The sequence below is a fragment of the Benincasa hispida genome, chromosome 1 (genome assembly GCF_009727055.1).
Source record: "Benincasa hispida cultivar B227 chromosome 1, ASM972705v1, whole genome shotgun sequence".
Classification (NCBI taxonomy): domain Eukaryota; kingdom Viridiplantae; phylum Streptophyta; class Magnoliopsida; order Cucurbitales; family Cucurbitaceae; genus Benincasa; species Benincasa hispida.
The window spans coordinates 13029563-13101651 of NC_052349.1; the positions used below are offsets into that span (position 1 = coordinate 13029563).

At 33.5% G+C, this 72089-nt stretch overlaps 3 protein-coding genes and 2 long non-coding RNA genes across 12 annotated transcripts; 1 reads left to right on the plus strand and 4 right to left on the minus strand.

The window, feature by feature from the left end:
• The first annotated feature begins 9768 nt into the window (after positions 1–9768).
• On the plus strand, positions 9769–15593 carry LOC120075562 (protein NPGR2-like). 7 transcript variants are annotated; one of them, XM_039029099.1, is made up of 7 exons: positions 9769–10134; positions 10484–10775; positions 11248–11522; positions 12000–12252; positions 12358–13568; positions 14402–14555; positions 14961–15593. In XM_039029099.1, exons 3-7 carry the CDS (start codon positions 11271–11273, stop codon positions 15278–15280), a joined length of 2190 nt encoding a protein of 729 aa, XP_038885027.1. In that variant the 5' UTR covers positions 9769–10134; positions 10484–10775; positions 11248–11270; the 3' UTR covers positions 15281–15593. The 7 variants fall into 7 exon arrangements, with proteins under 7 accessions (XP_038885027.1, XP_038885007.1, XP_038884996.1 ...); XM_039029079.1 differs by having other exon boundaries at positions 10484–10712; XM_039029068.1 differs by lacking the exons at positions 9769–10134; positions 10484–10775 and adding an exon at positions 10782–11145.
• Positions 15594–16379: 786 nt separating this feature from the next.
• LOC120075586 (50S ribosomal protein L28, chloroplastic) lies at positions 16380–17562 on the minus strand. Of its 2 annotated transcripts, XM_039029132.1 has the most exons (3): positions 17273–17562; positions 16791–17027; positions 16380–16585 (listed from the first exon to the last, which is right to left on the minus strand). In XM_039029132.1, the coding sequence occupies exons 1-2, from the start codon at positions 17484–17486 to the stop codon at positions 16795–16797; spliced, it is 447 nt and encodes a 148-aa protein (XP_038885060.1). In that variant the 5' UTR covers positions 17487–17562; the 3' UTR covers positions 16380–16585; positions 16791–16794. The 2 variants fall into 2 exon arrangements, with proteins under 2 accessions (XP_038885060.1, XP_038885053.1); XM_039029125.1 differs by lacking the exon at positions 16380–16585 and having other exon boundaries at positions 16602–17027.
• A 1473-nt stretch (positions 17563–19035) lies between these two features.
• LOC120084678 (multiple organellar RNA editing factor 2, chloroplastic-like) lies at positions 19036–22406 on the minus strand. Its single transcript, XM_039040490.1, has 4 exons — positions 21918–22406; positions 21730–21827; positions 21475–21540; positions 19036–19609 (listed from the first exon to the last, which is right to left on the minus strand). The coding sequence occupies exons 1-4, from the start codon at positions 22346–22348 to the stop codon at positions 19467–19469; spliced, it is 738 nt and encodes a 245-aa protein (XP_038896418.1). The 5' UTR covers positions 22349–22406; the 3' UTR covers positions 19036–19466.
• A 2194-nt stretch (positions 22407–24600) lies between these two features.
• Positions 24601–26334, minus strand: LOC120067903. The gene is made up of 4 exons (XR_005479045.1): positions 25965–26334; positions 25599–25865; positions 25452–25515; positions 24601–24728 (listed from the first exon to the last, which is right to left on the minus strand). It is a non-coding gene; the product is annotated as an uncharacterized LOC120067903 (long non-coding RNA).
• A 288-nt stretch (positions 26335–26622) lies between these two features.
• LOC120093032 lies at positions 26623–28030 on the minus strand. The gene is made up of 3 exons (XR_005486253.1): positions 27613–28030; positions 27426–27518; positions 26623–27341 (listed from the first exon to the last, which is right to left on the minus strand). It is a non-coding gene; the product is annotated as an uncharacterized LOC120093032 (long non-coding RNA).
• Positions 28031–72089: the final 44059 nt, after the last annotated feature.

The following is a 72089-nucleotide window of genomic DNA, read 5'->3' on the forward strand; positions in this document are numbered from 1 at the left end:
AATTAGTCACCCTTGATTGGATCAAGAAATCGTTAACTAACTTAACAATTTCTTGTAACCCTTCATTTTAGACCGTAGAGTTCCGCCCTAGTGAGCCAACTGAAGGGAAAAAAACCGATTGAAGCAAAAACTGTTCTTGAGTTCGCCCTGATATTGACCTAATATACAGATCATCCGAAGGGGGACGCTCCCAAGGCGCCTCAAGGTCATGCAAGAAAGGTCTCATGATGCAAATCAATGAAGGAGACCATAGGACATGTTGACACATATCTCTCCCTCACTTACTATAAATACTCTTTCCATTCACCTTGATATTGACCCATGCAAACATCATTTGAAGGGGACGCTTCTAGAGTGCCTCAAGGCCAACATGAGTCTCACGATGTGAATATCAAAGGAGAACGTGTGGAAAAAAATGACGTATCATATACATCCATTTCCTCCCACTAAGTATTTTAAAAGCTAGTGTTTCTTACTTTGGTAAATTCGACTAATTAATTTAACTAAGTGATTGTTAACATTGCCCAAAGTAAATATAACATTGGATAGTTTAACAATAATGATTCTTGTTTATTAAATACTTTAATAAACTTTAATCATTCATTGCATGCTTATAATATAATTATCTAATTCACCTTCCAAGTTGGTTCTCAGGTAGAGGTGTTCCATTTCCATCAACTTAAAAACCTCGATCTTAGACAGAACTTTCCTTAGACAAAGGTCCCTTATAGATAATTATATCATAAATTTAATCTTTGTATCCATTTTAATCCTATTAAACAGAATTAAAAGATTAAACCTATTTTTAATCATATTAGAAATATTGTGAACATATGTCTAAAGGTGAAATTAATTTTAAACCATTTTAAAAATAATTTAACCTATATTTGCATGCAACTCGTTATTATAAATTTTAATTCTAATTTCATTTTAACTTATAACTATTATAAGGTTAAATGAAATAATTAAAACCTATTTCCTTGCATTTAATAACATACTTTTAAAAAAATATAACAATTATATTTTACTAAAGTGATATCATGCCTCATGCATTCCACTTTCATTACTATATACATAACATTTATATAATAAAGTAATGAAAAAAAACATCCATTCATACATCTAAACAATATATTATAATAATTATGATATAAATTATGTGTGGACATGTTATTAATACATGTTATCGTATCATATAATTATTATATAATTGATGCATGGATATGTTTTTCATTAATAATATAATACTTATATGAGCATGCTAAATTTTCATACAACTATATAATATAACGTTTATATTAAATATGATGCATGAATAATGTTTATCCTAAGGTGAGATTTTAAATAAAACTATATGACATAAATAATTTAATCATACATCAAATATAAAAATTAAACTAAAACGACAAATTCGACCAAATTTTGGCACCCTTAGAAATTAATTAAATCGATATAACTAATTTATATTAATCTAATTAATAAAATACTAAAAATACAATAGAAAACTGCAAAAAAAAAAAAAAAAAAAAAAAAAAAAGGTACTGGCTCGAACCCATGACCTTACGGACGGAAGCCACGCGCGTCATCAGCCTCGAAGCGTTGTGGCGTTGTACCATAGTATTGTGGTGCTACAGAAATTCTTCCCATCCGCCTCGCGTCGGAGTGTCGCGATGCTAGGTTACAGCGTCGCGGGGTTAATGCACAGACAACAACAGATCAGTTCGAATTCGCATCGAATTTCTTCTATTCTTCATCTCAATGAATAGCAACACTTACCATAGACATGACCCAGATTTACAAACTCGATAGCAGTAATAAATTTGCCCAAAAACAACGGGTATCTACGAATCTTTAAACAAATCAAAGAAATTAAATCCTAAGGTGCCAAGACCCAAAACCGCCCGATTGAAAACCTCATTCTAGAAAATAAATAGAGACATTCAACCCATTCATACATTTACAATGCAAAACGAAAATTCCACCTTTACTCTGAATTTCGAATCAAATTGATAAACAAAATTGTAGGACCTAGCTCTGATACAAATTGAAGGGATTGAATCCTAGGCAGAAGCGTGTGAACCCCTACATTTTAATTTTCAATTGATTAAAATAGAAAACTCAGAGAAACATAAACAAAAAATCATAGGATAAATATAAAAACCAAAAAGCACAGCATGCTTTGAGAGGGAAGAACTCCTTACCTTTGAAGAATACCCAATATTCACGAACCCTCTCCCAATCCACAAGATCACAAACTGACACCTTTTCCCGATCTCATCAAGAAAACACAATAATAGTTTTTGGGCATCACCACGAGGCTTCCCTGTTATTCTCAAGGATGAGAATCAATGTGAAGATGTGGGCTCACAACGATTAATTTAGGAGAAGAAAAGGGAAGTTTTTTGTGACAGAGTTCCAGAAGAATTTCACACAAAGAGACTTTCTCTTCTGCAACGCAATCTAGGAGGAAGATCAAATTTTCTCTCACTCTGTCAAAACGTGAAAACCCCAGTTCACCTACCATGGGAAAAGTTGAGAGATTAGTGGGGAGAGAATTATAAAAATAACTTCCTCCCTTTTATTTAAAAATAAATAAATAAAATATTTTGAATTTTAAATAAATAAATAAAATATATAATAACTAACTTTATTATATATATTAAAACTATATGTTATATCATATATAATATAACCTATAGTTTATATTATATCACATGTAATATAACCTATAGTTTATAAATCTCTCACATAGCCTATAGAATTAGTATGAATCAAATTCACATTAATTTTAACCTATAGTTTTTATATGAATCATATTTATATAATTAATATTTGAATCATATTCAAATATTTATTTCTCCCATAAAATTTTATATTATGATGTATCATATACATTATATTAATTATATCTCTTATAGTTAATTACAATTAATTATATCTCATATATTTAATTCCCTTTAAATTAATTTGAACAATTCAAATTAATCCAAAATTAATTCAATTCTCATTTACCTAATTAAGCTGACGAGGGGACCTTATGAACTTTTATATTGAAGCTCTAATGGCACTTTATTAATTAATTAAACTCTTTAATTAAATTAATCAACCTCCATTAATTGTCAGTCATTTTATTAAAGACCGACAGTTGCACTCTTCGCACTATAAATATATTTCTATGTCCACTGGATATAATCAATCAACGGCTTCACAAATTGCTCGTAAGTACAGCTAGGCCAATATTACCATTTTGCTCCTGTAGTTACATCTAACTCCTCAAATACCACTGATTCCTCTAATAAACAATAAGTTATAGTCCAACTATAATTGAATCCCTTTTTGATCAAAAGAGAGTAATGCGCCTCTTTGTTCAGGCCTCGGAATCAACCCTTAAAGGAATAATTTCTCTACTTACTCTAACAATAGGGAAGGAGTGAATTTCTTCTTATGTAGCTATGTTCCCAACTCCTCATCAAACGAATCCCCAAAATAATAGGCATATTGAGTCAGTGAAATTGGTCACTCTCACCCATGCAAATCAAACGACCGTCTTCATATATAAGAGTTCAATTCACTCAAGATTCAAGTTAAGTCACCTATGATCATCCTGGTGAAATATAGGTCTCTTATAGCAACAGTGTTATAAAGAGATACTATTCATTTCATGGTTCGGTTTTACACAATCGATTTGTATAGGATACCCCCGCTCACATGTTTCCACATGAATGATCAGGATCAAATCATTTGTAGCATTTTACGATACTTACAACAACTACAAAGCAAGTTATATATGTAATGTCACCATGATAAGGTGTCCGACCTTATCCATCTACTACAAACTCTTTAGGTTATAATCTAAACACGGTCAACTTGTATGTCTCTACACATATGTTTAAATTACATAAAATAACATAGGATCTTAGTTTATTAGATTGAGTGTATGCTCATAAAATAATCATTATTTTATTGATAATAATTTGTTTACAAAGTTTACAAATTACGAGAATACAAAAAAAATTATGACACCAATCCCAATAAAGGAGTGGTTGTTGGTAGTAGAAGAAGAAAAATGGAGAATGAGAGAAAAGATGGGGAAGGTGTCTTAGATGGTGGGCAAGTAAGGGAATAAAAGGGGTGAAAGAGAGTGGGATAAATAAACATTTTTAGGAAAAAGCCAATTTAGTGCAAATGATTTCCATTTATTTATTTATTTTTCATATTTGTGCCTTTTCAAACTTTCCCCTTTTTTTTCAATGGCCAGAAATTCATAAAATTAATTAGGCTATTACTGTAGAAAGCCCCAATCAAAAACTACAAATTTATTAATTTATTTTAAAGGAATATTGTAAAAATATAAATAGATTGTGGAAGCTCGTACGATTATCCTAACAAAGAAAATTTCGAGATCTGATCTTATATTATATTCTTATACTTTCAATTTTATATTTAATAATTTTTAAAAATTTAGAAATATTTAGCAAACTAAACCCTTAAATTTTCAACTTCGTCTCTAATAAATTTCTATTTTACTTGAAATTCCAAAAATTGATGAGCCTATTTGACACAAATTCAAACTCGAGTTGTTATTAAAACGATCAATTTTATGTCTCATACATTTTAAAAATAATAAGTAGAAGGGACATTTAAATTTATGAAATATATTACTAAATTATGCTCGATTCAATAAATCAGGTAAATTGTTAAAGTAAATATATTATTAAATTATGCTCGATTCAGTAAATCAGGTAAATTGTTAAAGTCTCGTTAGATAACTATTTTTGTTAAAGTTTCGTTAGATAACTATTTGATTTTTTATTTTTCGTTTTTGAAAATTAAACTTATAGATACTATTTTTACCTCCAAATTTCTTTCTTTGGGATCTACTTCTTGCGTATGATTTAAAAACCAAGCCAAATTTTAAAAACTAAAAAAAAAAAAAAAAAATAGCTTTTAAAAATGGAATTTAGCTAAGAATTCAACCATTGTACTTAAGAACGATGTCAATTATTATAAGAAACGAGGAGAAAATATGTTTAATATTTTTAAAAAAAAAAAAAAGAACAAAATGGATACCAAACGATACCTAAATTTCTAAGTAATTAGGCTAAATGGAAGTTTTTTAAGGTTTATAAACTTGTCTTGATTATATGATTTGTATAACTCCACACATTAATGTATAATTTCACCTCAAAATTGAATTTATGTAAGTTTTGTTTATTACTATCCAAAGCTTTCGCTTCCAATAAACCAAAATTGAAAAAATAATAACATTTATTTATTTTTAACTTAATTCAAATCTTTTTCCATTGAATTTTCACATCATTTCACCCCAAAATTGAATCGATGTACGTTTTGTTTTTTTACCATCCAAAGCTTTCGTTTTCAAAAAACCAAAATTGAGAAAAATAATAACATGTATTTATTTTTATCTTCATTCAAACCCTTTTCCATTGAATCGTTACATCATTTAACCTCAAAATTGGATTGATGTAAGTTTTATTTTTTTTACCATCCAAAGCTTTTATTTTTAAGAAACCAAAATTGATAAAAATAACATATAGTTATTTTAATTTTCATTCAAACATTTTTCCATTGAATTTTCATATCATTTCATCTCAAAATTGAATTGCTATGAGTTTTTGCTTCTTTTACCATCCAAAGTTTTTATTTTCAAGAAAAAGACCTAGAAAACTATGGTCATAAGCACTAGTAGTACACAACAAAACTATAGTCAAGGTAATGATTGTTACTTAGATTTTGATGGTCTTTCAAGACTTGATAATAACAATTTTCAACCTAATTTTTCATTGAATAGTTATTATCTATATGAAGGAGGAAGATCATCGATCAATGAGATGTATCTTCCAATAAAGTTTATATGTTGGCCATATGAGTCCTATCATTTTCATTTAAGTAACCATATTCAACATTTTCAATATAGAAAAACCTGGGAGCAATATAGTAGATTAGATGCTCAAGGTCATCTTTTTGGTATTAGATATGTAAGTTTTGTAATAAATAATTTTCAATTAATTTGTATGCAAACATTTGATGTCTTTTAATTTCGCAATTAATTGTCAATATTTGATATTATTTTTTCATTTCTTTTTAAAATTTCTACTCACACATTGATATTTATACATATATTTACACTATACCTCCAAATATTGTCTTACTTTATAGATATGATGATTAAAAATGGTTAAAAATAGTCTCATCAGATCACAATCAAAGTTTCATTAACTAATTATAACAATTTCCATCAATTTTCATAAAGTTTCTCAAAATTTTCATCGTAATCGATATTTCCATAAAATCGGGACCTTAATATTTCTATCAACATCGATATTTCGGACCTAGGATAAGATATCAATTACCATCATCGACATTGATGCTTTCCATTTCCCTATATGCAATTGTTTAATTTGAAAAAAAAAATGGTCAAATCACAAGTTTAGCCCCAAAACTTAAGGTTTATATCAAATACGTCTATGATCCAATAGGTTTCTCTAATTTTTTCAATTTTGTGCCTAATAGATTTTAATTTTTTCAAAAGTGTTGAATTGATAAGTATTTGAACTCTCAATTTTGTATCTAATAGGTATTATACCTATTTGATATTTTTTAAAAAAAATTAACAAACCTATTGGACACAAAATTAAAAGTTTAATATCTTTTTAGATACAAAATTTAGTTTCTAACTAATTTATTAATTTACCCGATGTTAATTATGGTAAGGATCTACTAGGCATCACCTGAGGAATTTTACTTCAAAATATATATATATATATATATTAGATATAAAATTAAAAGTTTATGAACCAATTTAACATTTTTAAAGTTAAAAGAACCTATTTAACATAACTATGAATGTTTAGAGACTTGTTAATAAAGTTGAATGACATATTACCAACAACAACCATAAAAGTTGGACATCAAATATTAATTTAACATAATAAGAAAAAAGAAATATATATATAGAGGGAGAGGGAGTACCATAGCCATTTGGTTCTTAGATTTTACAATTTTACAAATTTATTCAATGAGATTATCTATCAACTTTATTTTTAAATTTTCTCTAATACCCACTTTTATTCATCCGTGTTAATTTTATATTATTTAATGTAAAAGAATTAAATTAATTTTCCATTAAAATTAAAGAAGAAAAAATCCACTTTGTAACTATTACTCAAAATTAACATCAAGGAACCCGAAACGAAAATTAATAAATTCATAGATAAAAAATTATAAAATCTAAAAATTTATTGAACGAATGAAAACTAAATTAAAAATTTTAAACTAAACCAATTTCATGGTTGGATCCTATTTAGCAATCATTATGTTTTTAGTTTTCTATTTTTTTAGTAATATGTTTGTTTTCTCTACACTTTCTTTGAAGAAACATATATTTTTAGCCAAAACCTAAAAATAAAAATTACTTTTTCTTTGATTTTTAAAAACGACCTTAGTTTTTTAAAATATTGGTAGAAAATACTCAACGTGATATAGTAATATATAATGGGGTGTTTGTGGGTTGGGTTGGATTGGTTTGAAGGACTTTTTAAACCTAATCTAATTGTTTGGGTTGTTAATTTCTTCGACCCAAATAACACTTATTATAGAATAAACCCAACTCAACCATGAAATATTTGGTGGGTTGGTTCGGGCTAATCGGATTATTTATTTAAATTTTTGTTCCAAAAAGTAGTAGAATGTTAATACGTAAAAAATTTGATTTAATTATTTTTATATATCGAATTAAGATTAACAACTAATGTATATAATGATTTTTTTCTTTCCCAAGTGCTAAAAAATTATTTTTAAATATATGTATATATAATTGTATCATAAGTTTTAAAAAAATACATTTTAAAGTTAACAATAAGTTCAAGTTGATTTGAGTTATTTTAGATAAACCTATGAACCAACCCAATCCACAAAATTTTCATGTAATTTCTTATAAAAGGCATAAAGAATAGACACATGTTATGTTAATGTCATGAACATTTCATTATATATATATATATATATATATATAAACTATTAGCCTCNCTATTAGCCTCCCTATTTTCACTAATATTAGTAGGTATTTACAATTTAGCCCTTACCTACATTATATATATATATTTATTTATTTATTTCTCTCTCCTTCATGCATACTCTCTCTGCCATGCATATATTCTGTCATAATATCTTCTCCCTCCCTCTCTTTTCTTATTCCAGCGGTGTGAGTTGCAGGCAATAGACGACGGACATGGGGAGAAAGAATCTTCGGCACAGGCATGAGCAATTTTGGCGTGGGCTCGAGCAGAGGATAGTGTGGTTACAGACAGATGGCGTGAGACAATGTGGTGCGAGGCGAAGTTTCCAACACCGAGTGCCAGCAAATTCGATGAGGACTTGTGTATATCCAGTCGACGGCGACGCAAGCTCGAGCAAATAGACGATGTGAGATGATGTGGCGAAGCTTCTGAAGATCCGCACACGGACTCGGGTAGATCCAGTCGATGGAGCTAGGCAAGAAGATCCAGCCAATGGTGGGGGTTTAATCTAAACGATGAGGATATATATACTGTGATATATATAATCGTTTATTTTACATAAACGATGATGATTTTTGTATTTAGAATTCTTGTTTTGTGATATATACACTTATATATATGTTCCATGTTGAACATCAAGTTCATCTGTGATTTTTACTATGATAGATTTTTTTTGCTGATTTTTGACTACTTTGAATTTATGATATATAATATATACATGCTTGTGTATATGTTCTCTAAGGTATATTTAAAAATAACCATGAATACAAGTAGATATGAAATATATTTACCAATATATTTCATATATATTTTTAGAATGTTTCCAAATAAACAACGAAATATATTACATGTACACGTAAACAAACAATGAAATATTTCATATAATAACAAAAATCAACAAAAAAAAATGAAATGGAAAATAAAATCATATTAAATGTCATTCTCTCCAAATGAAAATGTAAAACAACATATCAAATGTATTTTATCTCTACAATCAAAAAAGGAAAAAAATCATAATAAATACATTTTTTCTCTTCATAATAAATGCATTATAGGACGATTTATGTCAAATATTGAATTTATATACTGTGGTATATTTCATATATTGGTTAGAATATTTTCAAATACCAAACAAAATGTTCTGAGGTATATTTTAAATAATCATGAATCCACAAAAAAAGCGTGAAATGAAAAAAATAGAAAAAAAATCATTAAATGTATTTTCTCTCCCAATTAAATTAAATAAAGGAAAAAATCTAAACAAATGCATTTTCTCTCTCCATTTGAAAATATATAAAAAAAAATCATATTAAAATTTTCTTTCTCCATAATAAATGCAATTTCTCTCTCTATCATTAAGAAAATTTTGAAAATAGGGAAATGTATATAAAAATCGGGAATAAAAATAATAAAAAAAGTAAATTTATCCAAAAATAATATTAAAAGTTTTTCTTGAAAAAATTTAAATTTAAAAACATTTTTTAAATATAGGGCCTAAAGATAGTTTTTTATATAAAAAAACTAATTTTCATTTATTTGAATCAATCTGAATTGATAACCCAAATCAAATCATATAGATTAGGTTGGATTGATCGGTTTGGTTAGATGACATCCCAAACATGTAGCCTAAACATTTTGAAACTTAACTCTCCATAAAAGTTATTTTTGAGAAAAAGAAAGTCTATGCTTTTTGGAAATAGCTTTGAATTGGGGGTAGGGCAGGGCAGGGGTTGGGTGGAGGCTCGGGATTGCCAGTGTTCCATTACGATCACCATTGAAGACAAAAGAGAAAGTTAAAGGAAAGATAAAGGATGCAGAATACGGTTGAATTTTGGCTCTACTCCGACCGATTTCACTCGTCGGAGTCCCAGTTTTGGCTGTCATTCGAAGGAACCCAACAAACAAGCATTGTGAATACCGAATTGAATCGAATTCAATTGGCATTCAATTCAATAATGACAGAGGCAGGAGTTCGGTTGTTTAAAGCGCTTTTGCATTTAGTAGCCATCTCTGTATCTGATGTCCTTACCTTTCATCCGTCTCCAGTTTCATTTAATCATTTTAATGGGAAACAGCTTGTCCTCCACTGTCGTAGGTAACTCACCAGGTTTTACTTTCAATCCCCAAAATTGCTTTCCATTTTCTCTTAATTTTTGTTTGTATTCCAATTTTTACCAATGATTTGCTCCCAATCCCAAATACCTCTTTAATTCATACTTTTCAGTAACAGTTCCTTCTGTATTCGGGCAATTGTTGACTTGTAAGGGAGGGGTTTTCAAAATGGGCCCTGCCCTGCATATTAATTTTCATTGGAAATTGCCCTTGCCCATTATTTTAATACTTATTGGCACAAATTTGTGAGATTTTGGACTGGTTAAAATATTTAGAACAAAATTATGCGTGTTCACACGTTGAAGGGAGAACTAATGAATGTGTATTGTCAGGATTCCAGGTCTGTGCTTTGACTTTGAATACAAATTTGCACTGTGCCGTAAGGAAATGAAAGATTAAAAAGTAAAAAGGAAACCCCAGAAAGAAAGTATACTCATTGGGACCTTGGATTCTTGGTTAGGAAGATAAGTTAGATGGCTTTCTTTCTTTTGAGAGAATTGGAGAATGCACGGTGGAGTTGATGTTTTGTGGGCTCGCTCGATGACTTTTCTTGGCCTAAAGGTTTTACTTTTCTTTTTGTTGATGTTTGCTCTCATCGCATTACCTCTCCTTCATGATGCTCCTGTGGGTTTCTCTTTCTTTTTTCATCTTCTTTACCTTTAGTAATCATATAATTTTCCTGCATTATGATGTCTACTTATAGTGAGTTTGATTTCATTTTGTCACTGCTTATGGTTTTCTCCATAACTTTCATCATTTCCTTGTTCTTTCCCTGTTATGGGTTTCTTTCGTGCTTAATATTTGTTATTTGACAGGTATTTAACGAGTCGTTGAAAATTATACTGGAAAATTTGATGGGTTCCAATATTCTATGCTAGTAGGAATTTTGGAAGAACTATTGAGTCGACCTTTCTCAATTCCTAAACCGTTCATTTTTCAAATTGAATCTTGTAGTACAAGGTTTTACTGATTAGGAATTGGGCATTCTATTTTTGTAATTTTCTCAAATCTCGAGCTGTGTGCCTTACAGAAACTTGTTTAAGAAGTTTTAATCTTTTGTTTATTCCCCCCACTTTTATTCCATCTGTTTTTGCAGTTCTTCAGGTGGAATGAGCCAGCATGAGAGCAAAGGCCTGGATTGACGAACAAATTTTTGGCCTCAAGAGTAAGTTCAGGAAGATGATAAATTGTATTCGTTCAGGGGATCAGTTAAGAGATGAAATGATTCATTCATCAGATTCTCTGGCAACTCGAGACTATTCAGCTAGTGGTTTTTCATCCCGAACGGGTGAGGTGGAACCAAAGGTGGATAATGGCAACATTGAAGAAGCTGAATCATCTCTTCGTGAGAGTGGCTATTTGAATTATGAGGTCTGTCTATCTTCAATTATGAAACCATTGTTTTTAAGGAAAGAGGCAAGAAACTCACTGTGTTCTTGGTATAGGATTAGCTCATTGTATTTTTTTTTTTATTATTATTATTATTTTTTTTGTTGAGGACATCGCCTGAAATGGTTACTTTCATGAGGCAGATGCGTTAATGAATTAATGTCTTCTTTATTTGGAAGATTTGTCTCTATGTATTCACGTTGTAGAAGATTGAGAAATTGACTCAACTAAAGTTGGTGTTTGTTGAAAGTCTTCAAGTTGCTTGTAGATTCAAGGTCTGTTTAGAATGACTTTCTAAGTGTATAAAAGCACTTTTGATGCAGTCATTTGACCATGTATGACCTAACGTAAGGAAAATTACTCTTTTAAAAGCACATTGTAGAGAGTGTCCAAGGATATTTGAAATGTCATATTTGCTATTAATGAAACTGAACAGCTACAGTACTTAAAATTTTCTAGGAAGCACGTGCCTTACTTGGAAGGCTGGAGTATCAAAAGGGTAACATAGAAGCTGCTCTTCATGTTTTTGAAGGAATAGATATTGCTGCTGTAATTTCCAGGATAAAAGCTTCTATTTCAACAAGATATGAACAAAATAGGCGCCAATCACAAAGTGATGTTGTGCCTACTATGTCCATGCATGCCATTAGTTTACTTCTTGAAGCTATTTTTCTGAAAGCAAAATCATTGCAGGGTTTAGGAAGGTTTGTAGGTAGTTTCTCTTTTCTCTCCCCCCCTTCTGCTTTACCATTTTCAAAGGATGCCTTTTTCTCTCCATCTGTATTCATAATCTTTCCTTTTTGTCCATGATCTGCAGAGGCGGCGAAATCATGCAAACTAATTTTAGACACTGTTGAATCGGCATTACCAGAAGGCTTACCAGAAAACTTTGCTATTGATTGTAAATTGCAAGAGACACTAACGAAGGCTGTTTACTTACTTCCAGAATTGTGGAAATCTGCTGGTTCTCCAGATGAATCTATCTTGTCATATAGGCGTGCTCTTCTCTATCAATGGAATCTGGAAACGGAAACCAGAGCAAAAATAGAAAAAGAGTTTGCAATATTCCTTCTCTATAGTGGTTGTGATGCAAGTCCTCCAACTCTTCGTTCACAGATGGAAAGCTCGTTTGTGCCAAGAAATAATATGGAAGAGGCAATTCTTCTGTTAATGGATCTGATGAGAAAATATATACTTGGATTGATTGAATGGGACCCGTCAATACTAGAGCATCTCTCATTTGCATTGTCTATTTCAGGGGAATTTGGAGCTCTAGCAAATGAGGTTGAACAATTGCCTCCTGGAATTATAGGACGAAAAGAAAAATACTGCACCCTAGCACTTTGTTACTATGGGGAAGGTAAAAGCTTAGTTGCATTGAATCTTTTGAAGAACTTCTTGAGTAACATAGAGAACGTAGACTGCTTACTGGAATTGTTGCTGGCTTCAAAGCTCTGTGGAGAAAATTTGGTTTGTCTTGATGAGGGGGTCACATACACATTGAGAGTGCTTTCAGAGCTGCATGGTAAATGCATCCAGATGACTTCTGTTGCTAATTGCTTACTTGGTGTGTTATTGTCAGCTATGTCAAAATCAGTTGCTTCGGATTCTCAGAAAACATTGAAGCAGTCTGAAGCACTTAAGGCGCTACAAACTGGTGAGCAACTGATGAGACAAAGAGATCCATTCATTGTTTATCATATTTGTCTTGAGTATGCTGAACAGAGGAAGCTGGATATTGCTTTATACTATGCAAAACAGCTAGTGAAACTCGAGGCAGGCTCTAGTCTGAAGTCTTACATACTCTTGGCTAGAATATTGTCTGCCCAAAAACGGTTTGTGGATGCGGAGACTGTTCTCAATGCTGCTCTTGAGCAGACAGGGAAGTGGGAACAGGGGAAACTCTTACGAACTAAAGCTAAACTCCAGATTGCGCAGGGCCAGTTGAAGAACGGTATAGAAACATATAGTCATCTTCTTGCTATAATTCAAGTCCAGACCAAAAGTAGTGGAAAGATGCTTCCGAAGGTAAGGGAATCCGTATTAGGAGCCTTTTCTTGTGATCTTATTATATGGGGTATTTGAATGAGAGATATTCATAATTTGATGAACCTATGTCTCAATTTGGCTAACGTCAACACGTTGACACTTGGACACTCCTATACTTGTTGGACACGAATTGAATATTTGGTAATACAATAGATATGTGTTAAATACTAATTGCACAGAGTTATATTAATCCACATTTATTAGAGATTGAACACTTGTTAAGCATACTCAATAGACACATAATAATATGGGACAAAAATAATGAATTTTGAGTGAAATACATCAAACTCATTTTTAAGCATATCAATCCAAAACCTTGTTTAAGTTTGAAATTTCATATTGTTTAAAAATGCACATTTAAATAAACATACCACATTGGACACGAATTGAACAAGTAGCACAATAGATATGTGTTAAATACTAGTTGCACAAAGTCATATTAATCCAACATTTATTAGAGATTGAACACTTGTTAAACATATTCAATAGACACACAATAATATTGGACAAAAATTATGAATTTTGAGTGAAATATATTTCAAACTCATTTTTAAGCATATCAATCTATAAACTTGTTGGGTTTAAATTTTCATATTGTTTTAAAATGCATGTTTAAATAAACACATCATTGTTATGTTTGTGTCCTAGATTTGTTAAAAATGGTAAATGGCATGCCACCGTATCTGTGTTGTATATGTGTCTCATGTTTCCATACAAAATCGGATCCATATCCTCCATACTTCATAGACTATGGCCATCAAGCTGAGTTAATATTAGTTCATTTGTTCCTTTGTTTCTTCACCTTCATGCAGGATGTGAGAAAATCTGACAGAAGTCTGGAAGTAGATACGTGGCATGACTTGGCCAATATTTACACAAGCTTGTCTCAGTGGCGGGACGCGGAGATCTGTCTGTCAAAATTGGAGGCAATCAATCCGTATTCTGCTTCCAAATGGCATTCCACAGGTAAAACATCATCCCCATTTACTGTGTGGCTCAAATACTTTTCAATTTGAGGCTTCCACACATTCTATTAATTTTTGGATCAATTGCTTGATTCAACTTCTCCATGCTGCTTAGTAAGTTGCTAAGAATTAAATTGATACATTATAGAGTTAGTTCTTCAGAAAACATTTAGTTTAGTTGTAATTCTCTTATGTGGGCATTTTTTACTTTTAGAGGCCTGTGGTTTCCTGTTGGCTTGTTGCTTTCAAGACTCTAAAAAATTATAAAGAAAAGAAAGACTCATTACTAGTAATCAACTCAGTTTTGATTCAAAATTTCCCCATCGAAGCGTGTTGATAAAGAATGTCATCAAGCTGTGATATCTATACTATTGAATAATGAATTCATAACTCGATGAACTGCTAGGTTTACTCTACGAGTCAAAGGGTCTTCCGCGAGATGCTCTGCAAGCATACAACAAAGCATTGGACATTGATCCCAGCCATGTTCCCAGCTTGATATCCACTGCCTGTCTTCTCCAACAGTTAGGCGGCAGTCAGTCATTTCCTGTAGTAAGAAGCTTGCTAACCGATGCCCTTCGACTAGATCGAGCAAATCCATCTGCGTGGTACAGTCTCGGGATGCTATATAAAGCTGACGTTGGGGCATCGGCACTGGAGGTTGCTGAATGCTTTGAAGCTGCAACTCTGCTTGAAGAGTCAGCACCAGTTGAACCTTTCAGATGATGAACACTTGCTTTCTCGACATAGAGAAGCAGTATCCTAACTCTAAGGTTTTACTCAAGATTTTCTTGCTTGCTGCATTTTATTTTTCAGGATTAGGGATGTATTAGATGATTGTCACAAAGTAGTGTGTAAATAAAAGAGCAGAAATGTGTAAACAAAGTTTTCTAGCCAACCTTTTTTTGTTTTTCTTCACTTTCTTTTATAGAGATATGAACATTAAAATTTAGTAGTTTGATCTGTAAAGCGGATTAGTGAAACATTATTCCCCAAGTTGGCCAGGTAAATAGAAGTTCAATTCAACTGTGGCACCAAATATTAGTATTTTTATATTTTTATATGATAAATATTATTTTATAGTACAGTGGAATATGAGAATTGAACCATTAGTCTCAAAAGAAGGCATGCCAATTATCGTGGAGTTACGCTCACTTGACGAAAAAAAATAATAATGATAATAAATATGGGGTATTGATCACTTATAATGTTTGTACATTTGATATTAATCTGTCTTATAATTACTTTTTCAAGTTCATTAAAAAGAAAATTATAATTAACTATGTAAATAATAAATACTGTATCAAATTGAACTCGTTAAAGTTAGACTCTCTTACTATTCTCATTGAACATTATATAACATTTCTCATTCATTCATTTTCAATATTTGAGTATGTTTGGAATGATCTTTTCCGTATTGATTATTTTTTCTTTTGCATTAATTTTTTTAAAAGCATTTAGAAAGTCATTTCAAATAAACTCTTCAGAAAAATTAATAATTAATAATGATGCTTCAAACTCTCAGCTCTTAAATTGTCAAACACATTAAGATAAAGTTTCTCTTAAGTTATAAAGATGATTCAAGAAGTTAAGAAAAATGCAACTGCACATGGGATATTGAACCTGGAGGTTATGTTAATATCACTAAGTCAAACTCACTTTGACAGGAACCAACCTTTTCGTTATTCTTAAATGGGTTAAAATACTTGGCTTCATTTACTAAAACACACTGCTGCCCCTTCTGGATTGATGCATTGTTCCCAAGGGCAAGGGGAAGATGAAGAAATCTTCTGAAATTAAATTAACTATTTGGAAGGCCAGCTCAAGTTGAAATCATAGGTTCAAATGCAGAAATCATTAAGCATGAAAAATTCAGCCACAAAATGTATTCAACTCTCTACAGCATTAAGTTCTAGGCTTTGGAGTTACCTCCAAATGATACCTAATTTGATGAAGAATTTTAGGATTTAGCATCAAATTTGTAAGACCACTCTAGCTGGACTACTAAAAAATCGAATCATTCGTGAAACCCTGAAAGGAAAAGGGATGGATTTCAGATTTCAGCTTCATTGCCAAATGGAGGAAAAACAAAGATATAAGAATATTGTGACCATTAAAAATAAATAGTTTACTAACAACAAGAATAAGCAAAAACAGCAGGATACAACATGATAGTGTAATTAAACAAATCTTCATCGAATTCTAAAAAGAGTAAAATTAAAGTGACATGAAGTACCATATCATTCCTTACGAAGATCAATCCCTGCCTTCTTAGCCACAGCATCAAGTCCATTCTTCTCAATGGTCTTCAAAGCCTTAGTTGACAAGCGTAGCTTAACAAAACGCTTCCCAGCTTCCCACCAAACCTTCTTGTATTGAAGATTTACAAACTGCAACTTCTTGGTCTTGTGGTTGGAGAAAGAAACTAAGTTCTTCTTATTTGCTTTCTTTCCAGTAAAGGGACAAACTCTACCTGAAACAACAAACAATCAGACCACCAAGATTGAGATGGTTCCCAATTCTCACAACATTCCAATTCAAATAGAAATTCTAGATAGCCCAAATTGGAACCAGAACATGGGTGATTTAGAAACCTAATTCAAATAGGAAATGCTTCAAATATACAAATCAATTAGAGCCCAAAAAGGGTTGAAGTTGAGGAATGAAAAACAAGAAAATGAATCATATTAAGCAAGAGTCGAGAAGAGGGGATATTACGAGCAACAGGTTGAAGAGCAGGTCTGAGAGGAGCAGAAATTGGTGAGGGGGAGATCAGCGAGTGGTTGGAGGAGATTTTGATGCCGGCTAATTGAGAAGTGAGAAACCCTAGCTCGGAATTGGGTTTAGTTGTGAATTGAAGTTTGGTTGAGGAAGCTGCCATTACACCGGAAGAAGTGGCCGGCGTGAAGCCTAAGACCACGAAAGCAGCCATTGTTTCTGATCGTTATCTTTGTAAGTTGGGGAAGCGTCTGGTTGAATTTCTGAAGGAGAAGGGGATAAGCTTCTTTTGTTGTTGGGTTGGATAATGCTCTCTTTGGGCTGAGGATGGAAGGTCAAGTAAAAGCCCATAAATTTCCGTTTGTTTGTGTTTGTTGGTTTGTTTTTGGGATAGTTAGGAATATACCAAATCTCGTCCAAAATATTAGCAAATGTAGTACAATGTAAAAAATATCACTGATAGAAGTCTATTAATGATAGTCTATCACTTGTAGATTTTGATATAGTTACAATTCTTTAAAAATATTGATATATAGTTTATTATTATCTCTGAAAATGTTATTTATTGCAATTTTTTTTTTTGTTGATACATATTTTTGATTTTTTTTTTCTCAATAGAAAAAGTGGAGTTACAAATATATCAATCAACCCAAAGTATTTATAGGTATAACGCAATATAAAAGAATGTACAAATATAGAAAAATTTAGATTCTCCAAGTCATTGAGTCTCGTGAAGTCTATCACTAATAAAAATCTGTCAATGATAAATTTTACGATATTTGCAATTCTCTAAAAATGTTGCTACAAACTTAATAAGTAATCCTAAAAGTGTTATCCATTTTAATTATTTTATTATTTTAGAATGTTTGGACCACCGATTTCAAGTTGATAGAATGAGCACTTATAACTCACTCAATGCATATCCAACTATTATTCTTTTCCTTGGTGTAGCTGGGCCATCCTGGACTTGAACCAGAGACCTCGCCCGTGAAGTAAATCATCGCACCTATGGTCCAATCATTGATAAAGCAATTCGGTTTGGCGAGAAAAACAATTTTCAATAACTTGTTGATCCCTATCCCCAGATTTTGATCTTAAAATAAGAAGATTGGAAATAATCCAACGGAATGCTTAAAATGGAGTTCTCTTTATGAGTTTGTCCATTCGAGCAGTCTGTCGAAAAGAGAGTAGTGGATGAACTATCCTAATCTCTATCTTGAGTACCTCCCACTTATTGATTCAATTACAAGGGGTGGTTGACTCTTGATTCAATTCAAAGATAGACAGTGAACTAAACGAATCAAAAAGCAAAGAATTTAGTTGGTGATGCTTACTTCAGAAACAAAGCCATTAGTCTCTTTGGCAAACCAGTAATAAAGACTGACGCTGGACTCGCTGCCTCGCCAATCCGCAAAACTCTTGCCAATGGGTTAAGTTTGATTGAATTAAATAGTTTTTTATTAGCGTGTGAAACTTATAATGGCTCCTTGAGGGCTTTATTTAAATCTAAGGAGCGTATCCAAGTGCAAAATAAATTAGAGATTATTCTATACACGCTACCATAAACAAGTAGCCAAAGCAAGCACAAGTTTCACACTAATTGGCACATACTCATTCCTTCAAAGTTAAAAATAATAATGATCATTATTATTAATTAACCCATTGGCAAGAGTTTAATAAATTATATAAACCAACCGTTAGAAGAAGCTTTTGCAAACTCGATTTAAATACCTCAACCACCATATAGTAAAGATAAAAGACAATTTCAACATCAAGGGGTCACTTGCAAAGCTTCCCAAGCTTGTTATTAAATTTTCACGAAGGTTATAGATTATATCAAATTTTAGAGAACTAAAAAAGTCGAAAGCCTTTGTACTAAGACTTTGAATAAGGCTATATCAAACTTTCCCTAAACGCCCACAAGTCCACTCACATAGCTCTTGCTTAGACTTCAAATGTGCACACGTTCAGAACTAAGCAAACTCAATAAACATTCACTAGGAACGCCATAAAGATATTTATCCATGTTCATCGGCAAAAGTTAACATCTACTGAACATGACTCTTCTACCAAACAAATAACTTCAGTTTAATGTTTCTAAAATTCCTCAAGTTCTCCAATTTGCCTTTCCAGATATTTCAGATTCCCTTTCCCATTAGTCATATATGCACATTTTCTCAATGTCTCAAATGCATCACCTTGCATTTTCTCGGCGTCTCACATAGCGGGTTCTGTCATTATATCTCGGTCTATCCTGAGCTCTCTGGGGCTGTGGTTCCACCCTTCTCTGTCTCTCTGGTGGCCTTTGAACAATCTCTCCATTCACGAACAACTCAGCTGCACCCAACAAAATCAGTGGGGTTAGCATTATCAGTTGACAATTATCATCTATCAAGTCCTAACATGCTTCAAGTTTATGAAATACGAGCACTCAAAACTTTGACCTTCTCAACCAAAATTATTTGGCTTCATGAGTTGAGATGGTTTCTATGAATGAAATTGCTGTATTGAGTGAAAAAGATATTCCCAACTCCAAATTTTTAGGATGCTGCTAGTAAGCACCGCAAAACATTATAAGCAAGCTGGATGTTTCTTCTCTACTGATCTGCATCTCCACAAAGTTTAAAGAGCACAGAACAGTCTAAAGAGACATTTGTTGCAAGTCCATTAGCATTCAAAACTAAACATTGTCTTCAAGACTGTTTTAGGTTTGCCAAGATAGACTATACACATTCTTTAGATAACTCATTGGAGAAGCAATCTAGTTTTCGTTCATACTATCAACCACAAGCTTCCACTACTAATGAATATGTGATGCAAGAAAGCTATTTGGCATAATATATCAGGAATCAAAACTAAACTGCGAAGATAGACTCAAATACATTTAAACAAACTTTAATGTTCCATCTCTACTGATCTGCAACTCTACAAAGTAAAAGGAGCACAGAACAGTCAAGAGAGACATTTGATGTAAGTCCATTAGCATTCAAAACTAAACATTGTCTGAAAGACTAGTTTAGGTCTGCCAAGATGGACTGTGCACAGTCAACAAGCTAACTGTTGCAAGACTAATAGCAATCGCTTTTTCTTCAAAAACTTCTCAATACTGTCACAGTAAAGTTTCACCTCCATATATAGGATCCTAGAAAGCTATTTAACAAAACATTCAAGCAGAATTTAATGTTTCATCTCTACTGATCTGCATCTCCACAAAGTATAAAAAGCACAGAACAGTCAAGAGAGACATTTATTGTAAGTCCATTAGCATTCAAAGCTAAACATTGTCCAAAGGACTAATTTAGATTTGCCAAGATGGACTGTAACCCATTCTGCAATACCCTATAGAGAAGCAAAATATTTTTCTTTCCATACTCCTCCATACAATCAAAACAAAGGGACTGAAATAGGAATGAGGTTAAAAAAAGCACTTCAAATAAATTTCAGTGAATTAGCGCAAAGTTAATTTATCATCTCTAATGATCTGAATCTCCACGATATATATAAAATCTCAGAACAGTCTAGAGTGCATTTGTTGTGAGTACATTAGTATTCAAAACTTAACATTGCCTAAGTGACTGATTTAGCTTTTCCAAGATGGACTCTATCATAACTTTTCCTGTTTGCATCCACAAGTCATGTTTCTCGCACTTTATAAGATGTCAAGATAATATTTATAAAATAATTTTAAGGACGATTAGTTAGAACGGATATCAATGCACGACAAACATACATAATGTCTCATCTCTACTGACCTGCATCTCCAGAAAGAATATAAAGTGCAGGACAGTCAAGAGTGACATTTATTCTAAGTCCATTAGCATTCAAAACTAAACATTGTCTAAGAGACTGGATTAGCTTTGCCAAGATGGACTTTAATGTCATATGTTAAATTTCTTACATATGCTCTCACCTGTTACAACAATGCTTATAAACAGATTATTATAATATAGCATGTTCAAATGGTTGTCAGTGGACTATGGGCAGGAATAGGATTATGGTTCATCTCCACAATGAGAATCAAGCACAGAATCCCAAAGAAGGATATTAATAAGTCAATCAATTAAACCCCACAACTGCCAAAAGAGACTCTGCCAAGATGGACCTTCTAGGTGTCAATCTCATTATCTCTCAAGAACTCTTTGATCGGGATTTGATGCAAGACCCAAAAAAATGAAGGAAAAAAAAAAGTTTCAGACAATTACCCCCATAGTCTTTATACTCAGGGTCAACATAAGAATCAGGAAGAACAAATAGAACTCCTGGCAAGCCTGTAGACAAAGATTCCAACAAAAATCGTCAAATACAAGCATCACGACTTCAATATAGCTAAATAACACACAGCTTCACAGTTATCAATCCCTTAAAATTGAAATGCAAGAAAGGAAATAATCATGGCCAGTACGTTATGGCACAAGAAGACGAAAACAGAAGATAATTGACATCAACACAACACATACCTTCGAGCTTGTTGGAGGTCTCTTCATCGAGCTCACACCCAAACCCAAAATACCTCTCACAAGAAACGTTATAAATCTTCTTCTTCGCTTCTTCTTCACTGGTCAAAACACAAAAACGGGGACAAAATCAGACCAACAGATAGCGCAAACAAATGAAGAAGGAGATACATCACATAATCAAAAAGTACCTGCCAACAACTTTAGCGAGGGTCTGAATATAGCAATCAATCATCTGCTGCTTAGTGGCACCCTCACCACCAGGCTTGTCCATGACAATGAGCCAGTGCTCATAGTCACAGCCAGGGAAGAGAGGTGCCATCTCAGTGGGTGGACGATCACTGAAGTTGGAATTAGAATTAAGGGGAGAGTAAGACGAGTTACCAGACCGATTGACGCGGCAACGAATCGAGGTGAACCTGGAGGCGGAAGGGATAGATCGAACAGCATGGGAAAGGGGAGGGAGAGATCGACGGCAGAGAGTGAGAGAAGGGAGTGAAGGAGGATGTGTAAGAGTAGATGAGGAGGAGAAGAGACGCCTTTGAAGAAGGGAGAGGCGAGCGGTGTAGGCGGAGGCAGAGGGGGAGGCGGAAGCCATAGCTCGAAGAAGTGATAACGCCATAGCAGGCGAGAGAGGTAGGGTTTATAGTGATGAAATGAGGATATGTGAAGAAGAAATTGATCCGACGGTTTTAATAGCAGAAGGCACCGTGTAAGATATTCCTTTTCTTTCTTCCTGGGCCTGCCCTTTCTGTCTCTTCACGGCCCATGATTAAATATCTACTTTTTTAATTTTTTAAAAAAATACTAATAAAACTTAATTGTTTGTTTTTAGTTGCTTTTAGTTATAGTCAATAACTATTTGTTAATCAAAATGTTATTAATGTGTAGTTTAAAATATTCAATTTTGAACTTAAACTATTTTCTCTTGAAAGAATAATACTCAAGTCTATTATAGGATGGTTTGTTTATTTATTTTTATTTAATTTATTCACTTCAAGAAGTTTGATATGCAATCAGGTATGTTTGAAAGTGATTTTGAAAAGACCAAAATTCCTCCAATTCATTTTTATGGCATAAAAACTATGTTTAGGATTGTAAAATCAAAGATTACATTGAATTTGAATTATTAATAAAATGTTTCATAGTAACTTTAAAACAAACAAATGTAATTTTAACAATTTTAGAATCACTCTTATATATGCTCTAAATTTAACTAACTACTTTTTAATATGAATAAGTTAGAATCTCTTGCTACGAAATTAAAAGTTCAAACTTTCACCTCTGTGAAAAAAGATAGAGAGATGAGGATCCATCTTTTTCTCAAAGAACAAATGAGTTACCAATGACCTATTACATCAAATAAAACATTGTGGTCTTATAGTATTTTTGGGCCCTTAGGGTCCTCAACTCTATAAACCTGACCCTACGTATCCATCCAAGGTTCAAATCTTGTAAAATGAAGAGTAGGATACTAGGATAACTATAAGGGACCGTTTAGTTTAAGATTTTAAGGACAATAAAAAAATAATAATAAAAAAAAATCGGGAAATAAGATTGTTGAAAATGAAGGATGATTGTGTTTATATATGAGAATGTTATCAAAATTTTATGGTAACAAATTAGCTTTGTATTTTATTCATAGAATTAATCATGAACATCTTTATAAAATTTTGATAGATTAATTGATATACAATAAATTCAAGAAGTGTCACCACGTGCCCGAGACGATGCAGAGCAGCGGTGTCCTAAAGAATAGTTAACTTTAAAATAAAATAAAAATGAGTCGCCACCAATCTTTTTTACGGTGTGATTGTACACAGAAGTAAAATGAACAATTTTTAATTAAGAAACGAAAATGGTCTGCAAAAACTAGAATTGAGTTTGAGAGTCATTTGTGTATGGGAGTTGTTAGTACCCCACAACACCCATTTAAAAAACGGTGGTCAAAATTTAAATTTTGAATGGTTTTTTCTAAGAAATTTATTTGAAAAAAAAAAAAAAGCTTTAAAACAAATGTGTTATTTTACCCCTCATTGCTCCAATTTTGAAATAATAATCCTATAAAATAAGTTGATAAATTCCATCGATTAGGCTATATTAGAATTGAGGAAAAATTCCTCACCTCAAGAATACGAAAAATTATTACAATATCTCAAAAATCGTCACAATGATAGCCTTTTAATAAATAATTTTTTTAAAAAAATATTAATTAAATTCATTTTCTCTTATGATTAGATCTCGGACTCCGAAAGATGTCTCACCTCAATAATTCTAATAAATCAGAGTCCCAAATTTTCTAGATTTCATCATAATTTTTTTTAAGGAAAACGTTTGAAATTATTAGCAAACATCGATTAGGAAATCTTTTGAAATCATAGATTAATTTTTTAATGTTTGAAAATAAAAAATAAAAAAAAGTGTAATTCTAAAGAAAATTTTTAAACGATTTAAAAAAAAAGTTTTATGAACTATTTTAAAACTTAGAGAAATTTAAATTAGAAGGATTTTAAAACTTTGAGAAATTTTAATTAGAAATCAAGTAAGACTTAACATGATTATTATACAAGTAAAACATAATTAAAGGAGCATCGTAATAAATTAAGCAAACATGAAAAAAGCATATGAGAGTTTTAATAAAAACATACTGGAAATCTATCTTGTAACGACCCGACCCCCTAGGACTCAAGCTAGGTCGTTACTAATGCATGCATGTATGTAAGTTAAAACGAAATTCTTTTTATAATGAAATACATGCTAAATAAATGAGATAACTAAAAAGATTTTCATTAAATTGAAATACTTAGAGTCAAAGGATAGGATACCCATAAATCATGAAAAGAAACAAATAAGTCTGAAAACAAAACTTCAACGGTAGTCTCGAACTTCAAAACTGAAAATGTAAAACATAATAGAAATATTAAAATATGAATGGAAGCATGTAAACTAGTCCCTGATGGCTCGATCAAAGATTCCTCTTGTCAGTCGCCAATGCATCTCACCTGAAATAACAACATGAGAAAGGATGAGTATAAAAATACTTAGTAAGTAACCCTACTACTGGGGTCAAACTAGGCATGCCTACCTCTGGTGGAACATAAATACTCCTGTAGTCCTCACGGGACTCATACACGAATAACTGATTTTGATCCTACTGTAGTTAAGTATCCCCACTACCTCTAGTAAGTCTCATAGGACCAACAACCTCTGGTGAATCTCGAAGGAAAGCACCACCTCTAGTGAATCCCGAAGGAAACACAACCTCTGGTGGATCCCGAAGGAAACCACTTCTTCTAGTGAATCCCGAAGGAAACACAACCTCTGGTGGATCCCGAAGGAAACCACCACCTCTAGTGAATTCCGAAGGAAACACAACCTCTAGTGGGCATCTAACTAATCAGTGAGGACACTATCACGATTTAAACATCACAAGTATCATATCAAGGTTCTATAACATATGCATCTCATCATCATGGTTCTATAACATATATATACATCTCATTATCCTAGATCAAATACAATTTCATGGATTGAAATATCACCTCATCCTAGCATTCAAGTATCTATATGCGCATTTAATCTTTCAGATCCTCATACGAAAACATACATCGATTATATTATACTATCAGGTTGTCATGCTATCATTCTGTCATAATCTCAATTTTTCATGCTAGCTACATCTAGTGTCTGGCCCGTGGGTAGTTTCCAGTAGTAAGATTACTTACCTCAGATCGCAAGTCCAAATATTTCTCTCTAAGCAACTACTCGATAATGAAACTCAAATTAAACCTACAACATAAACCCAACATTTAATTCACACTAAGGCTCGATTCCACCCATCAATTCATACAATTAACCCCAAAATAATTTACCTAAAGTGTAGCTTAACCAACAGTCATTTCCAAGCTTCAGCTTCAAAATCTCCACTAAATTCCACAAAGAAAAACAAGCTCTAATTCCAATGAAAAACGACCTTAAACCTTCTAAATATAATAGTCAAGTCAATACTTAATCTAATCATTAGTGGGTATCCGGAGATCAACCTAAAGAACCACAAATGTTACCAAATTTCTTGTTGAAAACGAACTCGAACTCGTTGAACAGCATGTTGCGCACTTCAGACTACTCCAATCTTGGATCTAAATGCCAAATATAATAGGTATCAACCAAAAGGAAATCCAAAATTTAATGGGCAAACAAGAACCTTCAAAACTCAACCGATATGCCAAACAACTTACCCAACAACAGAACCGACAACAAACGACGACTGCAGAGGCTGGGCAGTGCTTGGACGGATGCGGAAGAAATTAAGTATTACAAAAATCATCAAAAGAAAGAAATGAACTAGGAGAAGTGGAAGAAATTTTCCTCCGAAACTAATTGAAAATTAAGCATTACCACAATTTGAAAAGTTCTAAAGATGTCTAACTAAAACAGCCACCACGCCTATGAATCTAGAGTTATAGTTCCATGAATAATATACCAAAATCAAACAAAGAACAGAGCATTTAAGACACAAATGTAACAACCCGACCCCCTAGGACTCAAGCTAGGCCGTTATAAACACATGCATGCATGGAACTTAAAACGAAACCCTTTTATAGTGAAATAAATGCTAAATAAATAAGTAAATTCAAAAGATCTCCATTAAATTCAAATATTAAAAACAAATGATAAGGTACCCATAAATCATAAATGATAATAAATAGGTCTGAAAACAAATCTTAACAGTAAATTTCAAACATCAAAACTGAGAGTTGAAAAACATGAAAAGAAATCTAAATATCATGAGTGGAAGCATAAAACTGGTCCCCAGTGACTCGATCATGGATTTCGCTTGTTATTCGCCGACACGTCCCTACTCTTACCTGAAACATCAACATGAGAAAGAATGAGTATAAAATACTCAGTAAGTAACCTCACTACTGAAGTCAAGCTAGACATTTATGTCCTCTAGATGCCTACCTTTGGTGGAGCGTAAGCACTCTCCTAGTCCTCATGGGATACATACATGCATTAATAACTGAATTTTATCCTATTGTAGTTAAGTATACCCACTACCTCTAGTAAGACCCATAACCTCTGGTGAATCCCGAAGAAAACACCACTTCTAGGGAATCTCGAAGGAAACACAACCTCTGGTGAATCTCAAAGGAAAGCACCACCTCTAGTAAATCCCAAAGAACACACAACCTCTAGTGGGCATCTAACTAACAGGATACTATCACGATTACAGCATTACAAGTATCGTAACATGATTCCATAATATTCATATACACTTCATCATCATAGTTCTATAACATACATATACATCTCGTCATCATAGTCCCATAACATACATATACATCTCACCATCCTCATATCAAATAGAATCTCATAGAATAATATATACTCAAATCATGCTAGCATTCGAATATCTCTATGCGCACTTAGTCTTTTAAATCCTCATATTAGCAAGGCATACATAAATATCAAACTATCATCAAATCCTCAGTAAATCATAACTACATTGTCTGGCACGTGGGCAGTTCCAGTAGTAAGATTACTTATCTTAATCGAAAATCCACAGATAAAATCAGACAACCAAACGATGACAGTGACTTGAAGTAACGACCCTAGCATATGAATACAACCATTAAATTTCAGTCCAACAATAATTGTGAAATCTTAGACCCAATTCCAAAATATCTAAAACTTACCCAACGAAACTTGATCAACAACACACCTAACATTTCAATCTCCAAAATCTCCTATTAAGCAGATTCTAATTCCAACTAACGACTACTTGGGACCTTCAAAGAAAAAAAGCCAACATTCAGTTCAGTAACCGATGAGCGTCAAAATCCTTCAAGAACCTCGATCCACAAAAAATAGATCTTATCTAACTCTAAAAGTCCGACGAAAACCAATGCAGCAATGATTGACTGGCGAAAATTGGTGGGCGTGGCAGGTCGGAGAGGCAATCGACGGCGATAGCAACCTCTACGTGAACCAGACAGGTATGGAGAGCTGGCGAGGCTGGGCGGCTCACGGTGGCGCAGCTGCACACCACAAACGGCGAGGGGCGTCGCGTGGAGCAGGGCTTGGCACGGATGAAAGCTGGCTTTGAAAGGGAACGAAGGGTCTCCAGGGGCGGCGGTGACTTTCGCGGTGCGAGAGAGGCGGTCGATTGGATCCGACGGTGGGTTGCGCGGCTCGGATGACTGGGCGGAGGAGGGTGAAGGGGAGGCGGTAGCTTGCGAGTGACGAGGAGGAACACGAGAGGGGTCTCGGGAGGAAGAGAGCGTGAAGGGGGACGACAAAGAGAAAGGGAAATAAAAAGAAGAAAAAAATAAAAATAAAAGAAAAGAAAAAATAATATAAACTATTATAATAAAATATTTACTTTATTTTATTCTTTCCTATTTCATTTCATTTTATTAAATTCCTTTCCCCCAAAATCTCCAAAAGCAACCCTTTCCTTTCCAATTTGAAATCAATTCCTGACATTAATCTCAAATTTAATTATGTACCATGAAAAGTCCAATTTCTAAAATTTCTCCCCGATTAAACCATTAAATCGAAACACCTCTTACTCAGTAATTAAATTTTAGTAATCCAATTAAATTTTCAAAATTACAAAATAATCTCAAATATTACAAAATACGGAAATTACATTACGACAAAAATTCAGGAAGTTACATTCTTCCCTCATTAAAGAACTTTCATCCTCGAAAGTTTACTCCTGAAACAGCTTCGGGTACTGGGCTCTCATCTCATCATATCGCTCCCAAGTAGCCTCCTTGAGCTGGTGATTCTGCCACAGGACTTTCACAAATGCATTTTTCCTGCGATGCAAAGTCTTTACCTCTCTAGCGAGAATTTCTACGGGCATCTCCTCGTAGCTCAAGTTGTCATTCAACTGCAATGGCTCGAAGTCAACTACATGGGATGGATCTGTCACATACTTTCTCAGCATCGAAACATGGAAGACATTATGAACTGAAGAAAGTGATGGAGGCAACGCCAAACGGTAAGCTACAGGGCTAATCCGTTTTAGGACCTCGAAAGGCCCAATAAATCTTGGACTCAGTTTTCCTCTCATTTCAAACCTCAAAACACCCTTCGTAGGTGCCACTTTTAGGAATAGCTTATCACTCGTCTCAAATTCTAGGTCCTTACATCTCACATCGAGATAACTTTTTTTTCTACTCTGAGTTGTTTGCATACGAGTCTTGATCTTCTGTATTGCCTCATTCGTGGTTTGCACTAGCTCAAGTCCTAGCAACTTCCTCTCTCCTACTTCATCCCAACACACAAGAGACATGCAGCTCTTCCCATAAAGGGCCTCAAATGGTGACATTCCAATAGTAGACTAGTAGTTGTTATTGTAAGCAAATTCCATCAAATGTAGGTAGCATCCTAGCTTCCTAAAAACTATATTGCACAAGCGCGTAACAGATCTTCTAATATCTTATTCAAACGTTATGTCTGCCCATCAGTCTGTGGGTGAAATGTTGTACTGAAATCCAACTAAGTTCCCAATGCTGTCTGCAGACTCTTCCAGAAGTTGGATATGAAACGGGTGTCTCTATCTGACATAATGGACACAGGCACCCCGTACAATCTCACTATTTCTTTCATATATATATATATATATATATATATATATTTGTGCCCACTTGTTTATTGAGAAAATAGGCTTCCCTGATATGAAGTGTTCTAGCTTAATGAGTCTGTCTATTATAATCTAAATCATGGTGAAACATTTTGCTGTTCGGGGAAGCCTCACAATGAAGTCTATAGATACGTGCTCGCATTTCCATTCTGGCACACTCAATGGCTGTAACAAGCCTGTGGTCTTCTGTCTTAGGGTTAGGCACTTACTAACGAACTCAGCTATCTCTCTTTTCATGTCATTCCACCAGTAGTAACGCTTTAAGTCCTGGTACATCTTGGTTCTACCAGGATGAATTGAAAACAGGGAATTGTGAGCCTATGGCAATAGCTCATTCTTAATGCCACTATTCGCCGACACGCACAAACGTCCTTGATAGAGGCGATCACCTTTTTCTAATACAAAGAATTCCACATCCTGGCATGACTTCACCTTTTGAACTTTCTCCTCCAGATAAGGTAATACCTTTGCACATCAATAATTCTCTACCTTAGACTCGATTGCATTGACAACTCCGTGTACTGTGCCATGACTTTCCCCACTGCTACTGGAATCTCGGCCCACTCCAAATCCTTGCACAAATGAGTCTGTCTGGTAACGAGGGCTGCTGAATGGGCTACCTTTCTACTTAGAGCATCTGTCACTATGATAACGGGCAGAAATGCACATTATTACAACGCAAAATTATAAAACAATGCAGGGTTGCGATGATAAAAGTATACATTATTGCTTCTAAAAGCATTAAGTTCACAATATTGCGGTTGCATGCATCCATCGCATTAAAACAACTAACTTGTATATTTTTGTGCAGAAAATGCGTTGACACAAGGCGGAAATGCGATCCACAGAAATTAACGTCTGAGAGCATTAAAAGATTGCGTTGACGTAAGGCTATGCAATCAAAATTGCGCTCATGAATAGCTGCTTGAGAAGGTTGTTGTATAGAGCGGGCGCATCATGGTGGGCGCATCTGGGTGAAAAGCGTAATAAATCACGATGGGACAGAAAACTGACGGTGGTCGATTCCGAATTAAGTTGACAAGCCGTTAACGACCTACTATAGAAAGTACACTCAACTTTTCGGTAACAAATATTCGACACATCAGACAGAGAATTAATACCATCCCATCAGTGAATTCATAAAAGAGAATAAGTCTTTCACCCTGAAGCTCTATAAATACCGAAGGCAACCTTCAGTGAAAGAGTTAGTTCAGTTAGATAATTTCCCCTTTAGATAGAAGTAGCCCTGTTCATAGTTTTCTTTTACTTAGAAGGCGGAAGCGAGTGAAGGGAGATTATACTGAGAGATCGTTCTGCTGAACTTGGAAGAGTGTCGAAAGCGTCGAAACCAGAGAGAGGTCCGACTCTTGCGGAAGCAAGAACATCTTTTGAGCTGAATAGAGATAACAGTGTAAAACCTTGGGAAGCAAGGAATTGCTACCAGACTCTCTAACCTTACTTCCATTTTCATTTTGTACTCTGAACTTATTTATAGAAATGGAAATTTCCTCTTTATATTTGTTCACTCTTTGTACATTACGCATGAGTAGCTAAATCTGTCAAATGGGTTGAGAAACATTTAGCTAGCATAACTAAGGATCTTCATTCGATGCGATTATCTTGTATGATGTATGCGTCATTCGTCCATTAAAGATACTCGGGAAGGTAATCTAAGGATAGAATCTAGGCTTGGAAAAGTCAGGTTAGAATCTAGGCTCGGGAGAGTCAGATTAGAAATGCATAATCAAGAGATATAAGCTTAGGAATAAGCTCTGTTTTCTATTAACGCATCGCATGCATCCTAGAGATAGGTTATGATTGCATGCAGTCACCTTGTCCTTGTGTGCATCCTGCATCATCGCATAAGCAATAAGTAGAGACTTAGGAATAAGCTCTATTGACACTATCACATTCATCGCATGCATCCTAAAATTAGGAGCCATCACATTTGCATTGGAAAATGATTTGTTGTCGCATAAGTGTAGCATGATCGCAATGTTTAAACGCATTATCGGGAAACGCTAGCTAAAGACCTTCTCAACCCATTCTGCCGCACACTTGGTGTATCTATCGCATAACTACTCTTATCTCAAATCCACCCATACTTTTTATACTGTAAACAACAAACCAACCAACTCTTTGAATCATTTATTACCGCAAAGTAATCTAAAAATTATTGCCACATATTGTCTTCCTTAGTCCTTGAGTTCAACCCTGAGCTTACCAGAAAACTCAGTAGGATTTATACTTGGGTCCTGCTGAGAAAACTTGTTTGCACAACGCATTTTCCATCACTACAGTTCCTTCCATTATTTCATCGCATAAAATAGCGCATCACACTGCATTCACCTTCCCTGGGTGATACAAAATTTCGTAGTCATAATCCTTCACCAGCTCTAACCACCTTCGTTGCCTTATGTTCAACTTCTTCTGAGTAAAGAAGTACTTTAAACTCTTGTGGTCGGTGAAAATATGTATCTTCTCTCCATATAAATAATACTTTCAGATATTTAGAGTGAAAACCACTTCTGCCGATTCCAAATGTGGGTGGGATAATTCTATTCATGATTCTTCAGTTGACAAGAAGCATAAGCAACCACTCTACCTTGTTGCATCAGCATGCATCCCAATCCTTTCTTGGAAGCGTCATTGTAGATAACGAAACCACTTGATCCATCTGACATTGTAAGAACTGAAGCTGAAATCAACTTTTGCTTGAGATCTTGGAAACTCTTCTCACAAGCCTCACTCCAAATGAAAGAGGCTCCCTTCCAGGTCAACTGAGTCAAATGGGTGGCTATGCGAGAAAAATCCTTCACAAATTGCCTATAGTAGCCTACTAACCCAAGGAAACTACGCACCTCGCTGACCGTGGTTGGGTGAACTCAACTTGTAACTGCCTCAATCTTCGCAGGATCCACATAGACTTCTTCCTTCGATACCACATACCGTAGAAAGGACACATAACAAAGTGTGTTGTGTGTGTGTGTGCGTGTGTGTGTGTGTGTGTGTGTGTATTAACATTTATAAAAAAATCTGGGCAGGAGCAGGGATCGGGTTCGGGGTTGGGGATGAGGCGGGGATCCTCTCCCTGTCCCCGACCGGGGGGCGATGACCTGATTTAAATCCCTGGTTTGACCTTCGTACCCGGTCAAACTAGGGATTTCTCAATCTCGTGGAGAATGTCATCCCTAGTACCTAACCTTATCCCTATACTATAGACCATTTAGGCTGTATCTTGAACATTGTCCTTGTATGTCTTTATATACTGTTTAAGACTCATATGATAGCCTTGGATGTTAGTTTATTGGGTTTAAGGTTATAAGACAAAATAGAATACAACACATCAATAACATTTATTGAAATAACATTAATAACTCTTTATTGTAATATAGTTGACATTCAACACACGGAAGCTATTGGGATACTAAGCACTCTAACTACATCAATTTTAGTGGATTAACATGCATATTTAGTTTCTTTCAGAAAATAGGGTTAAAGTGAACAACCTTTGAAGAATTCCTTTGATATTCCAATCTGTCACAAACGTCTTCTTGAATCTCTTAAGTTGATCACCACATGAGTCTTCTATACTAATCTCATGCCTTAGATTGGATTGTGAGATCCAAATTGAGGTGAATTTGGGATGAATTTGAAAAGATTGAGAGGAAACCTTTGACAGAAACTTTTTCTGTTAAAAAACAAATTTGCATGCCTAATTTCTCTTAGATAAATCAAGTATATATATACATTGAACATGTAATATGTTTAAATGGAAGATTGACACTCAATTTTCCACTTTATAAGCGGATTAAGTGTATCAATCAGTGGAAAATCCAATTTTTTCCACCCATTTCATTTATATTATTATTAAATGAAATTTCATAAATTCATAAATAATAATAATGAAATTTTAATTTAATTTAAATTATTTATTTATAACTAAAACAATTTAATCAAATTAAATTAATTTTATATTTTGAATTCCACAAATCCAAATTTTAAATAAATAAGTTGTTAATTAATTAAATAATTAAATATCAAATATTAAATTAATAAAACACCTAATTCAAACATGAATAATTATTTATTTAATTAATATTTAAATCATATTTAAATATTTTATTCTCTCCAAAATTGTTTAATTAAACGTTAATTATATTGAATATAATAATGCAAACCCTAAACCAAATTTGAACATTTTAAATTCTCTCATCACGCTATTTTAAGGTTTAATCATTTTATGAGCTTATAGAGGGACCTAATGGATCTATAGATCATGAGCTCCAACGATTTGAGATTAATTAGCTAAACTCTTTAATTAAATTAGTCAATATTCGTTAACTACCGAGACACACCACTATACCTTAATAGTTGCACTCTCATCACTGTACATATATTTCTGTCCACTTGATTTAACCATAATCAATAAGTCGATCTCTCACAAGTTGTTTGTATTTACAGCTAGGTCAAAATTACTATTTAACCTCTGTAATACATCTTGCTTCTTAAGTCTCCACTAATCCTCTAATGAATAATTGGTTTATGGCCTACCAATAATCTGAGTCCTTCTCAGCAATAGAGAGGGCGTGGCCCCTTTGTTCAAGACCAGGACTCAGTACTTAAGGGAACAACCTATCTGCTAACCCTAAAATGGTAATGAGTGAATTCCATCTTGCAGGACTATGTCTTCAACTATCTATTCGGTCTTACCCTTAAAATGGGAGACTTATTGAGCGGTGATGTTGAGTCACTCTCACGCGTGCAAATTAAAAGATAATCCCGAATAAACAGAAGTTCATAGTTAGCTCAGGTTCAGATCGAGTTACCTTAGGTCATCAAATTGAAATAGTTAGTTTTAATAGTAAACGGTCATTATAAAGAAAAGTGACTATTTCGTGGCTCGGTATTATACAAATATCTTTTGCATAGGACATCCCCATTCACATGTCTCCACATGAATGTTCTTGGGATCACATCGTTTGTATCAATATAGAAAATGGGTCACATCCATAATGTCCCCAGGATAAGGTATCCAACCCTATCTATATACTTATAGACCTTTTTGTCTATATACTAAAACTTGATCCATGATAGCGGGTAGAAATACAAGCTATTAAAGTCTTTTATTTAGATTTATAAGGGCTAACAAGCAGAATATACGGTGATAATACTAAGAATTTATGTAAAAAGTGAGCTTGCGTCGATCAGTACTGAAAATCTTCGCTAACCCAATATTATGCGTTATTTTGCGTCAAAATGTCTATTTTCGTAACTATTATAGGAATCGATCGCATGCGTTGAATCCCAGACCATCGCAAAGTTGATCGCATGTGTTCATCGCATGGATGTTGCGGCTACAGTGTAATAACCATGATAGAAGGTTGATTGAAAGGTGGGTGGAATGCGTTGGTACTTCGGGAGAAACAAGCATGACCGCATACCTTAAGAGTATCAAAAAAAATAAAATGATGTTGACATCACCTACCGCGCCAAAAATGGCAGTGATTCCAGCGGGACCATCAATGTTGTCAGCATCTGAGCTCTATAAATAGAGCCTTAGATCCCAAATTCAAGGCATCTGAGCTTCTGCCTTAAGGCAGATCCTTGTGATCACAGATGAGAGCATGAGCAAGATTTTCTCTGAGGATTCTTCACCTTCACAGCCCATTCCAAGTGACGACCGGAGTTTCGTCGGAGATAGGGCTCGAGAGAGATTACTCCACCACCCATCCATGGCACCACTGACAGGCTTGACGAACATCTGATGGAAGCAAGAGATTGCCTACAACTAGCCTTCCATCTTTCTTCTTATCTCTGTATTGTATTACATTTTGGCTTAAGACATTAATACATTCTGTAATCAATTCATTTCTTTAGTTCCTTCAATACCATATTCTTCATCTCCTTCATCTTTGTCATCGTTTACCTTCGTCGTTTAGTGATCCAAGGCGATCACATACTCAATCGTGTAGCCTAGAGATAGAACGCATGTAGCAACTCATCGAGAGGTGTGCGTTGTGCGAGTATAGTGAGTTAATCCCCTTTGCTTGGTGTGAGGCTATAGCAATGCTTGTCTATGAGCTTATTAGCTGCAACAAACAGCCTGAGAGGGTAAATAGTGGAACACACTAAAGCAAAGTAAGCAATGTACCTAAAGATAGAAATAATCTTAGCTCAATGTAACCATGCATTATAAAGATATAAGCATGAGGTTGACCACCGAGAGGTGTGCGATGCGTTAGTGTGGAGTTGGGATTACCCTTGCGACCAAACTTAATGCTGCGGTGAATTTATCCTCTCCACAATTTTATTTCTTCATGCATAGTATTATGCATTAATAGTTGCCACATCTCTACCAATTCTCATAGTTAAACTTCCATTGCTCAATCTGTTTAGTTAGGAGTAGAAGTAGCGCATAATCCTTTAATTTCTGTCTTTTTACTTTTGTTCTTCGCCTCAGACGCATTACTTCACAAACATCATTGAGTTACAAGTCCTTGTGTTCGACCTCGGATCATCCCGAGAAACTTGCGTTCTCGTTATACTTGACGAGAAAGCAAGAAAACTTGTGGCAGGAACGTATGGTCATCGCATACATGCTTGAACGCATATTGTATATTTTCTAGTTCAACGCATGACCATCGACACATGGAAATCGATGCATATCATAAGATGCACGCATATTTATTTTTCCTCTCTCCCTTTTCCACGCTGATCCACTTTTATGTCTTTACATAAAGTTTAAGTATTCATGTTATAGTCAAAGGTTCATTAGTTTATTGGAATTATGAATCTGTAAATGCAGTTAATATATTCAATAACAACTTTATTGAAATACTCTCAATAACATCTTTATTGTAAATATAAATATGTTTAAAGTTTACAAACTCGAGTTTTAGGACGTAACCCAACATATTGATGACAGTCAATTAATTACGTTCACTATATACGAGTTTTAGGGCATAAAACCCAACTGGTAAATTTGATTTACTTGTCTTGGGGATGTGCTTAGTAGAGAATGATGATTCTGCCTGGATAATTAATTTAGGGGCTACTAATCACGTATGTTCTTCTTATCAAGGATTTAATTCTTGGAGATAGTTAGTAGCTGGAGAGATGATTCTTCGAGTTGGTACTAGTGAGGTTGTTTTAGCTATTGTCATAGACAAACTCATATGTACAAGAAAAGATTTATGTCATTAGATGACATATACGTAGTTCCTAATATCAAGAGAAACTTAATCTTTGTTTCTTGTTTGATTGAACAAAAGTATTTTCTATCCTTCTCTGAAAATAAAGTATTTATTTTTAAGAATAGAATGGAGATAGGCTTTGGTTCAATAAAAAGTAACTTGTACGTACTAAGGCCATTAGTTACAAAAGGATATCCTAAATACTGAAATGTTTAAAATGACAACCACTGCTAAAAGACCAAGAGTTTCTCCTAAATAAAATGTCTACCTTTGGCATCTAAGGTTAGATCATATTAATCTTAATCGAATCGAGAGGTTGGTGAAAAGTGGACTTCTAAATGGTTTAGAAGAAAACACTTTACCTATATGTGTGATAGGTCTTAAAAGAGCTATATTTTCTATGATAATTCCTTCGAATCTACTTTCATTTTTTGCTTAACATGTCAATTTTATAGGTAAAATAGTCACAGGAGTAATTAGTAGTCATTACAAGAAGTTTGGACTAAAAAGGATCAAGAAGAACAAAAAAATCAACAAAATTGAAGAAAGTCAAATATTTACCAAAATGCCATCAAAAGCAGCATCACGACCCTCTCAGAAGCGTTGAGCAACGTTTAAAGACAGAAAGCATCACATTGTTGCACAATAGGACAGCGTTGCAACACTCTCAAGGAGTGTCACAACGCTTCGGAGATTGACGGAAATGGTCGGGCACTCGCGCTTGCCTTGCGCAACCCAGCATCAGCCAAATGTCTCAACCCTCACCCAACGCTTCTTGTATTTTTTTACGAATTAGCGTTGCAACACATCCATAGCGTCACAGCGCTATACCTGCAAATATAAAAGGTTTTCTTTCATTTTTAGAGAGAGAGGCAGAATTTTTCTCAAAATCAATTCATCTCCTTGGTAATTCTGTTCCAATTAGGTTAGGTTTTCATTTATTTTTTTAGATTTATAAACAATTTATGAAACCTCTTCATGGATTTGTCAATGAATTTATGAAGTAATTTCTTCAATTTTATCTCTAGTTCAAGGATTTTTTGTACATTTCTTGAGTTTTCTACATTTCATTAACTAATTGCAATATGAATATATGCTTATTTGAACCAATCTAAAGTTCTAAAAGCATGTTTAGGGATCTTTATCTTTTGAGCATGTATAGCCAAGATTCTTAGTTTTGCTACAATCTTGCTTGAATATGTTGCTTGAATGTATTCATATATAAGAATGTCTAGCTAAGATCTATTAAGTGGCAATAGTTAATTTTGTATTTGATGGCTATTCCTAGAATACATTAATTGCTAGATTCAAAGATAAATTCAATTAATTGAATATGGCTATCTTGACGATTAGTTGACACAACTGAATTCTCGAACTTAATATATATGTTTTCTATTCTATATAGATGCTATTGAACCCAATAGGATTAGAAACATATAGGTTGATTAAAGTTAGGTCTACGAACTTTAATCAATGTTTAGAACGCTTTCTTGATTAGATTTTTGCTAGCTATCCACCATTGTAGAGGTTAGTGATCACGGGCAGAAATGCACGTCATCTTAGACTTTTTATTTAGAATTATGAGGGCTGTTAAGTAGAATATGCGGTGAATATGTTAGGAATTCATGAGAAAACGAGTTTGCACCTATCAGCATTAAGAATCTCGGCTAACCCACTATAATGCGTTATCATACGTTCAATTGTTTATCTTTGTAGCTAACGCAGGAAGCGGATGCATACGTGGAAGTCGGGCTATCGCAAAGACGATCGCATGCGGGGAATCTCTCCATCGTAGAGGCGAACACATACATTTGATGCATGGATGTTGCGGCCATCAACCGCATGCGTCCATCACATAGAAGTTGCAGCCATTAAACGAATGCGGTCGTCAAAGAGAAGTTGCGGCTGCCAAATGAACGCAGTCATCGCAGAGAGATTGTGGCTACATAATGATGACCATAATAGAAGGGTGACTGCAAGGTTGGTGGAATGCAACATGAACGTATACCTCGGGAGTATCAAAAGATGATGTTGACATTTCACCTCCCAAGCCGTTAGCAGCAGAGATTTAGAAAAGAACCATCGCACCGCGAGTGTCAGATTCAAAGCAGGTCCATAAATACTGTCGTCGATTAAGCTCTATAAATAGAAGCCGATGAGCAGAATTTCAAAGAATCCAAGGTTTTTCGCCTGAGGCTCCCTGCCTTAGGGCGGATCCTTGTGATCTAGACCAAAGCGTGAGTAGATAGCTTAAGAGTTCTTCATCTCCTTCATCCATTCTGAGTGATGGCCAGAGCCTTTGTCGGAGTTAGAGCTTGAGAGAGTCTGCTCCATGGCCCATCCATGGCACCACCAGCAGCCTTGACACACATCTGTTGGAAGCAAGACATTGCTTCCAGCTGGTCATTCCATTTCTCTTCTTTCCTTGTATTGTATTACATTTTGGCTTAAGAAATTAATACATTTTGTGAACAATACATTTCTATATTTTCCATCGACTCCATCTCCATCTTCATTTACTTAGCATCCTTAATTTTCATTGCATCATTGAGTTAGATTGCTAGAGTATCGCATACTTAATCATGCGGCATAGGAATATAAAGCGTGTAACAAACCACCGGGAGGTATGCGTTGCGTGAGTGTTGTGAGAAAACCTTATTTGCTTAGTGTGAAGCTGTAGCAATGCTTGTCTATAAGCGGACACAATGCTTGTTTATGAGTAGAATCAACAACAACTAACTGCTCGGGAGGGTAAGTGGTTGGTCGCATTAAGCAATGTAAGCAAGTGTTCACTAGAGATAGGAATAATCTTACGTCAGCCAGGTTTATGCGATTACCTTGTCTTATGAGCGCATTATTCATCATTTAGGCATACTTGAGAGAGTAGTCTAAAAACGAAATCTAAGTCTCGAGAGAGCGGATTGGATCGCATAAGCAAGAATAGGGAACTTAGGAATAAGCTCCATTTGCTATTACACAGTGTATGCACCCTACGAATAGGATATTGCATGCATCCAGAAATAGGATATGGTGCTATGTGGTCATCTTGTTTATATGTGGGAGAACATGAGCAGGAATAGAGACTTAGGAATAAGGCCTCTCGACACTATCGCATATACATCGCATGCGTTCTAAAATTAGGCACAAGTGTGTGTATCATGATCATATAGCTTGTGCTGACTGGGGTTGCCCTTGCGGTCAAGCTTAGTGTTGCAGTGAAGACATCCTCACATTTTCATCTATTTTTCCATGCATTTTACTACGCGTCAACCATTGGCGTGTCTCTACCTCTCAGTCATATTCCTACTACTTTGTCTGTTAGTTAGGAGTAGGAGTATTTTATAGCTTATAACCCCCATCATTCTTTAATTTATCTGCCGCAAACACATCACCACATACATTTAGCTACGAGTCCCTGATTTCAACCTCGAATCACTCGAGAAACTTGCGTTCTCGTTATACTTGGCGAGAACGCAAGAAAAATTGTGACGGGAACGCATGGTCTTCACATACATTCGTGATCGCATATTGCATAGTCCAACGCATGACCGTCGACGCATGAGAACCAACGCATAACTTAAGACATGCATCGCATAATTACGTCCACTAATTTTACGTCACCAGTTAGCTTAATCGAGTCAAGCGAGTAGTTGTGTACATAATTGGATTGCATAATAATTCATAGAAATCAATGATAAAATCGCATTGAATGTCTCACTTGAACTAGAAATGAGATTGACCAAACTTTGTTTACATTTATTCTCTTTCTTTTAATTTCATTTATGTTTCTTGTTTTACCCAAACCCCTATTTTTATCACTTTTATAGTTGAATTTAACTTAAGAAAAAATTAGAAATAAGCCTTCCCTGTGGATCGACCCCGTACTTGCCACTTATACTACTTATTAGTACAAGATGTAGGTTTAGGTGATTTATAAATATTTTTGTTTTGGTTTGGAGTTGAATTAATGACATCGATTTCAAGCACGAAGAAAATGGCGTCATTGCTGGGGAAGGCTAAGCCATTTAATCTCTTTCTTAGTTAAAATCAACTTGTAAACTTTAAAAACACCAAAAGTATTTTTCTTTTCTTGGAGTCATTTGTTTTAATATGGCAGATATGAATATCTTTTATGCACTTCTTTCGAGACAAGTGTTGATGCATAAAATTTGATCTTATATTATGTCATACAACGCATGGATGATTGGTTCTAAATAGGCATATGGATGATGATGAATGATGGATCGTACAAGCTCATGTTACCATAAACCTGACAACTTGGGATGGAAATGGAATGTGGATGCTGTGTTATGCTTATTCAGACACACTTTCTTTATGCGATACTACTTCTAGATATGCGTTATTACTGAATGTTCTTGTAGTATGCTATGCGTTGTCATAAGTTTCCTTGCGTTGGAACCAAGTATAATTCCACCACAAGTTTCTCAGTGTGATCCGAGGTCGAACACAGGGATTGTTTTAGGTTAATGTGTTACATTCGTGATATATGCGACCAGAGTTTTTTCAATTAATAAAAGATTGAGGTTTGTACATGCGATAAAGTAAAGTTGTGCAGTAAAGTAAGGATGCGAGAAAATAAAGTGCGATAAAATAAACCTAAGCTAACATGATACAAGATACATGATACATGATATCGAGATTGTGACTGACTGTGAAGATTATACAAAGAATTGTGTTATGCGGTGGCAAGGCTTTATGTACGAAGCAGAAAAAGAAAAGATAATTAGTACAAAAATCGCAAGTTCATTAATTGTGTTAAAGATACAAGTAAGGTTCTGCTTTCCTTTGGCATACACCTCTCGATGATCGACCGCGTTTCCCACATCTCTGTGGTGAAACAGGGATGAATGTAATGAATGTAAGGTTCTTCCATCTCTGGAAGTACTTCTCGCTTTAGTTAACGCATTCTTCTAACCTTCTCTCGACAGATCAGAATGGATCTTCACTTCTGCTCTCACAAGTGAAGATGTCGTCTAGCATGTTTTAGCTAAACATCTTTATTTCTTTAACACAGATTAATTAACTTGTTTAACCAAGGGATTAAGAAGACATCGTGGATAAAGCGATTTATGGAGGAACAGAAATGGATAGAAAGATGAAGATGAAAATGATCATGACATTTAATTATATAATCAAGCGTCTGATACATGATGTGAACGATAGAGATTAAGAAAATAAGATACAATTGATGAACAAGAGTTAGAAACAAATACAGAAGAGTGCCAACGTCCTTACACAGATCTGGATGGAGAATTGCTCGCTGGTGTATGAAGTGAATGGAAGGATGAACTTCCCTCTCAGGCTTGCTCAACCGATAGAAGGGATCTAGGTACAGAGCTTCACGGTGGGGATTTGGCAGAATTGTACTGAGACTCACCTATCGGCCTTGTCTCTTTAATCTTCCCGGATCTTCTTCGATCAACATTCAGATAAGCCTCTCTCTCAATATAAGTATCAAAATAGCCCCGTATCAAGTATATTTTTCAGTGAATTCTCTGAGGGTATTTATAGATGAAGGCTTTGACTCTCTGCTGTGTGGTCCCACTTTATTATTATGGAAATTCCAGAAATGGTGGAATAAATATTCCTTCTGTTATGCAATCAATCCCGTCAATAATGCACAACGGTTAATTGTACACATGTCTTAATCCTCCACAATTGCGTTGCTCATTTGCATCTTTCGATCGTGTGCTCACATGTGGTGTTGTTTTTTATTACCGCATGCGATTGAAGTTCAACTCTGGATCGACTATCGTATGTGCCACCATCGCATTGATCATTTCTTCATTATTGATTGACAGGCGCAATGTGATGGAAATGCATTGTTCAGTTTCTCCTCTTTGAGCCTTGATCGCAATCGGTGACTTAATTTCCTATAAAATAGACTTGAAATATCATTTTCTACCATCACGATGGTGTCAGTGGGTGTATTGGCGATAATTTATAATTCTTGTATTTCTTAGTCAATTTTCATACAATCGATGCATATTTTCTCTCTTTTACCCTCAATATCTAAATAAAGCAGCATAAATAACTTTTATTTCTACAAGTTATCAACAAGCAACTCAACATAAGGAAGAACGTGAGGTAAGAGAAATAAATGAACTTAAAAGTTAAGTTTTTCAACTAACCACTTTTGTTCAAGATTTGACTATTAGGCAAACATAGGTTTCATGTGGTCCTGTACGCGAACATTATCCTTCTTAGGAGATACCTAGCCAAACACCGATGTCGATACATGCCTATTCCTCCAATTCAGGTATTTCTCTAAAAGAATTAGATAAGGAGCTTTCTAACAATTCTTGTGAGATTGTGCAGGAGTCTTCTCTTAGTCAACAAGAATCCTCCAGTCTCCAACAAGATAGCTTTAGTTTTTAACTGAACTTAAAATTTAATTTAGTAATTTGAGTAACCTCTTTGCTCAGATTGCTGAATAAGTAGGGAGACTAGAAGAGTCTTGGGTCGACAATCTTCTAGTCATACTAAACCTTGCAGTGAAATTGCTTACATCGACCATAATGCCGAGCACCTGGTTCCTCAGAGTATAGGTTAAGGTAAGACTTTGGATTCTATTATGTGTGAATTTGCTAATGCTTCTTTTCAGTATGTACAGGAATCTATTGAATCTCACATAGAGACTCAACCCCCCATGCTTGTTGAAGTAAAGTTTATTCCTCAACTTGCACATCCCAGGCTTATACTGGAAAGTCGTTCAGAGCCTTCCATTGTCTATTGCATCGAGATTGACACATTTGAGGAATTCTCCCAATCGACTGACAAAGAAGATATTTATTCCCCGTCATACCAAAAACAAGTCAGTAAGGTAGAGTATGAGTCACAACATTATATCGAGGAGTCTTAGGTAATAGAGTTTAAGGTTGCCAAACCTCGTTCTTTTATTCCTTCTGGCATCTCTTATATTTGTTTACTACTATTCATGTTATCCTTATGAGTTAGATATGTTGTTGAGTCTTTCTTTGTTTCGACTCTTTTGGGTCACTTGAGTTTTTTTATTCTTTCTTTTTCTTTTTTTTTTTGCCAAAAATTAGAAAAACAAAATTCAACTTGTTTGGTTCTCATCAAAAGATGAGTACTCTTATAGCCCTTCTAGGCTATATAGATTCATCTAAGAGAGGACCAGAAAAGTATAAAAATTTCTATGTACCTTGAAAACGAAAAAGACAGGTCGCATTGAGCAATTGACGTTAAAAATTTGTCCTTCTTAGAGGTAGCCGAGTGTCAAAAATAAAAAAAAAAATTTAATTTGCCTAGTTTTAAATTTTAGGATTAATTTTTAGAATTAGTTTAATTTTAGATTTGGGTTTTAATTTTAGTTTTTAATGAAGTTAAGTTAGTCTCAATTTCAACTTCAATTTAAAAAAATAAAAATTAGGGCACAATGTCACAATATTGTGTAAGTAGCGTCGCGACCCTGTGAGACAGAATTGCGTTTTCAACACAAATTTTGCATTTCGAAGGATACCCAAAACATAATTCTTCTTCTCCAAACCATTTTCTCTCAAAGTTTCACCCACCCCTCACCGATTTTCACCTTTAAACTCAAAACCCTTGCCTTTTCTTCACTAAAAACTCCATCTTTCTTTCACCTTTCAAAGATTTCTACCTAGAAATTTTGGGTTTTTCTCTCAAAAGTGTTTTCTAGGGCTTTTTCTCCTTAAGCAAGATCTCTTCGTCAATCTAAGGTAACACACTTTGTTTTCCTTGAATTCTTTAATGATTATCTTAACTGTAATTGAGTATGCTTGATGGATGATTTTTTTGCTTAAATGAAAATTGAGTTGTGATAGATTTTGTTGAATTTTAGATAGTCTAGAAATAAAATGCTTGGGATTTTTCTGTTTTCGAGTTCCAAAATTGAGTAGTGGTGTGATTCTTTGTTGAGAGATTATTTTAGAAGAGTTTGTTTAGATTCCCTTATGTTAATCCCAAATTTTTGTGAGCTTTTCTTTAGAAAAATCTTCATGGGTCCTAAGGTGGAAAAGAGGAAGAACATTGCTAGCACTAGTGGTAGGAATTCTCCTCCACAACCCGAGATTAACAATCCTAGATTTTCTTCTGAAGGAGCTGAGAGTAGGTACCATTAGGTGGTGGCCCTTAGGAATTTAGTACCAAAAAAGGCCTTAGCTTTAGAGCCTAATTTCTATCCTCAAATCACTTCTGAAATACGGAAAACAGGATGGGAAACTTTAGCAGCCAATCCTAGTGAGGTCGTGGTTTCTATATAGTGAGGGAGTCTTACACCAACATTGACGTTGACAAAGATGTCTCATTGGTGAGAGGCGTTAGAGTCTCATTCTCTTCCTCTAGAATAAATGAAATCTTCGAATTGACTCAATTCAATGATGAGTATGGACGTTTTTTGTCTCAATCGTTAGATGAACAGGAAATCATACAGGCCCTCTGTGGGCAAGATGCTTAGTGGACATGTTCTAGTGGTGTTGTTGTTTGGTTTAGATTAACAAACATGTTTGTTATAGGACAAATTTAACATGCTTTCATTTGCTCCAGATTAATACATGTACTCAGATTAATCGACGTTACAAGAGATAGAGTTAAGCTCCTTTACTGTCTTATTCAGGGTATGTCCATATATATCGAGAGGGTTATTCATGCTTCTATTAGACAACGTGGACGTTACTCTACTACGGGTAGCCTTGGACACCCTAGTCTTATCACTTTGCTGTGTTAGAGGTCTAGAGTAGAAATACCCAGAGATGAGGAGCATATGTAACTTAAAGCTCCAATATTTAAAACGTTTTTCTCAGCCTTTCAAGGTTATGGTGTTGAGGAACACCACGAACAAGAAGAAGAAGAAGAGCTAGAAGAGGAACAAGAACACTTTAGAGAGGAACCACTTAGAGTAGAACTTCCAGACTAGCCCCAAGAGCAACTCGAGAATGGAGATACATTAGATAAGCAAGCTCTTAGAACAACTACTGAAGCCTTAAGAGTGAGCCGCGAAACTGCTCGCCATGTTAGACATATGCAGAGAACAGTCGACTTCATAGGCGAAACAAGACCACCTCTACTATGCTAGCATCGGTTTTCAATACGATACCAGAGAGAGCCTGACTCACCTTACTCAAACAGACTGCTGACGATATGTATTTTCCTGGTATCTTTCTTCATCTTTGCCCTATATTTTCATTTTCACTTTTATTTTCTTTCCTTTATTTGATTTCTAAGAATAGAATTTTTAGACTAACTTCTTTGTATATAGTTTCTTCTTTGTTTTGTTTTTCTTTTCTTTTCTTTTTGTAGGAACAACCAAAATGAAAGAAAAATAATATTTTGAAGCAGAGAAAATAATTCTATCACCACCCAGTGCATAAAAACTAGGGGAGTTTTATGTTCCCTTTATCTTTTTCAAGAATCACAATTCACTTTATTCTTATGCATCAATTGATTTAAACAATCTTTTGATTCTTATCAATGAAACTTGGATGACGCATTCTTTCAAGTAAAGTGGTAACTAGTAGAAATACAAGTTATTACAGCTCAAATAAGTAAAACAATGAGAGAATGCGATGGTAAAATAAGCAATATCATGTTCGAAAGCGCTAAACTGAAAGGAATTGTGATCGCAAGTGTTCATCGTATAAAAGCAGTTAATTTACCTATTTTGTGCAGGTAAAATGCGATGGCGCATTTGAAATTGTGATCCAAAGGCACAATGCGTCAGCGCGCTTGAAGTCATGTGATCGTGAGAAGTTTCTTAAAAAGGCGGTCGTATAAAGACCTTACACCAAGGTGACAAGGTGAAAACATAATAAATCTTGATGGGACGGAATTTAGTTGATAAGCCGTTAAAAGCCACACTGTAGCAAGTACACTCAACTTTCGGTGACCATTAAACGGCGCAACAGAATAGGAAAATTAATGTCGTCCATCACTGGAATCATTAGCAAGAAAGGCGGCTTCACCTTGAATTCTATAAATATCGAAGGACACCGGTGAAAAAGGAGTTAGTGAGAGTTAGAGAGTTAGTTAGTTAGTCTGTTCACGCACATACTCATACATATACTTATGAGGACGAGAAAGAGCAAGGAGACGAGAAAGCTGAGAGATCATTCCCGGACAGATCGAGAGACTGCTGGAAAGCAACGTAAATGAGAGAGGTCCAACACTTGCGAGAGCAAGAATACACATCTAGAAAGAGTTGGAGTGAAAAAGAGCAGTGTAAAAGGCTACGAGAAGCAAGACATTGCTTACCAGGCTTCTTATTTCTCAAATCCATTTGTTATTTTGTATTCAATACCTTATTTTACAGAAAATGGAAATCCCATTTCAATCTATGTTCAATCTCTCCATACCACGCATGAGTAGCTAAATTTCCGAATGGGTTAAGAAGTACTTAGCTAACATGACTTAAGATTTATATTTTATGCGATCATCTTGTCTTATATATGTATCACTTATCATTTGGACATACTTGAGAGAGTAGTCTAAAGAGAGAATCTAGGCTTGAGAGAGTCAGATTAGAATCTAGGTTTAAGAGAGTCGGATTAGAATCGCATAAGCAAAAAATAGAAACTTAGACATAAGTTCTCTTGCTATCCACACATTACATGCGCCCTAGAAATAGGAATGATTGTATGCGGTCACCTTGTTTAATGTATGCATTTTTCATCATCACATTGGCAAGAGAGAGGCCTAGAAATAAGTCCTATCGACTGTTTCGCATACACATGCATGTGTCCTAGAAAAAGGAATTATGGCATTCTGCATTGAGAAATGAAGTGTTGTTATTTGTGTGTAGCATGATCACATAACTTGTGCCACAACCTTAGGAAATGTTAGCTAAACCCCTTCTCAACCCTTTCATCGCATACTCATTATAACTCTACGCTTTCACCAACTTTACGTTCAACTCTGTTGCATAGGAAAAATCTCAATCAAAACACTATCCACTTCATTTTTTTTTACTACTGCCATAGAATCAGAGTGTTTATCGCATATCTACTTCGTAGTCCCTGTGTTCGACCCTGGACTTACCAGGAAATCTAAGAAGGCTTATACTCGGGCCTTGTTAGGAAAACTTGCATGATCACCACATAACACATATCACCGCAAACTCACACCATAACACATCATAATTTCACGCATCATAAAGATACAAATAAAACTTTAGACTTCTCAATTTTGAAATCATTTTTCTCAAAAGAATTTTTTTTCCTTTTAAATTTCGTAAAAAAATCTAATACTTCACCTTTTTAGATTTATTTAGAAACTTAAAACTTTTAGAAATGTCATATCTACTTAATTTTCTTTGTTACCTCAATAGGATAACCTTTGGTCTAAGAACAACCATCTTGTTTTAGAAGCAAATATAGACAAAGAGGATAAAATAGGGCATTCTAAATAAAAAAACTAGCATATATTAAAAAGAAGGTTAATTAAGCAAGCTTACAAAACAAAACAAAAATAATTTTCACTAATGTATGGTGAGTGCAAGGATAAAGGTGAAAAGAGCTACCTCCATCGTGTCTAATTAGGGCCGCGAGAAAAGGGCGATAGGTTCCCTACAGTCGGTGTGTGAAAGTTATCCCTCTAGGTAAAAGAAATGCCAATTAAAATTTGTGTGCGTGAGTTTTTCAAGGCACCCTTGTCTTAGAATTGCATCAATTTTTTGCAAGTTAGGTATATCTTAGACCGATAGTTGAGCCAGTGTAGGGTGAAGAAGAATTGAGAGTTTGATATCACCTTTCTACTAGTTTTGGCCTTTAAATAAACTACAACTTAGTAATCCTTTTTTTTAATGACTTTACGAGAAAAAGACTATTTTCTTTTCAAAAATAAGTTTCAACTCTTTGTTAGCAAAATTTTAAATTTCTAAATGCCTATTTGTATCATTACTTCCTCATTTGTTTAAAAGAGATACGAGAATCGATTTTTTGTGTAAGTCAAGTGAACATATAAACATTTTGAATAACCTCCTTGAATGAATGCACAAATGAATGTTTATATTTTGCTTGACTGCGTACATATTTCTAGTTTCAACTTGCTCAGGACGAACAAGGTTTAAGTTGGGGGTATTTTGATAGGTCTTAAAGAGCTATATTTTCTTAATAATAATAATAATAATTAAAAAAAGAAATAATATAATTACACTTAAATCATTTTCTTAATCCACTTTATACTATTTATTTTTTTCCTTTTTTAAAAGAAAATTAATTCTTGTCATTAATTTTCAAATTGAATTTCAAAATTGAATAATTTCAACACTTAAATTCTCACACTTATACTTCAAATCCAAAATTACAAAAATGCTCTCCAATAACAAAATTTACTGAAATTATATAAAAAGTGAAAATTCGGGGTGTTACAAAAGTTCTCTCAAACTAAATCAAACTCAAACCTAGAAGTGAGGTCAAAGTCTGTCTATCAGGTCCATTGTTTATCGAACCTAGTCCTAGAGTTAAGATCAATGTTTTTTCAAATTTTGGTTAAATCAAACCTAGTCTTAGAGTTAAGGTTGAAGCATGTCTATCAAGTCCAATATCTATTAAACTTGCCCTAGAGCTAAGGTCAATGTCTTCTCAAATTTTGGTTAAATCGAATCCAGTATCTGGAGTAGAGGTCAAATATTGTATCTATTAGGTTCATTATCTATCGAATTTAGCCCTAAAGCTAAGGTCGATGTCTTTTCAAAGTTTAGGTTAATCAAACTCTATCCTAGAGCTGAGGTTGAAGCCTGTATCTATCAAGTCCATTTGTTTATCGAACCTAGCCCTAAAGTTAAGGTTGATGTTTTTTCAAATTTGGTTAAATCAAACTTAGTCCTAGAGTTAAGATCGAAGCCTGTGTCTATTAGGTCCATTGTTTATCGAACCTAGCCCTAGAGCTAAGGTTGATGTCTTCTCAAATTATAGTTAAATCAAATTCGGTCCTGGAATTGAGGTCGAATATTTTATCAATCATGTCCAAAGACTTTTCTAACCCAGCCCTAGAGTTGAGGTTGTCGTCCTTCCTCAAATGATAATTTCGTTTCCTTGAAGATTAATATATATATGTATAGCTCAAATACTTCATCTTCTCCTTTGTCCACCTTTAAATATTTTCAGGATGTACAAAGGAGGTAAATTTCTTATATTGTATTTTGTTCGGCTTATTTTTTATTTTCATATATATTTTTTTTAAATTAGTCTTCCACTTTTTTTCATGATCTATTATTATTAAACTTCATAATATGAAAAGAAAAAAAAAAGATTGAATCTGATTTGAAATTAGTTTTTAATTATCAAAGATTGATTTTACCAAAGATATCATAATTTTTCTAATTCTCTCTCCCCACTCACTCATATCTCACATATTATTTCCCCTCTTCCCTATTTTTTCTCAACCTTCCCATTTTTCTTTCACTCCTATTCTCTTCACACTTTCACGTCTCCTTCACCTTCCTCCCCTCCCACGTTTTTCCATACTTTACACTCTTTTTTCACCCATAACTGTCTCTTATTTCTCTCCCACACTCACACAATAACTAACCTTTTTCCCTCTAAAATGAAGCTCTCTATGGAATATAAGGGCGGGATAACCAATATTATCAGAGAAAGGAATTAAGGCCTCTTTTTCGCTCTTTGTCTAGATAGGATCAAATATTTTTTTTTCTTATAAAGATATTGTAATTAAAATGTGGAGTGGAAGAATTGAACTTCAAGCCACGAGGTTGATAATATGAACGGTAACTCTTGTTGACATAGGATCAAATATCTTCTTCTCTATCTTTCCTCTTTAATTTTACATTATTTTGGGGAAAAGATGTGAGAAGGTCTATTTTTCCTTTTTAATTTTACATTATTTTTGGGGAAAGAGAAGGTTTTTTTTTTTTAATGGAATTTGAGAGTTTTTTTTTTTCCCTTTTTTTATGTTCTGTATTGGGAAAGGAAGATGATATCCTTTATTTAAAAAGTTTTTTTTCCTCTTTTTTCTTCAATTTTATATGAGAATGAATCTTCATAAAATGATCTTATCTATCTCCCATTTTGATTTTAAAACAAAAATCTTCTCTTATACAATTTTTGACCAAGTAAACGTTGACAAGGTGCAATTTGTTGCGTTCTACATCTCACGTTTGCATTCTGATCTTTTATTTATTTATTTTTTATCTCGTTTCGAATGAATTGATATTGGACATGAGAAATTAATTATGTATTTATGTAAAGTGAACGCATCCCTCTATATTTACCGTGCTTTGTTTATTTATTAATATTATTTGTATGAATTTTATATTATATTTGATTGGGATATCGAGTATACATGTCATAGTTATTGTGAATAAATGGTTTAATCTTTTTAATTTTGTATATATTTATATAAATCTTAAATCTACTCTAATCTCGTAATTCAATTTTTTTAAAAAAATTTAAATTAAATGATTGACTACTTTCTTTATGTTAAAATTAAAATTGAAGTTAATATTTGGGTTTAAGGTGGAGTAGTGTTTTCTTTATGGGTTTTTGCTAAAATTTCATAAATACATGAAATATCTAACCAAAATTAAAATTGAAAGCTAGTGTTGTTTTTGTGAATTATTTTAATTCATAAATACATAAAAATTCTTCAAATAGAATATTTTTAAAAAAACAATAAAATTGAGAAAACAGTGTTCCTTTATGGGTTCTATGCTTAAAATTCCATAAATACATTGAAATTCTTACTAATTTAAAATTTTATTCACAAAATTAACCATTTGAATTTCAACCATCAATAACAAATTTTTATTGAAAATGAGATTTAGTGTTCTTTTTTTGAAATTTACTAATTCCTTAAATATATGAAATTTCTCATTAAACACCAACAACGGAGATTAGAAACATCCACGTTTGATGCTACAATGTTCTTGGGTGCAAGAAATTATTTTAGAAATCCTAAATAAATTTTCAATTTACTTAATGGCTTTGATGCCACTCATAATTATTAGCTCATGTTTTATTTCTAAGATGTGAGTTAATAAACACAAATAAAAACAAAGTAAAATAACGTTTTGTGGACCTTATTTTTTTTAATTGAATAATAAAAGATAAATTTGGTAACGGTTTTTACGAGTATTTTAGGGTTCTAACACCTTCTCTACACACACAAATGACTCCCGATTTATGTAAACCAATATTTGTTTTAAAATTAGGTGACCAACCACGCCTTTAATATGGTTGGTGGTGACTCCAAAACTCCTTATGTAAAGAGATCCATGAAAAATGATGTCAGCGGCTCTATGTCGCGATCACATTGCGACAATAGCAAACCTAAATTAATTTATTAACGATTTGAGCATTTTAAAGTATCTGTTGCTCAAAACTTAGAACAATAATCCCATTGCAATTTGAATCACTCAAATCGAAATTTAAACAAAGAAGATATGGCCAACATGCTTAATAGAGAGATCTCCAATTGATGACAATGAAGGAGCGACACATGGTGAGCTTTTGATTTTTAGATTAGTTTTAAAAAGAAAATTTTAGAAATTTTTTTTTAATATTATTTTATGTTTGTGTTTAATGACTAGTTTTGGACACAAGGTAAAAAATGATTTTTTTAAAAAAATATTATTATATTGTAACATCCTGAATTTTAGGAAAATTTAAATTAATTATCTAAAATCATCTAGTTTAAATTTTCCTTTCATTTGAAAAATTGAGATTAAATTGAAATAATTGAAAAACTTTTATTGATTAATTGAATTTAATTCATTAGATATTCAAATTGATTATCTTGAAAATATTGAATTTTGTTTCCCTCTGATTTTGGATTTTTGGGTCAACTAATAAAAAAAATTAAAGAGATAATTAATTTCATGTGATTTAACTGATTTAAATATTTAGAAGGATTTAATTTGTATCAAATTGATGGATTTTATACCTTTTAATTTTGGTTTTTGAAGTCTAAATTAAGATAATTTGAAAAGTTAATCGATTTATAAATTTAATAGAATCTTTGGAGATTTTGGATATATTGTGATAAAATATTTTATTTATCTTTTCAAAATTTGAAAAAAAATAAAAGAATTGAGATTTTTTTCGAAATTAGATGAGAGTAAAAAGATGTCAAAATTTGGGGAGAAAACAATTCGATTTTTCAGTGACAGCTTCAACAAAATTGTCAATCTCTGAAGTTTGAACCGTTGGATTGTGCTCAAATTTGGTCAGTCTGTTCGAGACATATAGAATTTCATTTTGAACGGTTGCATCGTTGTTTGAATCTATGGTTCGTTTGTAATTACTGCTGAATAAAATCTGTAAAACTAGAAATTCTCCTTCTCTCTCACTCTCGCAAACCCTCCTCATGCAAGACCCTCATTACTAGTCGCAATCCTAAATAATTTATGTCGTCTGACAGAAACACCCGCTGCCTATCTATGGTAGCCACGAGCCGACGCGCCATCAGCCACCATTACCTGTTCTTTGTCGGAATCTTGAGAAAAACCTTGGGTAAGACTTATTTTCCTTATAATTTGGGAGGTGAAATTCACTCATCTAATTTTGGGTTAAATTAGTAACCTCTCTTTGGTGTGAAACTTAGATTCAAGATTTGGAAGTTTTGAGGTATTAATCATCAACCTAGAGACCATCTTTCGTTTTGCAGAAAATTGGTAAAGATCGGTAAGTTTTGGGTAAGTTGTTAGTTGGTTGTTCTTTTGGATTGAGAGTAATAGTAGAAAATTAAGTTATTGATTTTGGATCTAATTCTTGATCAGATTGGCTAATTGAATCAAGTTTTGGAATTTGTCGTGGATCAAGCCACAACTTTAGGTTGATTCAAGTGTGCTCAAGAAGTTCTAAGGAGATTTTGTTTTGCATTTTTTACCAAGTTGAGGTAAGTGATACTATTACCGGTGCCTTCGTGCCAGGCGACCTAGATTAGACCTATAAAGTTACTTGGTGAACTTTGAAGCATGATTTTGTTTGTCATTATGTTTTGCTAGTTGCATAGCAGTTACAAGTATTATGAGCATGTTAAAATTTTTAATCAGTACTGATATTATATCTGTGATGCATGAATAGACCAGTAGAGCGGTTTATTGTCTCTCTTTGACGCATGTTATTATTATGTTTGACAGGGTGACTACGGGCCACTACACATGCATGAACCGACAGATTTACGTTCATGTTATTATCATGTTTGACGGTGTGCCTACGGGCCGCTAGACATGCGTGAGCCGACAGGTTTACGTTCACGTTTCTTTTATTTTCATGTTTCATGTTTTGACGGCGAGCCTACGGGCCACTAGACATGCGTGAACCGAAGGGTTTACGTTCATGTTATTATCATGTTTCACGGTGTGCCTACGGGCCGCTAGACATGCGTGAATCGATGGGTTCACGTTCATGTTATTATCAAGTTTGACGGTGTGCCTACGGGCCGCTAGACATGCGTGGGTCAATAGGTTCACGTTCATGTTATTATCATGTTTGACGTGTGCCTACGGGCCGCTAGACATGCGTGGGTCAATAGGTTCACGTTCATGTTATTATCATGTTTGACGGTGTGCCTACGGGCCGCTAGACATGCGTTTCAAGGCAATATAGTACGTCTTTTGGTTTTCCTTTCATCATCAAAAACCGATGTAGCTTGATCCCGGTAATGGGATCACTTACTGAGTATTTTATACTCAAACTTTCTTAATTTATGTTTTTCAAGTAATGATAGGAACGGACCGGTGGGTGACGAGAGGGACCTGCGATCGTGCCATATGGGACATGTAAATCGCTTCCGCTCAGTTTACGTTTTTAAGCTATTTGAAAGTTTTGATTTGAAACTCAATGTTGGTCAAAATTTTATTGGTTTAAGTTATTTTTTTTCTTCATTATTTTAAAGGGCCCGAACAAAGGTTTTACTTCTTTGTTATTTATTTTAGAAAACTGTCTTTATTATTTTAATGAAATTTATTTTCCTCAATGGTCAAAATGTTTTGAATGTAAGTGTGTAATTATGAGTAACGACCCTTATCAGAGTACTCAAAAGGTCGGATCGTTACCGTTGATATCAGAGCCTAAGTTTTAGGTTCTGTAGACTAATTTACGATGTAAGTCTTGGTTTTGTGTCCCTTATGGCTATTCACGGATCTTTCGTCATCGCTAGGTATGTTCTTTCATTAAATGTTTTATGGAAGATGTGTTTAAAAGCCTTCATGTCTAAGCTTTATGTATTGACTGATTGTTATTGCTAGTTTAACGACCTAAAAGAAGTTAGTATGAGATGGCTATTTTGTTTTTTGTGTTATAGAAAGAAAGAAGGATCATAATAAGGTCATTTGGCGTTAGTTTAATTCATGGAAGGACTTTAGAAGTGGACATATATTTTTGTTCAGGGATATTGAAACCTGATATAACTATAAAGTGTTATGCACTTATGACATAAAAAAAAGAAATGGAAGTATTTGGTTAAGTTATAGAATAAGATAGATGAATTGGAAATTCACTAGGGAATAATATTAAGTTTTGCATTACGAGAATAAAACTAGTGGTGCTACAAGAAACTTTATCACAAGCCACACGTTCTTAGTTACGAGATTAAAGTTTCTTTATAAGATAAGAAAGAGGTGAAGAAGAGACTATAAATTCTATTAAGGATTACTAGATGTTAAAGTCAAAATGTTCCAAGAAAATTTTTGAAAGGATTAATAGGTCATGATCACTTTCATGGTATTTAAGTTGGTGGAGTGAGTAATGTATGGTATTTTGGTTCTTTGTTTAACGCACCTAAAAGAAAGAAGAATTACTAGATGGAGCATAAAGTAATAGTATGAGGAACTCTTTACAAGATCTAGGTAAGTTGAATTGGTCAAGGAATACCAAGATGGTTGAAATTATAGTTGCCTTTAGATGGGAGAAAACGAGTTATTGGATTGAAAATTCTTAAGGTGCTTGGGTTTGAACTATGTGTTTGTTGCAATGAAAAGGTTCAAGTTTAATTAACCATACCAAGAGGAAGGATAAACGTTTTGAAGTTTAAAAGCAATGTTATCTTATGGGGATACCTTACTAAAGTTCCATGTTTGGAATAGAATTTTAGATTTATAGAAAAGGTTATAAAGGGTCATATGTCTTGGTTTAGGGATTATGTTTCACTCTGGAAGTGAAAAGCTTCAAGTTGTTGGGTTAAGCAAGGATAAATATGAAGAAAAATAAAAGTATTTAAGGAAAGTTTTTTTTTTTAATTGGAAAGGTAAATGGAAATTAATGTATTCAAGACTCCCAAATAATTAAGTATGGTTTGAATTTTAAAACATGATATAGGTGGATACAAGGCATTGGTTTTAGTGTAAAGGAGGTGTTGGTTTTAGTGTAAAGGAGGAATCTCTTATTACCATTTGGAACTTTGGACTACAGTAGGCATAAAATGTAGCTTGCTTAGGTTGTTGGATTGTAGATTGTGAAAGGGGATTCGAACAGTCACATGTTTTGGTACGAATATATTTCATTAGGAAAGTGAAAAAGAGTCTCTTGGATTTATTGGTCTTGGAGAAGATAAGGGAAGATGAAAGAATTTGAGAAATATTTTGTTGTTTTGAGATTAAGAACAAATGTTTGGTTTGGTTTCCAAGATAGGAAATGTGTGTTTACGAACCTTTAGAGTTGGTATGAACAATCTCATTACTATTTGAAACTATGGATCTTAGTATTTGTTGGTTGAATGGATATTCTGCCTGAGTTATTGGTCATAGAAAACAGTTTTAGCATGAGAATTTGATTAAGCTAGACTATCACGCGTTGGAAGAGTGCGGAGGAAATAACGTTTTATGAAAGGATGTTTAGTAGCAATAGTTGCTAGAAACTATGGAAATGGAAAGAGTAAGGCCTCGTTAAAGAGAGGAAAGACGTTGAAAGGTATTAGCAAGGTTTAAAGGTTTTAATTGTGGACATGAATATCTAGAACAAGGAATTAATGAAGTCATCGATTTGATTTGAAGGTGAAAGTAATCTAGCTCCAAGTAAAAAAACAAGCTATATGAGTATTAAGGTTGAGTAAATTTGATCTCCCAGAATGACCCCTAGCACTAGAGATGAACTTGAGTTGGGGGCAACTCCTATCCTTAAGGCTCCTCATAGAAAGACTCTAGTAGAGTTGGAATAGCCTAAGTCACTGATACAAGAACCATTTAGCAAAGTGTTTTATATATGCTTTAATGTTTTGCCTTGGAGTATATCAGCTTTGTTTATTAGGAAAGAAAGATGATTCATGCGACTTTGTATCAACTATTACGGATTGAATATGATAACGTATCTTGGTTGCAGGGGGTTGTCAGGGCAATTAGGTGCCGAACCCGAATTCTGAATCCTAGACTTAAGATGCCATGAGAGATATATTTTCTACTGCATGGACAGTGAGGTGACCCACTCTATGGAATGTGAACATTCTTATATAGATGTATGCAATCATGAAGGTCTTTATCTTAGAAACTGGCATCAGATAATGGTTACAACTATTATGAGGTTATGGTAATGTATTTTGGAATGACAAATGCTCTACAGTATATGGGGACTTTAAGAGCTTCATTTAAGTGAGATTTTCAGACTCGTGCATGGGAGGGTCTAAATGGTGATATGTGTTCGTTTTAAGATTAAAGAGTAACATGATATTATCTCAGATAAGTTATATAATTCATGGTAAGAGGTGAAGACTTTTTGAAACATGGAGTTAGTGCTAATTAAAAGTTCTTTTGGTAGTATTATCAGTCTGAAGAAGCGATTTGGAAACATGAAGATGAGACAAGAACTAAGTATCACGAGCCTTTAAGGACTTGAACTTTTGAGGACGAAAGTTTCTTAAGAAGAGAAGAATGTAACATCCCAAATTTTAGGAAAATTTAAGTTAATTATCTAAAATTATCGAGTTTAAATTTCTTTTTCATCTGGAAAATTGAGATTAAATTGAAATAATTGAAAAACTTTTATTGATTAATTGAATTTAATTCATTAGATATTCGAACTGATTATCTTGAAAATATTGAATTTTGTTTCCCTTTGATTTTAGATTTTTAGGACCAACTGATAAAAAAACAATTAAAGAGTATAATTAATTTCAATGTGGTTTAAACTGATTTTAATATATTTAGAAGAATTTTATTTGTATCAATTGATGGATTTTATCCTTTTAATTTTGGTTTTTTGAAGCCTTAAATTTAAGATAATTGAAAAGTTAATTTGATTTTATAAAATTTTAATAGAATCTTGGAGATTTTTGGAAGATATTGTGATAAATATATTTATTTTTTTTTTTAAAATTTGAAAAAAAAATAAAAGAATTGAGATTTTTTTTCGAAATTAAATGAGAGTGAAAAGATGTCAAAATTTGGGGAGAAAACAATTCGTTTTTTAAGTGACAGCTTCCACAAAATTATCGATCTCTGGAGTTTGAACCGTTAGATTGTGCTCAAATTTGGTCAGTCTGTTCGAGACATATGGAGTTTCATTTTGAACGGTTGAATTGTTGTTTGAAGCTATGGTTTGTTCGTAATTGCTGCTGAATAAAATCTGTAAAACTAGAATTCCCCTTCTCTCTCACTCTCGCAACCCTCCTCATGCAAGACCCTCACTACTAGTCCGCAATCCTAAACAATTTATGTCGTCTACAAGAAACACCCGCTGCCTATCTATGGTAGCCACGAGCTGACGCACCATCAGCCACCATTGCCTGATCTTTGCCGGAATCTTGAGAAAAACTTTGGGTAAGACTTATTTTCCTTATAATTTGGGAGGTGAAATTCTCATCTAATTTTGGGTTAAATTAGTAACCTCTCTTTGGTGTGAAAACTTAGATTCAAGATTGGAAGTTTTGAGGATTAATCATCAAGCTAGAGACCATCTTTCGTTTTGTAGAAAATGGTAAATATCGGTAAGTTTTTGTGGCAAGTTGTAGTTGGTTGTTCTTTTGGATTGAGAGTAATAGTGGAAAAATTAAGTTATTGATTTTGGATTTAATTAAGTGTGAGAGGAAAAGGGGATCAAAATTGTCCCATCAATTGAGGGCTTTCCGGACTTTCCCCACCCCCCGACTACCTGGCACTTTCCTCATTAAGAACCTAACAAGAGCACTCGTAAAGGCCGACAAATGGATGGTATCATAGGGGACCCCGGATTCGAATACTCTTCTTTTTCTTTGAGTGGTTGTCAGAATGCATTAAGGTCGGTTGATTGATGGTCGATCGGCTAATTGAACCCACATCAAGGACATCCAAGACGTACCGAAGAACTTCATATAAGGGAGTTCTTGCATTGGGCTTGCTTTGATGTATGGGTAGGATCAAGCGCTTTGACTTTGTCTCCAGGGATCCACCACGGGTTGGGTTTGAGATCAGATTGGCTATCAAGTTTTGGAATTTTTTCGTGGATCAAGCCACAACTTTAGGTTGATTCAAGTGTGCTCAAGAAGTTCTAAGGAGATTTTGTTTTGCGTTTTTTACCAAGTTGAAGGTAAGTGATACTATTACGTGCCTTCGTGCCAGGCGACCTAGATATAGACTATAAGTTACTTGGTGAACTTTGAAGCATGATTTTGTTTGTCGTTTTGCTAGTTGCATAGCAGTTACAAGTATTATGAGCATGTTAAAATTTTTAATCAGTATTGATATTATATGTGATGCATGAATAGACCAGTTAGAGCGGTTTATTGTCTCGCCTTGACGCATGTTATTATTATGTTTGACGGGGTGCCTACGGCCGCTAGACATGCGTGAACCGACAGATTTACGTCATGTTATTATCATGTTTGACGGTGTGCCTACGAGCCGCTAGACATGCGTGAGCCGATAGGTTTACGTTCATGTTACTTTTATTTTCATGTTTCATGTTTTGATGACGAGCCTACGGGCCACTAGACATGCGTGAACCGAAGGGTTTACATTCATGTTATTATCATGTTTCACGGTGTGCCTACGGGCCGCTAGACATGCGTGAGTCGATGGGTTCACGTTCATGTTATTATCAAGTTTGACGGTGTGCCTATGGGCCGCTAGACATGCGTGGGTCGACGGGTTCACTTTCATGTTATTATCATGTTTGACAATGTGCCTACGTGCCACTAGACATGCGTTTCAAGGCAAGATAGTACGTCTTTTTGTTTTCCTTTCATCATCAAAAACCGATATAGCTGTATGAGCCACGGGCTATCTTTCTTTGCTCGTGGATGTATAGCTTGATCCCGGTAATGGGATCACTTACTGAGTATTTTATACTCAAACTTTCTTAATTTATGTTTTTCAAGTAATGATAGGAACGAACCGACGGGTGACAAGAGGGACCTGTGATCGTGCCATATGGGACATGTAAATCGCTTCCGCTCAGTTTACGTTTTAATCTATTTGAAAGTTTTGATTTGAAACTCAATGTTGGTCAAAATTTTATTGGTTTAAGTTTTTTTTTTCTTTATTATTTTAGGGCCCCGAACAAAGGTTTTACTTATCTGTTATTTATTTTGGAAAACTGTCTTTATTATTTTAATGAATAATGACCCTTATCAGAGTACTCAAAAGGTCGGGTCGTTACATATATTATGTTTGTGACTAACAATTAATTGAGTTTAAATCTCTACCATTCAATTTTCTTAAAAAGAATACAATTAGTTGAAATATATTCATTAATTTAATGTTTTTTTTAAAAAAATACATCAATTTAAGAGTTATCCAAAAAATTGTTGTATGAATAGTATCACAAAATATTTGAAAATGCATAACATTATACATCATAGAGAATTTGAGTCCAACGAATTTAAGTTGTCTATAATGAGTTTTAGAGAATTTTCTTATGTGATAAAATAGATTACATTTCTTAAGAAAACAGCACCTTGTCCACGAGATCCAACAAACTATGTTTGTGGAAATAAATCGGATTTCAAAGACTTTATAAAAAAATAAAATGTTTTATTGGAGAAAAGTGCTTATGGAAAAGTTCTTTTTAATGCATATTTGTAGACTATATTTATAGACTATTTGTGGTTATTCGAATAGTTATGTCTCTTCTTCAAGTTGGTTAATTATACAAAAAATGATATACCATTTATATCAATGATGAAATGTACAAGTTCTACAATCAATTTATATTTATACATATTCCTTTAAAAAATAATAATAATAAATTTGCAATTTTCGATTGCATTTAGCGTTAAAAAGGGGGAAATGGGTGTCTGCAGGTCATCCTGATTTATGGGCCTACATAATCTATTAGCCCAACACAAATTGGGCCAGCTTCCGGATCATCAAGATTGTAGCATTTGGGCCCATTGGATCCACCGTTTGATACTTGATGCAATGCATGCAACTTATGTTAACTGATAGAATTTTATGTCGGTGTAAATTGGCAAATAAAACTGTTAATTCAAAACTGTGAGTTTTCTTAGAAAATTAAGATTTCGATTGATAATATTCGGTTCTTAAAAAGTAAGTTTATGAACATTAATTCCATCTAGAGTCTATAGTTTTATTATTTACATTTTAAAAGTCTTTTTTATTGAATAAATGATATGTGACTCTTCATCTAGGATTGTATCCTTTCGATTTTATGAATTGAAATGCATTTTTCATAAATGGTTGTCTTTTCAAAATGTTAACCAACTTGAATAAGGGATGACCACGAATTAGTCTATAAATAATTCTTCAATTTGATTTTCACTTTTTCATAAACACTTTTCTCCTATAAAACTTTTCTCCATTTTTTAGGAAGTTCTGTTCGTTGAATTTTGTGGAATAGGTGTATTGCTTCTATAAGAAATATAATTTGTTCTATCTGGTGAGAAAATTACTCCTAAACTCAAATACTATAGTGATTAAACTGTTAATCTGCACACCGGTGTGGTGCTTGCAACATACACTTCGATTCTCAAATTAGATAGTGAAGAATGTGGAAACTAGAGAGTTTGAGAGTCTGATTTAAATTACCACATAGGGAACTATAATAATATACTTAATATTGAGGTTGATGTAGGTTTTCTCTATTCCTTTTCGGAATTTGATTATCTCGTAATCTAATAAGATAATTTACAATTTCATTAGATTGAGGGTGTACTAGACATGCATTGTATGAAGATGTAGAGCGTAAAGAATTGTACATAGTTAATGAGAAGTAAAAAAGATCTGGTTAAGCCAAGATTCCTCCAATAACCTCGGTAGTATGAGGATTTATCAGCACGTTTTGCTGGCTCAAGAAGAGAAACAAGATCAAGAGCTTGTACGTTCATTTGGATTAATACACAAAATATTTGGTTTAAGGAGGTCATCTAAATATTTTAACCTACAATTCTCCTTATTGTGGAAGAAGTTACTGGCAAAAAAAAGGGAAGAAGAGTAGGGTTTGAACAAAGACGTAAGAAAAAGAGAAGATTTAAAGTAAAGAAGTCCAAATTTTACCTCTGGTTCAGAATTACTCACTAATAGATATAGAGGATTTGATAGAGGATTGGAAAAAACTGAGATTATCGAACGAAGAAAATGAAATCAGAGTAGGTCTTGATCCACATCTTGATCCCATAATCAATGGTCAATTGAATCATTGCTTGGTTGGGAAGCTTCTATCGGCACGAATCATTTACCCCGAGATTATCGAGGATGTTTTTCTAAATGTCTGGAGAACAAAATTAAGTTTTAGTTCAGAAAGTTTAGGAAAAAACTTATTTTTATTTAGATTTGACTAAAGAAGAGATAAAGAAATGATCTTCAACCTAAGCCCCTGGATATTTGATAGTTCTTTATTTGTCTTAGAGAACACCATAATTAATGTTCGTCTCTCTCATCTATCATTAAAAAAGGTGGCTTTTTGGATTCGCTTACTTGACATCCCTTTAGGATTTCCCAATAAAATTATGGCTAGACATCTTGGGTATGTGTTTGGAAATTTATTGAAGTGTGATTAAGGCAATTTTTGTTAGGGGAAAGCCTACAAATTAAGGTGTTAATAGACATACCTAAATCGCTGAGGAGGGGAATATGGATTGAACCAGAGGGAGGTCAAGAAAATTTACAAGCTAGATATGAAAGATTACCTGATTTTCGTTTTGGATATGGAAGAATTGGTCACATAGTTAAAAAGTGCAAGATTTTCCTCCATTCCGATTCTCAAGAATTGGAAGGCTGGAAATATGGTAGTTGGTTGTGATTTCAAGGAACAAATCCAATAAGAAAAAAGAAAGACTCACCAAGAAGAGGAGTTAGTATAGAATCACCTTTTGTTTCATCATCCTTTTCATCCCAATAAATCATCCCCTAAGGATCAATATTTTTGTAAGTCAAGGAATATTAATCAAGATAAAGCAGAAGATCCAAAAGAACAGGAAAAGAGAAACATAAATGATATGGATTTAGTACCTTTAGACTTGAATACTGATCCTTGGAAATGGTTAAAATTGCAGAACCTGGAAAGGTGACCTTGGAAGGCGATAAGAATCTGCATAATAAAAAATTTCACATCGAGAACCCACAAAGTAAAGAGTTCATTGGTTAATCAGAGTTATAGTCTGTTAAAATAATCTACTTTCTAGATACCCAAAAGCTTGGAAAATAAAAATAAAGTCTGAAAATAGACTTATAAGTATACCAATGGATATTCAAAGTGAGCAAAACAAAAAGATTGAATCATTATCCAATTCGTTATTTTCTAAGAGGAGACGTGAATCTTCTCACATAGATGCTCTAATCAAAAATCAAAACCATTTGGCGGTGGCTGCTTCGCAACCCTGCATGGGAAAATGAAAATCCTTTGTTTGAATGCTCGTGAAGTAGGGAATCCTAGAGCATTTCGAGTTTTTTCTGACCTTATTAGGGTTAGAAGTCCCTTAGTTTTATTTCTTTCAGAAACTAAATATGGAGAAGAAGGGACTGAAAAATCAAAATGGTAGGGAATTTTTGTGGTTATTTAACAGTTAAAAGTATTGGATCAAGAGGTGGATTGTGTTTATTATGAAATATTTCAATAGACTTGAAAATTTACTTCCTATTCTCAAAACCATATCGATCTAGAGTTTTCTTGGAATGATAAATATTGGAGATTCATTGGTCTATATGGCCACCTTGAAAGCAATAAAAAAAACCTTAACATGGAAAGACACCTTCATAATGAGAGAGACTTAGGTTATTCGGAGGCGACTTTAATGAAATTTTGAGAGTTCAAGAAAAATTAGGAGAGACTTAAAGAGATAAAAGGCTTCTTGAGCTTTCAAGGAAACTTTGGATGAGTGCAACCTGAAAGACATTCATTTTAAAGGCTCTAATTTCACTTGGTTTAAAAAATCTCAAAATTCTTATATTTGGGAGTGCTCGGACTGTTTTCTTTGCAATTCCTCTTTTGACTTTTTTAATCACTGTTTAGTTTACCACCTAGATTGGACCAATACTGCTCATAGACCTATCGAATTCAACTTACTTCTTAACAAACAAGTTTTACAAATAACCAGAAATCATATTTTCAAATTCGAAGAAAACTGGACCTCTTACTCAGAATGCTAAGAAATTATTGATAAAAATGGTAAGTAGAGTCAGAAGGATCAATTTTCATCATCCCTCCAAAAGAACCATCATAGTTGTTCCTTAGCTCTTGGAAGTTGGGGGAAAACTAAAACAAAATAACAAAATGTAAGAAAGAGCTAAAGGATGCTTATAGTAATTTTCACAATGTTAATTTTAGAAAAAAAAATCATGAAATTGAATTCGAGCTTGATAGATTATTGAAAGAGGAGTAAATATACTGGAAACAAAGGTCTAGGGAGGAGGGAGACCAAAACACTGAGTGGTTCTATAAAAAAAACTTCAATGAGGAAAAGTAAAAACTAGATTAATAGTATTCTTAATTCTCAACGGTCCTGACAGAAGATCTGAAATCCATCGAACAAACAACTATCAATTACTTTCATGAGCTTTTTTCCTCTTCCTTTCTAATCAGGGTGTCATTGATAAGGTACTTAAATCTGTTAAACTGAAAATGGACAACTCTATGAATAATAAACTACTTTCATCTTATACAAAACAAGAAGTGAAAAAATCTATTTCTCAAATGTTTCCTACAAAGGCCTTAGACTTTATGATATAGTTGACCACAACACAATAAGCAATTGCTTTGACATCTTGAATAACAAAGAAAGTATCAGAAAATGGAATAATACTCATATAGTTCTTATTCTAAAAGCTAAGAATCCAACTAATATAGGCGATTTTAGACCTATAAGCTTATGCAAGGTCATCCCTGTTTGCTTTTATTTAGGGTAGAACAATTACTGATAATATAGGGTCATGAATGTCTCCATAATTTATCTAACAAGAAAACTGGAAATAAGGGTCTTGCCGCCCTTAAATTAGACATAAGCAAAGGTTATGACAGGGTGAAATGGAGTTTTCTTAAGAATATTATGGCTAAACTTGGTTATGATCCTAGTTGGATTTCTCAAATTATGGATTGTATATCTACAGTTACTTTCTCTATTATTATCAATGTTGAAGCTGAAGGATCTATTATTCCAAGTAGAGGCTTGAGACAAGGAGATCCTTTATCTCCTTACTTGTTTTTAATTGTTACTGAAGGATTGTCTTCTCTTGTGCAAGAAGCAAACAAGGAAGGAATTCTCTGTGGTATTAAATGTTCCAAATCTTGTCCACGAATATCCCACTTACTATTTGTTGATGACAACCTGATTTTCTGTCAAGTAGATGAAAAGAACTAGAAAAATCTTAAATATATCTTGAAATTTTATAAGGAAGTTCAAGTGAGAGTGTCAACTATTCAAAATCAGCCATCATTTTCTCTCCAAATATTATAGAAAAATGGGGAATCTATTTTAGTGATATCATGGGTGTCATTAGGAAGGAGAATCTTGGCTCTTATTTAGGTCTACCAACATCTTTTACAAGAAATAAAACAAAGGATTTTCAACACATTTTAGAAAAAGTTTGAGGTTCAGTTAAAGGACGGGGATGATTGTTTTCTTCAATAGCAGAGAAGGAAACTTTGATCAAAAGTGTGGGTCAAGCCTTACCCCCCTACGCTATGAGTCTATTCCAAATGTCAAAAAAAAATTACAAAGAAATCATTCGGAGTTTTGCTAAGTTTTGGTGGGGTTCAAATGGTGATAAAAAGAAGATACATTGGAAGAGAGGGAGTTATTTATGTCTCCATAAAAGCTTAATTAGGTGGACTAAATTTAAGAGACATTTTGGGTTTTAATCAAGCCTTTATAACTAAATAGGTTTTGAGACTATTAAAACATCATTCCTCTCTTGTTGCAAGGGTTATAAAAAGTATCTATTATCCAGACTTATCTATTATTAAAGCCAATTGGATTCCTAATTCATCTTATCTTTGGAAAAGCCTTTTATGGGGTTGAGACATACTTAAAATGGGAATAAGATAAATTAGATAATTGCTTATTAAAGGAGGATATAGATGTTATCAAGACCCTTCCCACCAACAAAAAAATTCAAGATGAATGAATTTGGCATTTTGACCAAAAAAAAAAAGTTGTTATTCTGTTAAAAGTGAATACAAGGTTTTTATCAGTTCAAAAATTAGAGAAGTACCATCTAGCATAAACTCATATGAAGTTTTTTGGAATAAATTATGGAATTTATCAACTACTTAGAAAATTAAATTATTTTGTTGGCGAGCAATTCATGATATAATACCTACAAACCTTAACTTTACAAAAGGGAAGTGAATACTTCATCTGTTTGCTCGATATGTCATTGCTCGTTTGAATCTACATGTCACTCATTGATCAGTTGTACTTGGGAAAACCTGATTTGGAGCAAATTAACATCTTCACAGACATTCCAAGAAAACCATAACGAGAGCTTCAAAGATAGATGATACACCATCAACAAGACCAGCTTTGGTGAGAAACTTGAGCATTTATGCAATCGCATGCTAGGCAATTTGGAATGATAGAAACAAGATAAGATAAGAAAAACCAACCCCCCAATTATAATTTAGTAGTAGATTGGATATTAAAATATTTTGAAGAAATTTCAAAAGCCAAGAACCAGTCGCCCTAATATGATGAAGAAGAATGACTTACCCGAATATCCCATTACATGGTACCTCCCCCTCAAAATGTTATAAAATTGAATGTAGATGCAACTTGGAACTCAGATCCCCCTTCTACGGGTTTAAGTGCGGTTCTTCGAAATTCAGAAGGTGAACTTGTAGGTGTTTCAAATCGATCCTTAAAGATGACTCTCGATCCTCCTCTTGCAAAAATCCTTGCTCTGAAAGAAGGAGTACATTTTGCTACAGCCCTTCAATTGTCAAATCTAATTGTTAAATTTGACTACATGCAAGCAATTTACATAATAAAAAATGAAAAAGATGGTCATTGTTTAGTTGATTGTTGGGTAGAGGAAATCATAGACAATTCCAAAAAAAAATTTCCTCAATTAACTTGGAATTTTGCAAACGAGAAGGGAATTACCTAGTTGATTGTATCGCAAAAAAGCAAAATGTTGTACTTTAAATGAGATTTGGTTATCAAATTATCCCAAGTGGGTCTTAAACCATCTCTATCGGGAGAAGTGTAAAAATCATGTCTTGATAGCAAGTTCTTAAATAAATAAATATTTTTTGTTAAAATAAAAAAAACTTGCACTATATGGTTATTAGGCTCCTCAACTATGGAAGAGTTAGGCCAGAGGTCTAGCTCTCCTTCCTTGACCATCACGATTTTGTTTTGGTCGTGGCCCATTTTTTCTCTTATTTATTGGATTCATTCTTTTGTAAAAAGTTACCCATAACAAACTTTTTTTTTTTTAAGGAGAAGAAATGAAAACAAATTTTAAATCTAAAATCGGGAACATAATAAATAATGGTAATAATAATAATATGGCCATTACGTAAAAAGACGTTCGAAACAATAAAAGTTGTAAATTATTAAACGGCGCCAGCCGCCACGCATGTTTTTATATTAAAAAAAACTTCTCCCTGATTTATTTACTATTTTTATATATATGTATATTTTTTCAAAAAAAAAAAAAAGTCCTTCCTAATTTTTAAATAAAAGGGCGAAAAGCTCCAACAGACGTTGTCGTTCGCTGAAGATCGAAGTTTTGAGCGAGAAGAGATCCAACGGTGGAGACTTCATTAAGATCATCTTGATTCTTACGTGGCATAAAGTAGGCTTTTGAGCACAGAACTGCTACTTTTGAATGATTCTCCGACTTAATGGATCGCACGTGGCCAACATTGATTGGTTTGACCAGTCAACGTCAAATCGGGGGAAATATTTTCCATGCGTCTCGTGCGCATGAGATGGCGTCTATAATTGCGACACGTGTAAATGTAGCAGATTTTGCCCAATAAACTACCGACGCGTACGCCGGAGAACAGCTTTTGGAGGTCACAAAATTTCCGTTTTCTTTTTTTCTTTTTTTTTTTTTTTAACACAAAATTTACGTTATTCTCTTGAATTTTAAATTATAAACATAATTTAAGAAAAATAAGTGATGAACAACATAGTACACAACTCAAAATCACCTTCTGACTTTACTTATTTTTCCTCTTCTTTGTGTTTGTGGGTAAACAAAATCTTTGGCAACTATCAACTAGAGAAATCCACCTCAATTTCGGAATAGTGTCTCATTTCTCAATTAACTCTCTGCTCTTAATTCTGGACTTCTTCCCTAATTTTTCGGATGAGTCTCCTTAATCATGAGCATTCTGGGGATTTCGGTATCAATTCCTTCCAAATTTCAACCTCTAAACGTTTACAGCAGCTTAACACACTAGACAATAATACCTTTCGTTTAGTTCTATATCAAAATCAATTACTGAAACTCTGAAAGACCACTTGTAGATGTATACAAATTTTGATATAAACCTTGTGTCATTTCACCCATCTTCAAAATTAACTACAAAATCAAATTTCAAAATCTGCTCCCCTATGGCTTCATCCTTGCCGCTGGAGCATCTGGAGCAAGGTTAATGTGAAGAAAAAGGGATTGAAGTTTTAGAGAGAGAAAAATAAAAGAAAATTGGTAGAAAAGTTGATGTTAGAAAATTTTAAATCACACATTAAGTTTGTAGTTGGAAGGAATAGTTGTATTTGAATGAAACATGAAAAAAGAAACAGAGAAGATGGAAATGGAGGAGGGATTCGAGTGAAAACCATAGGCGGAGAAGAAGAGAGAAAATAAAGAGAGAGGATGCAAAAAGTTAAAAATGTAAATTTTTTTCCCTAGTCATCTAGTCAATTTTTTTTTTATTAAATTTAATGATTTTACCGGTAGGAGAGACCATTTAAATATATTCATTGAAAACTATAATTTTTTTATATCATAAAAACTCTAATAGACTAATTAGTTATTAGGTAAAAAATTGAAGAAATCGAATTTCCATCGAAAGGGATTGATCACTTCTACATTTAATCATTGTTTTAAATTTGTAAACATACAGAGAAAAATAAACATACACTTCAGCATGGGTTTTTTTTACAAAGAATAATTAGTAAAGAAGAAAATTGCCTTTGAAGACTACTTCTTCCAAACCTTCTCAATTATTCATTGATTTCACAAACTCTTCAATCACAAACTAGACACCACTACTAAGTCTTCCCCGCTATCCTTCGGTGAGGATTTGATTTGTGGGAACCAACTTTTGAAAGATTAAGAGAAAAAGAAAATTTTTACAAAGAAAATCTTTCTCTGTATTCTTGTGAGAGAGTGATGAGAGAGTTCGAGAAAAAAACCTAAGAGAATGATAGCGCAATAGAAAATCTTTTGTTTGATTTAAAAAATGCAGAGAGCAACTTCTGCATAATGAGATAGGGGAGTGAATGCCCCTCACCCCACTCCTACGTAACTGCAAGGGAGTTCTTATTTAATTTAATATTAATTATTAATTAATCCAAATAAGTGATTTTAATTAATTAAATATAATATATTTAATTGATATTACATTTGAATCATATTCAAATGTATTTTTTCTCTCCTAACCTATAGTTTTATTGTGTATCTCATTCACATTGAATTTTTCCTATAGGTTTAATATGAATCTCACCCATATTAAATTTAACCTATAATTTTAATATGAATCTTATTCATATTAAATTTAACCTATAGTTTTAATATGAATCTCATTCAGGTTTAATATTTGAATATTTTTCAACTGCATTATCCTCTCATAGTTTAATTTTGAATCTTATTCAAAATTAACTTTATAATATAATGTATTTATATACATTATTTTTAATAATATCATATACAATTAACATATATTCCCTTATAATTTAACAATTCAAATTCTTCTAAACTTATTATTCTTTATCTTACCCTTAGTGAGCTAGTAGGAGAGCTTAATGGACTTACAAATTAGAAGCCCAATGATTCGACATTAATTAATTAAGTTTTTTAATTCACTTAATCGACATCATTCACTATGGGCCACTTCACTAAAGGCTCATAGTTGCACTATGCATATTGTAGAATATTTCTATGTCCATTGATATAACAATTACCAATAATTCGATCTTTCACGATTTGTTCATAATTACAATCGAGTTAAATTACCATTTTATCCCGTAATTACCTTGTTCCGTAAGTCTCGCTGATCCTCTAATGAATAACATGCTTATAGTCAAACTATAAACAAAATCTCTCCTGGGTCAAAAGGACCAAAATTTAGCACTTAAGAGAACCGCTCATCTACTTATCCTAAAGTCGGGAATGAGTGAATTTCATCTTGTGTAGCTATGTTGCCAACTCCTTACTTGGTCATGTCCCTAAAATTGTAGATTTATTGAGTCGGCAACTTGGACCACTCTCACCTATACAAATCGAGGACAAACCCGCACAGATAAGAGTTTATAACTCATTTCGGATTGAGATGAAATTACAACTATTTAAATTTGAAAAGAAATTAAATATAATGAATATAAATATAGGTTGGAGTCCATAACTAACTCATCATCATTACACGTCTTCCTATTTTCATAAGAAATTTGAAAAGATCTATACTCCAATAATAATCATGGAACGTTGATAGAAAGTCAAAAATTAATATTGTAACTTTTAAAATACTAAATATATTTTTTTAAAAAATGGTAAACTTTGTTTATTTAACCTAATGTGAAATAAATCGAAATTGATCTTCGACTATCCTAAACATTTTAATAGAAATAATTTTGTTTAGAAGTCATCAAACAATAATATGTGGAAGAAAATTGATATAGTTTCAAATTCAATGAATAGTTTAAGAGTATGTTCGGGTCAATACCTATAGTAAAACTATAATAAATACTATTCTATATTCTTCAATTAGCTACAATTCAATACTATTTCAAAACCCCAATTTCTACATTATTTACTATTTTCTTCAATTTCTACTATTTTAAGTTTATCATTTTTTTATTCTTTACTATTTCCTTCTTAGACTCAAACACATACTATTATAATCCAAATTAAAATAATCTACATCTCAAATATAAATTATTATAACCCAACTATAATAATCTAGGATTATAATAATCAATTTCTTACCCTAAATAATTAAGATATGTGTGCGAATCAATCCAATTATATGTTCGAATCTTTTTACCTCACATTCATTAACTGCAAAAGAAAAAAAAAATGTATATGTTATTAAGATAACGATATTTTATTCAAAAGTTAAGATACTAATTATATTTTAAAAATCCATTAATATAGATTTGTAGAATGACATAGCTAAAATAAAGAAAAAGACAAAGTTATTTATGGATTATATATAGTTCATTTTGTTTTTGAAAGATAGTGTTTGAGTAATGACACGTCATCTCTATTGCTTATCCACCACCATACATGCGCGTGGTGCTCCGTTCAACGTGAAAAGACGTTGAAAGACACGACTGTCTCCACAAGACCCCATTTGTTAATTGTCAAAAACAGAATAATAGGAAAAAGGGTACTTTAGTCTTTGCAACACATAATTAAGACAACACGTTATTTATTAAGGAAATTAAACCCAATTAAAACAACCTCCCAAGTCTCAACTTTATATAGCCAAGTAGGTTTCGTTTAGTACCGTCTTTAATCCTTTTCTTTTTCTCTCACCAAATATTCTAATTACATTAAATAAGATCCCGTTTTATAATCATTTGATTTTTTTTAATTATATATATTTCATCCACAATTATTATCATGATTTGCAACTTTCTTGAATATAATGGTTGAATTCTTAAACAAATTCCAAAAGCAAAAACAACTTTTTGAAAGCCACTCTTCTCAATTCTCAAAATTTGACTTGATTTTTTTAAACTATTGACGAAAATTCGATAACAAAAGAAAAGTTTAGAAGTGGAAGCAATTTACGTAGGCTTAATTTTTTTTTAAAAAAGCTACCAAATGAGACATAAATTATCCATTTTGAAAGGTTGTTCGAGACAAAAATATCAACATCTCAATTTCACATAAATGTCAATAGAATATCGATGTGGATAGATATTTCTAAAAGATTATAAAAATAAAAAATATTTAAATTAATAAATAAATATTCTCCACTTTTAAAATAAGTTAACATTTTATTAATTGT

What these genes read in the sequence shown, in the direction of transcription:
- LOC120084678 (XM_039040490.1), bottom strand. Translation starts at nt 22,348, where the DNA reads ATGGCGTTATCACTTCTTCGAGCTATGGCTTCCGCCTCCCCCTCTGCC. An exon ending in GACCTCCAACAAGCTCGAAG is followed by an intron (nt 21,541 to 21,729) that starts GTATGTGTTGTG and finishes CTTTGTCTACAG; the next exon opens with GCTTGCCAGGAGTTCTATTT. An exon ending in TGAGTATAAAGACTATGGGG is followed by an intron (nt 19,610 to 21,474) that starts GTAATTGTCTGA and finishes TGTTGGGTGCAG; the next exon opens with CTGAGTTGTTCGTGAATGGA.
- LOC120075586 (XM_039029132.1), bottom strand. Translation starts at nt 17,486, where the DNA reads ATGGCTGCTTTCGTGGTCTTAGGCTTCACGCCGGCCACTTCTTCCGGT. An exon ending in TGCTCTTCAACCTGTTGCTC is followed by an intron (nt 17,028 to 17,272) that starts GTAATATCCCCT and finishes TTGTTGTTTCAG; the next exon opens with GTAGAGTTTGTCCCTTTACT.
- LOC120075562 (XM_039029099.1), top strand. Translation starts at nt 11,271, where the DNA reads ATGAGAGCAAAGGCCTGGATTGACGAACAAATTTTTGGCCTCAAGAGT. An exon ending in GTGGCTATTTGAATTATGAG is followed by an intron (nt 11,523 to 11,999) that starts GTCTGTCTATCT and finishes AAAATTTTCTAG; the next exon opens with GAAGCACGTGCCTTACTTGG. An exon ending in GTGGAAAGATGCTTCCGAAG is followed by an intron (nt 13,569 to 14,401) that starts GTAAGGGAATCC and finishes ACCTTCATGCAG; the next exon opens with GATGTGAGAAAATCTGACAG.